Source organism: Lactuca virosa, chromosome 8 (genome assembly GCF_052849685.1).
Source record: "Lactuca virosa cultivar CGN04683 chromosome 8, Lactuca_virosa_CGN04683_v6, whole genome shotgun sequence".
NCBI lineage: Eukaryota > Viridiplantae > Streptophyta > Magnoliopsida > Asterales > Asteraceae > Lactuca > Lactuca virosa.
In genome coordinates this window covers 99,645,240-99,717,328 of record NC_136433.1, presented here as the reverse complement: position 1 = coordinate 99,717,328, position 72,089 = coordinate 99,645,240, and the positions used below count along the sequence as shown (strand labels likewise).

At 38.2% G+C, this 72,089-nt stretch overlaps 4 protein-coding genes and 1 long non-coding RNA gene across 5 annotated transcripts; 4 read left to right on the top strand and 1 right to left on the bottom strand.

The window, feature by feature from the left end:
• Positions 1-14,507: 14,507 nt before the first annotated feature.
• LOC145134073 (ABC transporter I family member 19-like) lies at positions 14,508-16,426 on the bottom strand. Its single transcript, XM_079068995.1, has 6 exons — positions 16,209-16,426; positions 15,571-15,731; positions 15,433-15,484; positions 15,215-15,351; positions 15,046-15,132; positions 14,508-14,976 (listed from the first exon to the last, which is right to left on the bottom strand). The coding sequence occupies exons 1-6, from the start codon at positions 16,342-16,344 to the stop codon at positions 14,722-14,724; spliced, it is 828 nt and encodes a 275-aa protein (XP_078925121.1). The 5' UTR covers positions 16,345-16,426; the 3' UTR covers positions 14,508-14,721.
• Positions 16,427-29,772: 13,346 nt separating this feature from the next.
• On the top strand, positions 29,773-34,091 carry LOC145132702 (dolichyl-diphosphooligosaccharide--protein glycosyltransferase subunit 2-like). Its single transcript, XM_079067592.1, has 19 exons — positions 29,773-29,901; positions 30,000-30,145; positions 30,531-30,720; positions 30,801-30,890; positions 31,031-31,093; positions 31,202-31,271; positions 31,414-31,478; positions 31,554-31,608; positions 31,680-31,804; positions 31,886-32,001; positions 32,080-32,251; positions 32,344-32,433; positions 32,520-32,662; positions 32,734-32,845; positions 32,920-33,003; positions 33,076-33,156; positions 33,242-33,466; positions 33,574-33,696; positions 33,786-34,091. Exons 1-19 carry the CDS (start codon positions 29,851-29,853, stop codon positions 33,900-33,902), a joined length of 2,118 nt encoding a protein of 705 aa, XP_078923718.1. The 5' UTR covers positions 29,773-29,850; the 3' UTR covers positions 33,903-34,091.
• Positions 34,092-34,713: 622 nt separating this feature from the next.
• LOC145132941 (putative lysine-specific demethylase JMJ16) lies at positions 34,714-38,197 on the top strand. The gene is made up of 10 exons (XM_079067893.1): positions 34,714-34,894; positions 35,194-35,306; positions 35,590-35,855; positions 35,951-36,022; positions 36,123-36,200; positions 36,305-36,721; positions 36,798-37,025; positions 37,093-37,251; positions 37,353-37,676; positions 37,799-38,197. The coding sequence occupies exons 3-10, from the start codon at positions 35,631-35,633 to the stop codon at positions 38,078-38,080; spliced, it is 1,785 nt and encodes a 594-aa protein (XP_078924019.1). The 5' UTR covers positions 34,714-34,894; positions 35,194-35,306; positions 35,590-35,630; the 3' UTR covers positions 38,081-38,197.
• A 13,680-nt stretch (positions 38,198-51,877) lies between these two features.
• Positions 51,878-56,408, top strand: LOC145130677 (uncharacterized). The gene is made up of 11 exons (XM_079065448.1): positions 51,878-52,061; positions 52,170-52,605; positions 52,905-53,170; positions 53,270-53,486; positions 53,604-53,677; positions 53,794-53,941; positions 54,095-54,152; positions 54,262-54,341; positions 54,414-54,619; positions 54,692-55,012; positions 55,144-56,408. The coding sequence occupies exons 1-11, from the start codon at positions 51,878-51,880 to the stop codon at positions 56,406-56,408; spliced, it is 3,255 nt and encodes a 1,084-aa protein (XP_078921574.1).
• A 683-nt stretch (positions 56,409-57,091) lies between these two features.
• LOC145133543 (uncharacterized) lies at positions 57,092-58,382 on the top strand. The gene is made up of 2 exons (XR_013718609.1): positions 57,092-57,446; positions 57,555-58,382. It is a non-coding gene; the product is annotated as an uncharacterized LOC145133543 (long non-coding RNA).
• The last annotated feature ends 13,707 nt before the right edge of the window (positions 58,383-72,089 follow it).

Below are 72,089 nucleotides of genomic sequence, written 5' to 3'. Positions count from 1 at the left end.
TCTCTGCATATCGACCCCTCAAAAATCTTCAAGAAATACATCTAAATCTGGTGAACGATTCTTTGGTTATTCTGACCAAAGAAAAATTCCTCAATGCCATCAACATGTTAGTTCATCCGTCAACCAAGGTCTTCACTCCAAGCATGGCGGACATTCTTTCTGCACTCTACCAAATGGGTTACCAAAAGAAGATTAAAGGCATAGGCGAGTTCAAGAAAAATCAGTTGCCTGCGGTGTGGCAGTTTGTTTGCCACTTCGTGATCCTCAGCCTGTCAGGCAGAACCGGAGGCACTGATAACATGGGCCTCAAGCTATTAGAGTTAGTGTGGAGTATTTTCACTGGCCATGATGTCAACTACGGTCAGATCTTTTGGGATGACTTCTTGCAATACATTCCCAAAGAGAGTCCAAGAGAAAACCCTACCGAGCTCACCTTTGCATGTTTTTGATCACTATACATCTCGGATCTTCATGCGGATGCAGGTCTTAGCATGGGAAACGATGTCAACCTCTTCATCACCAAAGATCTCAAAAGGTACAATCCCTCTACGGATCAATCTGTTTTTGGACCCATTAGACGGCTACCAGTCCATATTTTGTCCTCACTTGGACTTGAAACCATTGATGTCACAGACCATATAGAGGCTACGGAAGGTATTGACCCATACCTTCCTACCCCGCCTCTACCTAAACAAGCCACATCCGCACTCATCAATCCTGGTAGTACCGCAGTCCCATCCTCCACCACTCTATCCAGCTTATCTTTATCTAAAAGATGCAAGCAGTTAGTCTCAGTCCACCAAGGCCCCCGCAACATCACCAAAAAGCATGAAACCCCAAAGAAGAAAGATGCTCCCAAACAAACTGAACCATCAAAGAAACGGAAACTCAAACAGACTGTATCCTTAGATGACGAATCAACAAAAAATCGATCTCACTCTCCCTCTATGAGTGACTCTGATGAGGATGCACAACCCATTTCTATCCTCAAGAAAAGAAAGACCAATCCCACTGACCAAATGTGTGACCGGACTGATGCCGTAGCCTCTCAAAAGGCTCCGGTAGTCCTTAGGGTGGTCGCAGACCCATTCAACACCACCATCGAATTCCACTCAGACACAGAAAGTGTGTCTGTTTCAACTGAACGTGGAGACTCACCCCCAGCTCACTCCCAAGGGGATGGAACTGGTTCTCGCCCTAAGGTCTCCAGGGCTTCCCGTCTACATTTCTTTTCTCCAAAGGAGTTGAACTCCATCCTTTTGTCTATAACCAAAACACTGCAAACACCTTTCCAACCGCAGGGCAATTCTTCCGCCCATGCCAGAACTGAGCCGAGGCCAGACTTGACTACGGGTCAAGGAGACCGAGGAAGCTCAGGAAATCCTACTCTGCTTACATCTTTTACAGGTGGTTTAGGCACGGTGAGCACAATTGTGCAAGGATCCGTGGACCCAAGGGACACCTCGGTGCGATTCCAAGGATTTGACGGTGACGAATCAAATGATTCATGGTTACAATACACTCCATTTCAGAAATCGACATCAAGAAATATGCCGCTTTCCGTAGGGCATTTCAAGCAAGGAAGGAACAGCAAATCAAGCAACTTCAACAGAAACAACAAGAGATTCAATCCGTAGCCAAGTATTGGGCGGACGCTATCAATAACGCCAATACCGTAGCCACCATTCTGAAAGTACAAGAGTGGATGTCCTCAATGGCTGAAACAATCTGCAATGCTCAGTCCACTCGAGGTGGTGAAGGTACATATAAACTCCCTCCAGCTCCAACTCCAACTCCAACTGTTAGGGATTCTCAAGACGATGGCACCGCAATAGAATTTAGCTCCACTCCTACCTTCGAATTCGATGACATTGATCTCCATGAGGTAAATCAGCCTAACCCTTCTAATGACGATTTGATGATTTTTGATGAGGAAGAAGCTTCGAGTGGCACTCAACACTCAACCTCCAAGCCTAAAGAGAAAAAGAAGAAAAAGAAGATCGTTGTGTCCAGAAAAGAATTTCTGAATCTACAAGCCAAAGTAGATCAGATTCTTGCTGCGGTCAAGCCAACTTAACCGCAACCTGAAGACATTCCAGGACCGCAGTCCTTAATTGAAAGAATCGAAAGACTAGAAACTCGTGAAAGACTAGCTGCTGAGCGAATTTCTCTGAAAGTTGAAATGGGGATTCGTTCTTTGGACACAAGTCGCCAGGCTGATCATAAGCAATTTATGGCTACTACGGATCGCCTCATCTCTGAGGTATCCGCAATCAAGGCAGATTTACAAACAACCATTGCGAACCAGTCAACTCACTCCCAAAAGCTGATAGATGAAACTCACACTGCCTATGAGTCCACCATCTCAGTTCTTCAATCTACCATCAACAGACTTCAACGCTCTCTGTCTTCAAACTTTCATGGTCCTGAGACTCTTCAACTTACAACGGAGATACATCAACTGCTCTTCAACACCACCATCCCAGACAATCAGCAACTGGCTGATGCTCTCAAAGCTCAATTCCAGGAGGTGTGTGCCAAAGTCGATGGTCTTAAGCAATGGCTTGAGGAAGCTCCGGATTTGCATTCCTCAAGAGGGGGAAGTGATGAAGACCATCATTCAAACAGCATCTCTCATCATAGGAGCCCCCCCCCCATCATAACTGAAAAAGTTCCCTCACCGCAACCATCTCCTCACAAGAATTCAAGCCATCAAACGCCATTGCAACATCAGTCTCCACCGCAACAGAACATCACTCAAGAAACTCCCTCCCCTGAGCGACCGGAGACTCCTCCCCACTTCAAGAATCTAGCATCCAACATGTCATCCGAACACTCCAATGACTCTCCCGCAACGAAACAAAAGAAAGAAGATTGGAAAGCAGCCAAATTTGCTGAACTCATCTGGAGAGAAAACGGATTTGACATCACCATGGATGAATCCTTAGTCAATTCCTGGATCAATCCCCACCGAAGACTGCAAGATGATGACTATAAACCCTACCTTACTTATGATGAACCCCCTTCTGACGGTTACTGGGATGTTCCAATCTCCCCAAATGCTAAATACTTCACTGTATTTGAGCAGTTTGACCGCAGCCTACCTGATCACAAGAGACTGCCCATGGAATTCGAAAGACTCAATCGATTCTATGCCAAACATGCTTCTTCCATTGAGAAAATTCGGTCTAATGATAGACCATCCGCAGTCAAGAGCTTTAAGCCCCGGAAATTCATGAAAGCTGACTTTATCCAGTATACTCTTACAATAAGGCATCAGGACTACGTCCGCACCCAAGCTGACTTCCCATGTATGAATCCAGAAGAAGTCTTCCTGATAGCAAAGGTGTTCCAACACAAAAGTGAGAAGTATCCGAAGATAAAGATAGAACTTGAAAGGGCAAGCACGTTTCTAAGGGAAACCGTTTGTGACTTCGCAAAGATTGATGCAGACATTTACCCTACCATTGCCAAAAAGTTTGATCTACCACCACTTGACCCTGCACCGATGCCTACTGAAGGTTATCAAGAGAGATCCCTATGTGCAACAAACTTCCCAGAACTTGGAGTCATTTTCAAAAGAAAGGTCGATAAAACCAAATACTTCATTCCCATGACTGCCATGAATCGCCTCATAAGGAAGTAACTTGAAATTTGTCGAACCGCAGTTGAAAGATCAAAACACACGACTGCCGAAGTCAAGTTCGAAATTTTAAGAAGGATCACCTGGTTGGAAAATGTCAGAAAGTTTTGGTGGATTCTCATCAAGTTCCTAAAACTTTATAACTGAAGAGAAGAGAAGTTAAAGAGGTCACTTAGAGGGAAATTGTTGAATCATAAAAGTGACCCTCTTGAACTTGAACTACCGGAGCTCTCAAGGATCTGCAGTTAACCCTCATCAGCAACCTCATCCGAAGTCATCATCAACCGCAGCTTACTTACTAGTTTACTTAGTTTAACTCTATCTACTTTTGTTGTAGTACTCTCTATTGTCCAGTATGCCTTGCATGGCTACGCTTAGAGAATTGATCCAATGTAATTCTTGAGTCTCTATATATAGAGCTCAATCTTTCTCATTTAATATACATCTCTTACATCTATCTGATTACGCATCTTTTACTCTCTCCTTCTTACTCTCAAAGCTCACTTGAATATAACTGAATATCATTTCTCTTCGGAGCAAGTCTTTCGTGACTTAATCACTAAGTTTGATCTCACTTACTAACTTGGTCTGAATGCATTCCTTGTTAAGAATCAACTTATGTGTATACTTGATATAACACCTGCTGTCATTTATATTTCCTTACATTTCCGCAACTAACTCTCTAATTATCTAACTCGTTAACTTATTATTATTGTTGAGATTTTAGATCCTTTGAGATAAACTATTCCGCAACAATACTTGTTCTAACGTTTGTTCAAGTGTGTCTCAAGTTTTTCTCTCAACACCTTTGAGCTGTTATATGGGAGGAGGTGTAGGACCCCCATCTGTTAGGGAGAGGTAGGACAGCAAGTGATGGATAACACTGAGATAGTGCTTAAGACGACTGAGCAAATACAGCAGGTCAGACAGAGGTTGCTGACAGCCCATAGTCGCCAGAAGAGTTACGCGGATAGGCGACGATCCGAGCTTGAGTTCCAGGTTGGAGACCTTGTGTAGCACCTGGTTCTTGGTATGTATTTTTATTTAAGTATTTTTGCATTTTTGGCCTTGGACTCGGCGAGTTGAAGGACCAACTCGCCGAGTAAAAGCGGGATGAGGCGCGGGATTTAAGTGATGGACTCGTCGAGTCGGGTCTCGGACTCGACGAGTAGACTCTGACTGGACAAAAACCCTAATCTGAGGGTTTGCACCCTATTTAAACAATGTTATGTCGGCCACAACGTCCCTTATGCTCCCAGAACACCTCTCATTGAAACCCTAGCCGTTATTGAAGCAATCTAAGCCTTGTTGGTGGATTTTGGTGCTTGTGGTCTTAAGAAGGAAGGAGAAAGGCTTGAGGAAGCAAGTAAAGACCAAGGGAACCCGAGTTTATGCACCTTCTACAGTTCATTGAAGATAAAAAGTTGTAACCTTGCTCTTTCATTTGTTAGATCCCTTTTTGGGGAGATTTAGGGCTTTTATAAGCCACTTTTGATGGCCAACCATGATTGCAAACATGGTTGGGGGTTAGAGCTTCGGAATCACGTCATTAAAGGAGTCACAAGGCAGTTGGGGACTGCTTTTGCACCCATGAAAGGCCCCATGCATCTTAAGAGCTTGTTTTATGTCTTTTTGAGCTCAAAGTCCCATGCAAGCACGTAAAGTTTGTAACTTTACGTGCTAGATCGATTATAGAAGCTTGGATCTATCTTTTGATCAAAGGTTGTACATCAGAATTCAAGGATTTAGAGTGTGGACATGACTGACTCGGCGAGTCCGTTCTTAGACTCGACGAGTCCGAGGCTTTGAGCCTCATATCTGTTGAGAGTCAAAGGAACCCAGTTGAGTGTTAGAAGGGTTGTAATCGGACAGGAAGAGTTACCCAATGTATTGGACGTGATTTTAGACCTGGAGTTCATGGGACTCGAAGAGTGCTAGAACAGACTCGGCGAGTCCAAGGCAATCTTCTTAAGGATGAAGATGAACTCGACGAGTTGTTCATCAACTCGGCGAGTCGGATGAGTTTCATGCGATGTTCATGTGAGGGGGGAACTCGTCGAGTTGACGGCCCAACTCGACGAGTCGGGTCTTGGATAAGGACGAGTAAAGGGTGAGGGACTCGGCAAGTTGACGGCCCAACTCGGCGAGTCGGGTCAACTTGAAGTTGACTTTGACTAGACTTGGACTGACCCTGTTTAGGGTTGTACTGGCTGTGTGTTGACTTGAAGGTCGTCGTGTAGGGATCGAGGAGTCGAGGGGAGTCGACTTGTGCGCTGAGGATAATTCAAACACTGCACGACATCGAGGTGAGTTACCTTCCAGTAGGGGTGGGTCTAAGGCCACAATGCCGGCCCACCAAAGAGGAGTATTTGTAAGATGATTGTCTTTGTGATAATTATCTTGGTTTGGTTACGTGCTTTGGTCACGAGTATTATCTGCATGATATGTTACGTGTATAGTAGGGATTAGGATCCCTGACAGCGGCCCTTAGGGCCGTGGGGTAGGTCAGTACCCGGATATGCCTGACTGTATGATTGTACCTTGCTGTTGTATGCTAGTGGTAAGGGGTGGAATAGTCCCCAGTTACCGGTTGAAAGATACCGATGACAGTTACCGGTTGAAAGATACCGATGACAGTTACCGGTTGAAAGATACCGATGATGGTTACCGGTTGAAAGATACCGATGATGGTTACCGGTTGAAATATACCGATGTTGGTTACCGGTTGAAAGATACCGATGATGATTACCGGTTGAGAGATACCGATGATATTGTATGGTATGTGGTATGATGGGGGAACTCACTAAGCTTTGTGCTTACGGTTTCGGTTTTGGTTTCAGGTACCTCTTCGTCTAAGGGGAAGGAGTCGGCGGCGTAGCATCGCATCACACACACACATATGGTTTCCGCATGGAGTTTTCTGCGATTGTACTCTGATATGTTATTATTCTATGGCTTGGGTTTTCAGACATGATACATTGTTTTATGAGATGATGTGTTTTCGCAGTATTTTCTTATGAATGTTTTTATGTGTTGGTTAATTAAAAAGAAATTTTTGGACCTGAAAATTGGGATGTTACAAGTTGGTATCAGAGCCCTGGTTTGAGGGATTCGGACACACCCTCGGGGGTGTCTGGACTCAAACTGAGGGGCTAAAAGGTTTTTACAAGGAAAAATGGTTTTCTAAAATCTAAATGGAAGGATTTTAAGAAAGACGAAGTGTGTGATGCATGCGACCGGCCGGGCTCAAGTAAGTTTTCCCCAAGATACCCATACTTGATATGTTATGTTGTATGGTTTTGATTCAGAAAACTGCATGCTAGAATAGGACTAAGGATCTAGGAGGATGCCTTGTGTGCCTGATATATGATTATGAGAATTGCATGCTAGTTAGGGCTAAGGATCTAGGAGGATGCCTTATATGCCTGTTGTATGAGCTGTATGCTAGGACTGTTTAGTCAGCAGTAGGATGACCTGTGTAGGTTATGCCTGATTTGGTTACCCAATGCTCGAATGCTGCTTGCTTTGTGCTATGGGGGTTCTGGCCACCTTCAACTAGCTAAGGAACGGATATGTAACAGTATCCGCAAGTTAGTTAGGGGGAAGTGGTGGGGAATCCTAGTGCAGCTGATGGCGGAGGGTAGGTCGGAGAGTGCCCTAGGAAAACCTAGGATGAGGTCAGTGGAAAGGGGTATCGGTGAAAGGGACTTGGTGAAGTCGAAGCAGTCCTTGAGGAAAGCACGGATAGATGTGGAAGGTAGTATGGGCCCGTACTACTGGAAGCAGAGGATCCGTACTCGTATCAAGGAGGGCCTAGATGGAATCGGGAACCTTGGAAAGTGTGTTAAGCCTCTTGGAAGTATGTATGATCCTGACATTTATGCGTGTGTTTTCAGCATGGTGACCACACGACATGGAGCAGGAGGTTCCGGATCAGGATCAGGATCGGGCTCGGGTGTAGGATCCGAGCAGGTTGATGACGGGCTGCGCGAGTTCATCGCGTCTGAGATCACGAGAGGCATTCTTGAGTCGACCCCGGTCATTTTCGGGTCGATCAAGGAAGGGATTGTTGAGCTGATGGAGGATCGCCTCCGGGCATTCAGGAGTGATATGGTGTCTAGCCAGACGAGTACGCGCACACTGTCCTTTAAGGACTTCTGAGGGAGCGGTGCGCCGGATTTCCATGGGGCGAAAGACCCCATTGCTGCTAGGAGATGGATCGCAGACATCGAGTCTGCGCAGCTGACCAGCTTCTACCCCGAGGGGTCGAAGGTGAGATATGCAGCAGCGTGTTTGAGAGACAGAGCTAGAGATTGGTGGGAGTCTGTTGGTGACTCATTGGGAGCCTCGGCTGTTGAGGCTATGACCTGGTCAGACTTTGTGACCAGATTCAGGGCGGAGTTTGCGCCAGCTGTGGAGCTTCAGCAGCTGGCCAGAGATTTCTTGGACATGAGACAGACTACGGAGACTGTGGCAGAGATCACCGCCAAGTTCCGGGAGAGGGCATTGTTAGTGCCCCAGTATGCTGGTGATGAGGACATGAGGAGGACCCGCTACCATGATATGTTACGAGCTAACATCCGGGAGCATGTCAGTTTCTCAGCTTGCCCTACCCTGGATTCCATGATTGCCAGGGCTAGGGAGAGGGAGATTGATCTGGAGCACATCCGGAAAAGGAAGGCAGCGGAGGGGCTGACGACGGGGGCTTCGGGGAAGAAGCCCAAGGGATCCGATGGTAGGCCGAAAGGCCAGTCTGGGCAGGACCGTTGTGGGAAATACGGTCGGTCACACGAGGGAGCTTGCCGCACTGGGCCGGGTTCAGGCCGCTATAAGTGCGGCAAGGTTGGGCATTTTGGCAGAGATTGTACCGCCCCTACTCCTACGGTACAGATGACAGACCTGATTTGCTTCCATTGCAATTAGAGGGGCCATAAAAAGGCCAACTGCCCGAGATTGTCAGCAGCGTCAGCAGCGGCGCCAGCAGTGGCGCCGGTCTCAGCGACAGCGCGGGTTGCAGATGGCTGGAAGGCCAAGACAGAGGCTCCAGTGGTGCGGATCCGAGCATTTCAGTTGACAGCCGAGGAGGCACGCGCTGCACCTGATGTAGTGACGGGTATGGTTCCTTTCTTATGCTTTTATGATATGGCGTTGTGATCTTGATATGTTATGTATGTGCACTGTTTAGGATCGTTCCATGTGAACGGTATCCCAGTTCAGGTATTGTTTGATTCGGGTGCCACGCGATCATTTGTCTCTCTTGCGCTTAGCAAGAAGTTTCCTGAGTCTTCGGGCATGCTGGATTGCCCTCTAGAGGTCGAGATTGCGGACGACCGGTCGGTACGAGCGTCGGAGGTTTACCGAGATTGCGTCCTACGACTGTTTGAGGAGCGTTATCTGGTAGATCTGGTTCCCATACCTTTGCGGGGGAACAAGGTTATTATCAGTATGGATTGGTTGAGCCCCAACGGGGTAGTGATTGACTGTGCGCAGCAGTTGGTGCGGATCAGGACCCCAAGTGGGGGAGAGCTGGTAATTCAGGGCGAGAGGCCATTGCGAGGACCAGCTTTATGTTCAGCAGCGAGAGCTAGGCGTTACCTCTAGCAGGGTTGTGCAGGTTATGTCACCTATGTTATGGATACCCGGGAGGCGGGTAGGGCGACGGTGGGCGATGTGCCTGTGGTGCGAGAGTTCGCGGACGTATTCCCTGAGGAGCTGCCTGGGATACCTCCGGAGCGACAGGTGGAGTTCAGGACTGACCTAGTCCCTGGTGCGGCTCCGATAGCCAAGGCACCGTATCGGTTGGCTCCTCCCGAGATGCAGGAGTTGTCTACACAGCTGCAGGAGCTGTTAGACAAGGGATTCATTAGACCGAGTAGTTCTCCCTGGGGAGCCCCGATTCTGTTCGTGAAGAAAAAGGACAGGTCGCATCGGATGTGTATAGACTATAGGGAGCTGAATAAGGTAACGGTGAAGAACCGTTACCCACTCCCGAGGATTGATGACCTCTTTGACCAGCTACAGGGAGCGTCTTGGTTCTCCAAGATTGATTTGTGTTCAGGGTATCATCAGATGAGGGTCAGAGAGGAGGATGTACAGAAGACGGCGTTTCGGACGCGTTATGGCCACTATGAGTTCGTGGTGATGCCTTTCGGGCTCACCAACGCTCCTGCCGCGTATATGGATCTCATGAACCGCGTGTGTAGACCGATGTTAGACCGGTATGTGATAGTGTTTATCGATGCTATCTTGGTTTACTCCAAGACGCGAGAGCAGCATGAGGAGCATCTGCGAGAGGTTCTGGAGACTTTGAGGAGGGAGAGCTTGTATGCTAAGTTCTCCAAGTGCGAGTTCTGGTTGCACGAGGTGCAGTTTCTTGGGCACCTTGTCAACCAGAACGGGATTTCGGTAGATCCGGCCAAAGTGGAGGCCGTGATGAGATGGGAGGTTCCGAGGTCTCCATCTGAGATTCGGAGCTTCCTGGGATTAGCCGGCTACTATCGGAGATTCATCCAGGATTTCTCCAAGATAGCCTTACCCCTGACCAGGCTAACGAGGAAGGCTGTGGTCTTTCGTTGGGGGCCTGAGCATCAGGCTGCATTCGAGACACTAAGACAGAGATTGTGCGAGGCGCCAATCTTAGCCCTGCCCGAGGGCATGGAGGATCTCGTCGTGTACTGTGATGCGTCCATCTCGGGCTTGGGCACAGTATTGATGCAGAGAGGGCATGTTATTGCTTACGCTTCGAGGCAGCTGAAGCCTCACGAGGCAAACTACCCGACGCACGATTTGGAGCTGGGGGCTGTTGTGTTCGCCCTCAAGATTTGGCGTCATTACCTCTATGGGGTTCGTTGTACGATTTACACGGACCACAAGAGCCTGAGGTATCTCATGGACCAGCCAAATCTGAACATGAGGCAGCGTCGGTGGCTTGATGTGGTAAAGGATTATGATTGTGAGATCCTCTACCACCCGGGGAAGGCCAATGTGGTGGCCGACTCGCTTAGCCGCAAGGCAGCACCGATCAGGGATGTCTGTCTGAGGATGACAGTGGTGACTCCGCTGTTGGAGCGGATTCGGGAGGCCCAACAGGAGGCCATGAAGGAGGAACATCGGAAGAGCGAGCGGATTGTGGGGCATGTTTCCTCCTTCGACTATGATAGCCGAGGGTTATTGACTCTTCACCATAGGGTGTGGGTCCCTTATCATGGAGGCGTGCGCCAGATCCTGATGGAGGAGGCACATAAATCCAGATTTTCTATCCATCCCGGAGCGACGAAGATGTATAGAGATCTTCGTCCCGATTATTGGTGGCCCTGCATGAAGCGGGACGTAGCATGGTACGTGGAGCGGTGCTTGACCTGCAGGAAGGTCAAGGCCGAGCACCAGAGGCCACATGGCAAGATGCAGCCGTTGGATATCCCGCTGTGGAAATGGGAGGATATTACGATGGATTTTATCACAAAGCTTCCCAGGACCGCACGAGGGGTGGATTCGATTTGGGTTATCATCGATCGATTGACCAAGAGCGCTCATTTTATTCCGATTCCGGAGAGTATCTCGGCCGAGAAGTTAGCCGACATCTATATCCGGGAGGTGGTGTCGCGGCACGGGGTGCCAGTTTCAGTGATTTCCGACAGGGATGTACGGTTCACTTCCAGGTTTTGGAAGAAGTTTCATGAGGAGCTGGGTACTCGTCTGCATTTCAGCACCGCTTTTCACCCGCAGACGGATGGTCAGAGCGAGCGGACCATCCAAACGCTAGAGAATATGTTGCGGGCATGTGTTTTAGACTTCGGAGGTAGCTAGGATACCAACCTTCCGTTGGCGGAGTTCTCGAATAATAATAGCTATCATGCGAGTATCGATCGACCTCCCTTCGAGATGTTGTACGGGAGGAAGTACAGGACCCCGATATGCTGGGGCGAGGTTGGCCAGAGGGTCATGGGGAGCACCGATGTAGTGCTCAAGACGACCGAACGGATCCAGCAGGTCAGGAGCAGGCTTCAGACCGCTCAGATTCGGCAGAAAAGTTATGCCGACAAGCGCCGATCGGACCTGGAGTTTCAGGTCGGGGATATGGTTCTCCTGAAGGTGTCGTCATGGAAGGGTGTCATCCGATTCAGTAAGTGGGGCAAGTTGGGTCCCAGGTATATTGGACCCTTCAGGGTTATAGCCCGAGTGGGCAAGGTGGCTTACAGGTTGGATCTGCCAGCCGAACTCAGTCAGATCCACAACACTTTCCACGTCTTTTAGCTGCGGAAGTGCCTGGTGGACGACTCAGCAGTAGTACCCTTAGAGGATATTCAGGTCGCTGACAGCCTGAATTACATTGAGCGACCTGTAGCAATCCTTGACCGGAAGTCGAAGGATCTGAGGAACAAGAGGGTTGAGCTGGTAAAGGTGCAATGGCAGCACCGGAAGGGCTCGGAATGGACTTGGGAGCCGGTGGATGAGATGATGGAGCATTACCCAGAGTTGTTCCAGGATCGAGCAGCAGACTTCGAGGACGAAGTCTAAAATAAGTGGGGGAGATTTGTAGCACCTGGTTCTTGGTATGTATTTTTATTTAAGTATTTTTGCATTTTTGGCCTTGGACTCGGCGAGTTGAAGGACCAACTCCCCGAGTAAAAGCGGAATGAGGCGCGGGATTTAAGTGATGGACTCGTCGAGTCGGGTCCCGGACTCGACGAGTAGACTCTGACTGGACAAAAACCCTAATCCGTGGGTTTGCACCCTATTTAAACAATGTTATGTCGGCCACAACGTCCCTTATGCTCCCAGAACACCTCTCATTGAAACGAGATTTTTTTTACCATTTTATCTTAGTCGGCAAAAAGACCACATAACATTCTCATTAGGTAGGGGTAACCTGTTAACAAGTTACAAACTTGTTAAATACATAAATGCAAAAAATCAGACAAGTTTCTGATTTTAATAAACTTAAATTACCAAAGGGCTTCCAGCCTAACGGTATCAGGTGTTGTCCTCCCTCCTTGAGGTTGAGGGTTCAAGTCTCGTCGGAGACATAGGTGGATTTAAGAGTAGTTTAAGATTATATTGTATCTATCGTTCAAAAAAAATAATAAAATAAAAATAATAAAATAAACTTAAATTACAATTTAGGGTAAAACTTTATCAAACTTAAGGCTTCTTATGACAATAACCTTTTTATAAATGCAGGTTTAAGGAAAAAAAATCCATGTCAAAGAGTTTAAGTGATTTAAACTTATTTAAATAATATTTTTAATTAACAAAACAAATCATTTTTATTATTTGTTTTATTTAATAAATAGTCAATAATCATTTTTTTTTCATTATGGCTATTAATATTAAATTTATCACCTAGAATATATTATTTATTTCATATTTTTTAAATGTTTCTATATATTACCAGATATGTTTACGTAAAATATATTTCTTGTTTTTTAACAGTTGATCCAACATTTTTGATGATAAGAACAGGAGGGGCATTCACTTGTTCACACAAACAATATCTTCTTATTCAGATACAAATGTTCTTTTAAAAAATATAGTTTATATTTTCCTCTATAAATGTTCTTTTAGTTTTTAGAAGAAAAAAAAAGAAGAAGAAGATAAATTGAAAAAGAATCATCATACATCATTACTAATTGAATAATTACTTATGATAATCTTTCGGTATGTGATAATTCAAATATGAGGTTTTGAGTTGAATAATATAAGACTTAACTTTTACGATTTGGTTTTCAAATCCCACAATTTTTTGAAATGCTTAAATTAAGGCCGACCAATATAAATAATTTATTGATTTAACTGCAAGTTATAATTTAATTCATACCATAAATTGAATATTCATTGAATGGACAACTCCAAATATATAGATCTAAATGATTCTTAAATCTTAACTATACCAATATCTAAAGCAGTCAAGTGGATACAAACTTGGGTCAAACCAAACCTAATTCTGCATACAAACAATAACCTCTCCACCAACTATTCAATGCCTCATAAATTACAAGTTTAACTTCAAATTTTAAAATAAAAACAATTTACGATATGTTTGTTGCCCATTGCAGAAATACTGATTAGAAATTAGATTGTTAAATAATGTCTATTGTATGGATTATGACCAACCACGCAAGAAATTGAAACCGTATGGACCATCTGTGTTGAGAAAAAAAAAGTTATAGACTGAAACTGTGACTTTGTAAAATAGAAGGACCATTTATGTAATTTTGTCTTCATATTATTACGGAAATGTTGAATATGAATCCTATTCTCTTATCATAAAATTGGACAACAATTTAGGACACATTTGTTGGCTATTATGGCAAGGTTGAATGTGAAATCCAAATCTATGACCAAATACATTAATGCACTATAGGATTTTAGCCAAAGGTTTATTATATCAAGAAACAACAACCATAAAATTCCACCAAAAAGACTTGTTCTAGAACTTAGAAAAACATAGTACATAACATAACACAAATTATAATGTGTTTAGCATTCATTGAATGGAGCCTGATAATACTTGAAATATTTTGTCCCATCCGAAAGTGGGACCAAGGCTCGTTCTTGATCTCTCATATGTGCAAAGACAGTAATGCCCTCCTAATTTCTTATTTTCAAATGACCCTATAGAGGTTTGCCCACTGATTATTGTTAGGTAATGTTAACTAAATATCACAAGTCAATTTGTCTTTGTTATCCAAGAGAGGATTATGATTATTCTGTCAAAAGATTTTGGGCGAAATCTAACATGATTATCTGGCACTTAAAAATGCCTTCTTAGTCAATCTTGAAACAAACATTTTTTAACTGATTAACCATGATCATCATTGCATTTGTGAAACAACATATTAAATCAAGGGTAAGCTGCCAAATATAAAGCAAACCAGAAAATCAGAAATGCATTTCAAGTTGTAAAAAACATATGGTTACATACACATCATGGAACATCAATGACCTATAACTGTGTATCCTAATGTCCCTAAAGACAAAAGAAACAACTTTTTACAATTAATAATAGACAACATACCTACAAACAAAAGGTTTTATTAGTTTCTTTGTAAAAACTTATAAATTGTTCAGAAAAATAATCATCTGTAATATGCCATGTGCCTGGAGGAGTTTCTGAAAGGGGAAGAATTAACAGGTTTCTTTTTTGGATTTTTGGTCTCAGAACGCAGCCATGACTCAACCACTGATAACAGGTTTGATGAATTCTTCATTTCTGGAAGATCAGACAATTTTTCATACCTTTTTAAATCTCCATCTTGTATGTAAGCCAGATCTGTCGCCCATGATTCTAGGCCATCAAATATGTGTGTTGCATATACAATCGTACATCCTCTCTGTTACAAATTACAATTGTATGTTATACTTGTACCAAAATAAAATTAAAAAAATAAATAAATAAATACCTGTTCACATTCCTCCTTAAAAAACTCTAGCAGATCCATCCTTGCAACAACATCAAGGTCAACCGTTACTTCATCTAGCAAAAGAACCTGAACAAGAAACCCATTCAAACTCAATTCCAAGATACTGTAAACCAGTCTGATTGTGACTGTGACTGTGACTGAGACCGACCTGAAAAGGATGAAGGAGGCCCAGGCAGATTTGAACTCGACGTCGTTGTCCATCCGAAACTTTATGCATCCGCCATTGTAGATCGATGTCCAAAAGGTCAATCAATTTTTCTCTTCTAATTGGGTCAATTCCTTCAACTGCTTATGAGTAGATTGATTGTTATATAATGAAAAATAAGATGCAATAAATCATCTTTGTGGATCCAAATTCCAACCCACCTCCAAATATCATGTGTTCGGCAGAAAAGTCTCCCTGTAGCGGCACATCTCCCTGGATTTATCTCAAAAAGTTCAAAGCTTTATTCAATATAATAGAATGTCAAGTAGACGAATTTAACAAAGAGGTTCAAGACTTACAGCTGAACCAATTGTTTTAGTCCAAGATCCACCCAAGTAAGACAAATCACCACTACAAACCAAGTGTGTGTCGTGAAAAGATGAAAAATCTAGCACCCGCACAACATTCCTCCCACCAACCATATGTTTTCCAGCCAAAATCTTCAGCAAAGTGGTTTTCCCTGCAAAGATATAGAGTCAGAATGCTTTCTTAGGGCTTTTTTTGAAACACTAGCATAGGTAGCCTGATTATGGTGCATTTGACAGCTGAGTAGCCAACTGAAATCCTAATGCTAAACTTCAAACAAATAAACCATACAATTTTGGCGCCAGATCCTTCTCCTTCAACCACCATTGTACCCAATATCTGTCTTTCCTAATGTTTATAATTGAAGGGCTATACTCAATCACATACGTACATCTACCCCGTGCAGTTATAGAAAAAAGATATAAAACGATATAGAAATCACTTCAAATCTGCATTTTCGCAATCACGATACCTCATAACTAAATCATTCGATATTGATATGAAATTTTAGAATTCCTGGTTAAGAGATGACCTATAAGCTCCAATTTCACATCTAAAACTTATCAAGTCCGAACACGAATTGCAAACGTGCACATAAACAGAAACAAAGAAATTAGGGTTTCCAAAATACCAGATCCGTTGGCACCGACAAGAAGACAACGAGATCGAGGGGAAATCTTTAGGTTGAAATCTACAAAGATAGGATTATCGCCGCTGTATCCGAATTGCATGCCGTTTACTTTGATACTGCTGGATTCGACCTCCATTTTCGGCTTAATCGTCTTCTGGTATCGGGGAGCTGTGAGTATTTGTACCTTCACGGTAGTTTTGCGTCGCTATTGAACTCGTTTTTTGATGATGTGTACGCAGCTTATGTGTACACTTGTTTGTTCCTGATTTGGTCACGTATATATTTTTTGCTGTCGGTTCCTAGCACCAATGGCAACTAGGTTCGATGGTTGGATGTCAATTTTAATTAATGAAATGGCATGTGTATATTCTTTTACGGAGTAATTACCTTTTTTTCAAAATAAATGTAACGTCTTTATTATACTAAATTTATTTTAGGGAAAATGAATTAAAATGGTAATAAAACTTTTAAAATGTACAAAAAAATTATTGTATTTTTTTTAGTACATAAAATACCATTAAAATATATTTTTTGTACACAATATACCAACGAAGTACACATGTGTTCAAATAAAACCTTGTGGTAACCGGTTATCTCAGGTAAACGAATAAATGACTTAAAAATGTAACAAATTTTATAAATGTTCAAAAAATACCATTGTTTTTTAGTACAAAAAATATCATTAAAGTATACCATTTGTACATAGCATACCAACGAAGTACACATTTTAGTACAAAAACTATCATTGAAGTTTCTAAAATGTTCAAAAAAATATTATTGTTGTTTTTCCAGAGCACAATTTATTAACTTCTTTGTTTTCGGATTATGTAGAACACGGTCATCGTAGATTATTCACCGTCCTACTAGTTCACACCAGTTGTGTACTCTATTTAATTCTATCACTCGATTAGTTTGTATCTAAATACAATCATAGAAAAACACATAACTAGGAATTCATCAATTAAGATGCAGATCGTTCAAGCGCTCCAACACATATGCTTCTCTCTCCACTTTGACTACAAATCGTCATTAAATCAGCCACATGACGTTGAGTGTTTCTGGCCATTTATCTTTCACCGGTGTCGGAGAATTAAACACAACTCTTACTCTCTACATACACGTTTAGGAATTCTCATGACATAACGTCACACTCGTTTCTCCTTTGTGTCTCTCTTGTGTCGCAACACTAATGAACGACTAACATTGATGTATAATATATGTATGTATATAAGGTATATGTGTTTTAGGTTCGATGCATATAATGCGACCGGGAAGCAAAAATGTTTAGCTAAGGTTATTACCTACTTACTTCTCATGTTACCTCAAGAACGATCGAGTGAGGGAATGAAAGAGATTGCACAACTGTTGTGAACTAATATGATGGTGCATGATCTACGGTGACTGTGTTCTACATAATCCGACAATAACGAAGTTAACAAAAAGTGTCGTATTTTTTGAACATTTTGGAAACTTCGTTACGCTTTTAAGTCATTTTTCCATTTACGTGAAGTACTTGGTTACCACAAGGTTTTATTTGAACACATGTGTACTTTGTTGGTATTCTGTGTATAAATAATATATTTTAATGGTATTTTTTGTACTAAAAAAACAACAGTGGTATTTTTTGAACAATTTTGGAAACCGGGTTACCTGATGGTCACTTACAATAGCTGGTTCACTGGTATTTTGTGTACTAAAAAAAGACAATGGTCTTTTTTGTACAGTTTTGAAACTTCGTTACCTTTTTAAGTCATTTTCCCAAAATGTATCAATGCATAATTATGTAACGCCCGTGTTTCTAGACTAGGCATTAATATTGACATAATGGTCTATGTTAACCTTTGTAACTCATTTAGAAGAAATAAAAAGGAATTATGTGAATTTTATGTGAATTATATGTTTTATGCTTAATTATTAGGGTTTAATTAATTAAGAATAAAAATGAGCGTCAAATATAAATATTAGATAAAGCCGATATCTATTAAGAAACTTGTAATGGGCGTGACAAGGATTACGGATATATAAAGAATATCGAAATCCGAGTTATAACGAATAAGTTATGACCTGTCGAAGTTTCGCGACAAAACCGACACGGGGCCGAATGTCGTAAAAAGTGAGTTTTTGATAAACTACTTTTTAGCCTTAGTGATCTAAACGAAACTCGTAGTGTTCGTTAAACCGAGAGTATGTATAAAAAGAACGCCCAAATCTAACTTCGTATGAGGAAGTTATGATTTTTCGAAGTTTCAGCTTAGTAGTAGACAGCTAAAAACTGGAATTTTAGATCGAGTGATTTTTAGCCGACACGACCTAAACGAGAATCGAAGGTCTCGTAAGCACAACGGTAAAAAGTCTGACGAAAACGGACGTCGGATGAAAAAGTTATGAATTTTTAACGGATTTCCTGTCCCGGTCTGTTAAAAATAATAATATAAAAATCAAAGTCAAAATTAGCTAACGAAGTCTAAACGAAAGTTGTAGAGCGTAATTTTACCTACGCGTGCATATAAAGAACGTCAAAAACGGAGCTCGTATGCGAAAGTTATGGATTTTATAAGATTTGGCGCGAAAATCGAGAAAAATCCCCAAAACCGAGGAATTTCGCACACGTGGACTTCGGCCACGTGTCCTCGCTTCGCATCCGACGCGTGTCCGGGAATGGCTGAGTCATCCGAGCAGCTGGCAGACGCGTGTTCGAACCCGGAGAGCTGTCCGAAGCCGCCTCGCCTACGTCCGACGCGTGTACAGTGACTCATCGCATCCGAACCTTCGCATGAGCCACGAGCCCCCTCCTCGGATCCGGACTTCGGTCCAATCAGAAGCTGCCACCGGACCCCTCGCATGCGCAGCCCACGTGACTCCTTCTCGCATCTACTGTCGCGTGGCTTCTCTCCTGACCGTCCGATCAGCAGCTCGTAGCCTATAAATAGGAGGGTGCGAACCCTCCCGGCTAGAATTTAGAAATTGGCAATTTTGGCCCCTTTTTCACTATTTTGGCTATTTTCACATCCCCCGATGCCCCGAGATCATTTCTAACGCCCGGAACACGTCCCGGAGTGCCCGAGAAGCCCGAGAAATTTATTTTTTCGGTTTCGAAGTCCGACCCTCGCAGAGCTCGGTTTCTCAATAAAACTCTCGGTTTTATTAGAAACGATCGTTTTAGGAAACGAATTGCTGCCCGATTTTCATTAAATCAGGTGAGTGTATAGTTACTTTCACCTTACACATAGATATGAAGTATTTACCTTGAAATACGTGCTATGTGTAAATATATTAATTGTTTATTTGAGGTAACTGTTGAATTGATGTTTTATACAAGTTTTAAACTGTATATGTATTTTTATCTACAAATATGTTGGGTAAAACATGGGTAGATGAATTAGATGATGCGTGATGAAATAAAAGTGATGAGAGGTACCGATGTTTAAGATAATCTAGTCATCTAGCAGAGTATAGACAACGGCCACAGACTATTTTAGATAATCCAGTGGAACGTTAGCAGACTTGTAATCGGTAAGTATGTTTGAACTATATGTTCATAAGGTGTTCTCGAACTATATGTTCATTAGGTGTTTTTGAACTATGTGTTCATCCGATAGTTCTTCTTTTTGACACTATTATGTGTCGAGGTACGGGAACGTACGAGAGTACTTTATTAGTATTTTCCCTATACTCTTATTTTGAAGAGCTTTGGAGTCTTTGTTTCTTCTATGAAGTGATCGGACGAGCTTCATGAGTCAGCGTTTCCGATGCCGGATAGGACGCGTGATATCGCAATAATTATACATATATTTCGAGCGATATTTATGTATTTTTAGCTATATTTTGGTATGATTTAAGATAAAAGGTACTTATAAAGTTTGAAATTCCATTTTACAGCAAAAAATCATTTCTGAAGAAAAAGGAGAAGAAAATGTGCAAAAATCCGCAAAAAGAAGTGAAAGAAATTACACGAAGAAAAACGAGATCAAAAAGTCAAAGAATTCAAAAATAGCCGCGTTGGAAAGACGAGAAAACAAAATAAAAATATAAAAAAAAAGAATTTAAATTAATTAATGAGGTTTAATTAAAATAAATTATTGGGAATTAATTATTTAATTTCTAAATAATTTATATTAATTAAATTAATTTAATTTAATTTAATTTGCAAAAGAAAAAAAAATAAAAATAAAATAAAAAGAAACAAAACCCGGAGCCCAAACCAGGAGCCCAAACCCGGAGCCCAAAACCCGGAGCCCAAAGACGGCCTGATCCGTCCACCAGAAGACCCGAACCGAATCCGAGATCCGACCCGTCCGCCCCGCGTCCATTTTCCCTCACAGAAAGATCCGATGTTACCGACCCGACCCCGATCCGACCCGGGTTTAGGATCCGCGCTTTTTTCCGATTATGACGTCATCGACGACGTCACTCGGATCCGATCCATGTCCGGCTTCGACCCAGCTCCGACCCGAGCTCCGATTCGTTTTCTCTCACATGAAGATCCGCGTGTCGACCCGATTCCGACCCAAAATCCGATTCGAAACTATTCAGCTTAAAACGACGTCGTTTTGGCTTCCAGATTTGCCAATTCCGATTCCATTCCGTTTTTAACCATTTTTTCCCCACTTTTTCCTATTTTAAACTCATTCATTTCCAACCAATACTCAATAATTCACCACCTTTAAACTTTCCAACCTTTTATTCCCATCTTTTTAATTCTTTTGAATTCTTTTTCATTAGATCCAATCTCAATTTATTTCTTTTTGGTATTTAATTCTCCCAATTTTTACTATAAATACCACCATTTTTCACCAAAGAGGAAAAGAAGAAAAAAAGGAGAAGAAATTGAATCATACACTTTGATACACAAATTTCTCCATACAATTTCTTACCATATCACCACTATACCAAATTCCACCCAACCTTTGAACCACAATTGGGGATTCAAGAGTCAAAAAAGCTAAGGAATTGAAGATTGCAGTGGCATTAGGGACTACATCGGGTTTGTTTTATCGACATGTTTAACATTCTCAATATGTTTTCTATGTATGTTGTAACCTTAATTATGAGCTAAATTCTCTTTGCTTTCACTTGGATAATGAAACCTTGAAAATATGATTTGATTTATATTATTCGGATATTAATTGTTATTTATTTTATCATGCATATTTGATCATTTATTTGTATATGTTAAGTTTTTGTAATTAATTTTCCCATAACTAAGTTAATATTTTTAAAAGATCACTTTAATTATATTATATTGAATCATAAATTTTTCATAACCATTGATATTTATGACTAGTAAAGGACAATATTCTAGGAATTGGGCAAAATAAAATACTAAAAATTTAACATGTATATTTTATATCGTACGACCAACTTACGATTCCTATTTGTTTTACTACCACTAAAATGAATAGTTTGATCAAATGTTTGCATGATACGAATTAATTATTGTTAATAAAATTGTTAATTGCATGACAATTGTTTTTAATTAATTTTATTATCAAAACGGTAAAAAATTTAGATCATGATTTTTAACCAATTTTAGAAATCGGTAAATAACTAATAATATCCATTGCACTTAATATAAATCATTCATTACTAAAAGATGGAATTAAATCTAAGTGAAAGCATCCTTATCATTCTTGATTCTTAAAAACCAATTCTTGTTCTATATTTATTCTACACTTTAATTGTTAAAATTCTCATTATTGTCTTGTTACTAGAAATTCCCCCAAGTTACTTATCTTTTAAGTTAATTAAGCGACAAATAGTCTAATATTAAATCATACTCGTTTCCCCAAGTGTTCGACATCCGTTCTTACCATTGCTATATTACAAATTCAATTAGGTACACTTGCCTAAGTCGATAGTAAATTCTAGTATCGGTAATTTCAACCTTATAAATTTAAGACTAGATAAATTACACATCAATGCGTCTGGAGGTTATATACCTCACGATATTCAGACCACAGCCTAGGCATTAGTCGGTGTTTCCATTTTCGATGCCGGATAGGAGTGAGTCTGGGGGTTCAGACCACAGCCTAGGCATTAGTCAGCATTTCCAATGCTGGATAGGGGTGAGTCTAGGGGTTCAGACCACAACCTAGGCATTAGTCAACGTTTCCATTGCCGGATAGGGTGCGTCTGGGGGTTATATACCTCACGATATTCAGACCACAGCCTAGGCAAAGTTCGATGCTGGATAGGGTACGTCTGGGGGCTACATACCTCACGATATTCAGACCACAACCTAGGCATTGATAACTACCCCTGACTTAATTGTCTTGTGGTTCTTTCTTTTACGAAAAAAGGTTCGTGGTTAAACTTATTTCATTCATTTGATATCTTTATCGATCCTTGTTTGCTGCTAGGGGATTTCCGAAGCGGTTTCGTTAGTTGGTTGTTCATATCGATCCTTTAGGCTAGATCTAGTAAGATCATTGTATAGGATCAGTATGTGGGGATCGACGTTGTTAGTGCTTGTAGTATAAGCCTTGGGCAACGATGGACTTCGTGCCTATTCCTTAGGATGAATCCTTAGGAATGAGTGATAGTTGATTCTTAGGGTAAATCCTTAAGAAATAAATAAGACAATGGGGATTGGGTAATTGGGTTGATTGTTTGATGTTTAAGCATAATAAATTATTTATTGTGGGTTGAAAACCCTATATGCTCACCAGACTCCCAAGCCTGACCCACTCAGTTTAATTGTATCACAGGTATCGATACGAAGTTGCTTTACACTGAGAGATTAAAAGAGAAGTAGATCACTAGTGTAAATGAATGTAAGTTTTGTTTATGCTTATGTTTTTGTATTGACAATGACATCCCAATGGTTTAAATGAATAAAATACATTTCTTCGGAAATGATTTGATAACATATTTATTATGTTTTTCTGGGAACAAATTCCGCAACACTTTTAATCAAATGATTACTCTGAAATTATTTCAAAAGCATAAATTAAACCGGTCTTTTCTGGCCGTAAATTTGGAGATGTCACAGATTATCCATGAGAACACTTTTAAGAAATTAGGACTCATAACCATTTCTCATAACTCACCATGTAATCTACTTAATATTAAGAAATAAGAAGCATTACCTTATTAATGATGCTTAATATTTGATCCTACTTGAATTTCACTTAAAACACGCTTGAGTTTCTCTTACATACACTAACTACACCGAGAACACACATACAAGTGTTCTAAAGAGGACGTTTGAAGATGGAATGGGTAAAAAAAAATGATGTGATCATTTTAGTGGGTGTATGATCCCAATATAGTTGGGTACATATAACATCAATTGGATGACTATAAGAGTTAGTTGTCCTAAAAATGGACCAATTTGCATTGTCACGCTCCTTTACGCGCCGTCAAACCAGTGGTCAACTCTGGCACACGGTCTGCATGGTCTAGGGGCATTGTTTGTGTGGAGGCAGAACCCACACTTTCCTCTCACATTGTTCATGTGGTTGTCTGCACGACATTCCATGCCTTAGCCAAATGTTATGATTCATATTTACAACCCAACTTATTATTATTATATTATTATTATTATTATTATTATTTTGCAAATATCACAACACTGTCATATAGATTCCAATTTCCATTATATTTGTATGAATGGAAAGTTTTTGATGAGTACTATAACTTCTGTTTATAGACATTGGATTGAAGATGTACATAATTGTAGTTATTAAGTCATAAACATGGGTCTATATTCACTTTTTTCCATTTTTATGCCTTGGATTAGTCATGTTTAAAGTGACCACGATTCCTTCATTCTATGTCTAATTATCCTTAATGTTTTTCCTATGTTTTCATTGATATAATTTCTACAACTTTTATTTATAGAGTTACCCTCTAATTCATCTTATATTTTTAATTTATCAAGCTCTAAAGATGATACATTTGGAATTGTATAAAATCCTATCAAGTTTGATAATTTTTTCTTCCAACTTTGCAAGCTCATAATTGTTCAGTCTTTTACTAATTATACTGATTCTTTTTACATTATTAAGTCTTTTACTAATTATACTGATTCTTTTTACATTATTAAGGCTTATATGCCTTCTACCAATTCTAATATTGCTTGTACATTTTATCCGTATTTGTATTTGGTTAGCTTACAAAAGCTCAAAGTTGACACTTTCATTATTTCATAAAAAATCTAAAATTTATGATTCTTATAATATTACCCTCACACATGTATTCAATGCATCAAATGGTCATACGAATTCAAAATAACTCTTAATAGGTTCACAACCGAAATTTCATATTTTTAACTTAAATGACTAAAACACCTTTTTGTATAGAGATTCATATTCAAACAATATTTCTATTGTTCTCAAAGATTTTATCATAAACTTCTAACATCCTAATTACATAAATTCTAGGATGTTACACCTTATGTGTACCCATGTACTTCATAAAATAATAAACATCCCTATATTTCTTAAGAACAATAAGTCTATAATCTAAATCATCGTTTTGGTTTATTAAAATGATAAAAAAAATGGGTATTTATATTAAATAAACTAGTTTACACATAACTGCACATTGTTCGATAACAAAAAGACTAATGTCAAAGTAATGAGCTCCTTCATGTGAGAATTAACCACACACCAGATCGTTGGTGGTGTAACTTAATTGATGGTGGCGACTTTTCGGTTGCTATTACAAGACAACACATTCGAGATAACACCTTACATAATACAAATATGATCACAAGATGGTGTAGATGTGTTCCTAGAAAGGTAAATGCTTTCCTTTGGAGAACTATGTGTGATCGTTAACCCGCCCGTCTAATATATCTCCGTAAAAAGATTTAGATCTTCGAAATATTAAATGTTCGATATGTAATTCTGGAGTAGAAGCAGTTAAATACATGTTTTTATGTATGAAAGTGGCCATAAAGTTATCGAGGCTGATTGAGAGGTGGTGTGGAATCCAATTCCATATTGTCAATAACATACAGGAATGGATGACTTGGCTTGATCATACAACAATGACAAATCAAAAGAAAGATAGACCTGAGGTCGTGATGCTCATCACTTGCTGGATGTTTTGGAGATATTGAAATAATATTGTGTTTGATTCTTGCATATTGCGGAAAGACGCAATCTTTGATAATATTGTTTTATGTTCTTTTCTGTGCTATAAACATAGACTGTCCAAAGTTGTTTTTTGGAATGATTGGTTAAAAAATCCCTTGTAATATTCCTTCTAACAATCTGTTAGAGGTATGAATATATAGTTCTTTTGTTGTTCAAAAAAATAATCAGCCATGATCCTTTTAGCCTCAATGTGTTTTTTTTTCATAATGAGTTGGTGAATACCATTTCATGACTAAGTTATATGCCAAAAAGATTTTCACATGCATATGCTAAAAATTAAGGACCCATAAAATCACAAGAAACACAAATACTAAAAATCTTATACAAAAAGATAAAATAAACAAAGAAAATTAAGATCAACATTATATAAACATATAACATACCATACATAACTTATTTTTTCATACTCTGTTTATTAACCTTGTATCTTCCACATGAACAACACCATTTTTAAAGTAAAAACATATATATATATATATATATATATATATATATATATATACTACTACTACTACTACTACTACTTTGGAGCTAATGCTTACTGGTAACTAAGCTTGATGGTCTTTTCAAATGAAAATGAAGTTAAACAGATAAATTTTGGGATAGGTAGTTGACGTATGACGATCAAATCTAAGGCGTTATTACTTTTTAAGAGAGTTATAGTAATGAGTAGAGATGCACACAAAAACCGGTTTCACTATTCAAAACCGGATTGGGTCAAAACCGGTTTTGACCAAACCGGATCAGATCGGATTTAAAACCAGATTTTTCAATCGGATTGTAATCCTACATTCCAAATCGGATTTGATACCGGATCGTAAACCGGATTTGCTAAAAATCAGATCCAAATCCGCCCCAAAATCCGCTAAAACTCACTAAAATCGGTTTAAACCGGTTTCAAATTGGATTAGAATCGGATTCAGATTTTGGTTGGAACCGAATCAGATTTTGACCGGATAGGATTTTTGATGATGTAAGCGAAACCGGATCAGATCCGGACCGGATCGGATCAGATTCGGGTTTTGTGCACCTCTAGTAATGAGGAGATAGGAACTAAAATAAACAATTTACCATCGTGTGTAAGTGTGTAACGCCTGTGATGTAACGACTTAAACAAACAATGAAATACTGATGAACCTTCTTTGTAACCAATGATAAAATTAAAGACCGTAAAAGACTAAAAGTTGGACAAATAGTGCAAAGTTTTGAAAACCACATGAATAATTTATGACGCTGAAAAACAACACAGATCATTTATGCAAGACAAAACTGCAAAAATGGTCCATGTGGTATGTCGAAAACTGCCACTTTGGTCCAGAAAGTGCAACATTCGTATTCTGGTAAGTTTCCTTTTAGCCCTTATCGCAAAAATCCTTTTCTTTTTTGGTCCTTGGCTAGTACGCGAGGCGTACTAGCTCTTTGCTGATTGCGGACTTCACCCACATACGTTGGGTGTATGTGGGAGTATGTTGGGCGTACGCAAGGTTTGGGCAAACCCTAATTTTTAGGGTTTAAACCACCTCTTGGACATTTATTGACCGGCCTCCATCTCCCTATACCCTGAAAACAAAACCCTAAGTGCATTTGGTGATATTTGAGCTTGAAAGTGAGTTTGTTGGTGTTTTGTGGTGAATAAAAAGAAGAGGAACACTTGGAAGAAAAGCTTGAGCTTGTAGATTCAGAGTTACCTTCACATTTGCAAGCCTTTTGAGGTAAAAAGCTCTCACCTTGATGGTCATTTGTGCTAGATATACTTTATGGTATTATTTAGGCATTTTTGAGTATTTTGAATTAAATTTGAGCTTTTGATATACTCCAGAAGCAATGGATGTTAGATCTTAGCTCTATAGAGGCCCCTTGTTCATAAAAATGTAAACTTTGTGAAAGATTTTGGTTCATGCAAGTGTTAAGAGGTTTATTAAGCTTCTTTTTGAGTGTTGAGTCCCATTAAGCCATGCATGGGTGTAAAGTTGCCAACTTTACGTATTAAGTCACCCTTAGGGACCAGATCTGAGAGTTTGATAAAAAGTCTTAACTGTTTAAGTGCTTAATGAAGAAGTTTGGGAGGCTGAGGCGTACGCTGGGCGTACGAGCTGAGTACGCCCCACGTACTCAGCAGAGGAAAGCATGGGCCTGGCGTTCATGGGTTTTGGGCCATGCTTTGGACTTTTAAGAATGGGCCTTGATGGGCCGTTAGACTTCTGATTTGGGCTTTTGACTAGTATATTGGGCTTTAGGTTGCCATTTAGGATTTGAGCCTTTTGAGTAGTTGGTTGGGCCTTGGTTTTGGGCCAAGTAAAGAAAAAGGGTAAAATGGTATTTTACCCTGGTTATGGGCTAAGTAGCTTAGATTCTTGGTTATGGGTTGAGATCCAATTATTAATTGTATATTATTTTGATGATGATAGCGTGGGGATTTTCCGGACCAGTAGACCGAGATTCATTCGAGTGTTTCAGTAGCTAGAGGTGAGTTTCCTTACTGTGTTTAGCGGGTCGAAGGTACCAATGTTGGCCCATGGTTTATTGTGTTAAGATGCTAGATGTATGCGTGACTCTTGCATATGTTAAGTGTTTATATGTTTACTGGATGGGGCCCAATGACCATTCTGTATGCTGTTTATCTTTGTGATTATTGCATGTGTTATGTGTTTATCTGTTTATATGTATACCGGACGGATCCTGATGCCGGGCGGGGGCCAATGACTGACGGATCTGTATATCGAGCGGGGCCCAATATATGTTTATTATGTATGGTATGTGGTATTATGGGGAACTCACTAAGCTTTGTGCTTGCGATTTTTAGTTTCTGTTTTCAGGTACTTCTGGTTCGAATGGGAAGAGCCTGGGATAATTGCAGCGCACACACCACCTCGTTCCGCGTTTCATGTTACTCTGATGTTTTGTGTTATCGTTGATACACTTGTTTCACCATGCTTTTTATGATGATGTTTTGGATAATAGTTTTATTAATTTAAATACACAAATTTTTAGTCTTAATTTTTGGGACATTACAAAAAGTTTTGGACTTGCGCCACTACTCCAAAACTTTCATTTTGTTCCGAGTTTGGTCCATTTCATAATTGGAATTGTGTGTGGAATGACCTTTTTACCCTTTCTATTTAGTTTTCCCTTTTCTTTTTTATTCACTTTACTATTTATCCAATTAAAATAAAGCAAAAATATATTTTACCCTATTAACCCAAGAACTCTTTAACAAACTTTATCTCTCTCTCTCTCTCTCTCTCTCTCTCTCTCTCTCTCTCTCTCCTTTTTCATGTCTACCGGAAAATTGACCGGCCAGGTGGCCACATGTGTACCACTTCTAATCCACGGTCGGACCACTCTGCTGCCAAAAACTCTCCACTGACCTTGAAACATTTCCGACGACGACTTCCAGATTTGAAAGTCAACATGAAGATCTGTCCTCTTCTCTCCAGATCTACATCCACTTGCCATGGAGGTTTTCGATCTAAACAAGTTGCCTCCGGTGACGAACACGTTTGATCCCTTTGATGACAACAAACATATGGTCCGAGCCCTTGATTTTCCAAAAACAAATAGGTGGTATGAGCCCTTAGTCAGAGGTGATGGTTCAAATTTATGTTGTCACAACAAACCCTAGCGTCACCTCTCACCGTCGGAAACCCTTAGATCTCCAGCAACTCTGATGTCAATGTAGGTCGTAGCTTAACATTTCCAGACGATGGTGTCATTTCGGTGTAGATCTGAAGCATTATTGTGACGTTGCAACTCGAGGTCATAGATCTGTGTAGGGGTTTTAGATCGACGACGAGGGTTTTCAGATAGAAGGTGAGAAATAGATCCGACGAGGGTTTTCACTAAGCTAGGTGGTAGCGAAACCCTAATCTAGTCAGAGAAGATGAAGGTCAGTGGTGACGATTGTGGCTTCTGGCAGTGGGGAACCGGAGCTCTGGAGACGTTAGCTGTTGTTGCTACGATGAACAAGGACGACAATGTAACCCCGATCTGTTTCTTAGTGGATGAAGAGATGGCCGACAGTTTTTCCGGCGAGAATGACATGGTGATGTTTTCTCCGTGTAAAAAGCAGGTGTAAGATGCCAAAATGGGTATTACACACACAGAGAGAGAGAGAGAGAGAGAGAGAGAGAGAGAGGTTTTATTTTGTTTTTTTTAAAGTTTTGCAATAAAAATAAATTAAGAAAATAAAGTAGAAAGGGTAAATCCGTCAATATAAAGAGTCTTAAATTTTATGGGCCAAACTCACAATAAAATAAAAGTTTTGGACCAGTGGTGCAAATTCAAAACTTTTTGAACCAAAGTGACAATTTTTGACAAACCACACTGACAGTTTTGTCGATTTATAATTATTTTGGAAAAAATAGTTTTACACAAGTTGGTTAGTTTCAAAAGTCGGATGAAATAACAGGGACCGGTATAGTACAAAGAAATATGTAAGGTAAAAAAAGAAAAAGTATTTCCCGATACCTAAGCTGCATTCGGGCGTTGAAAAATAGTCCGGACGAAGACTCAGAACTCGCACACTCGACTGGTGTCGCATGCTCGAACGCTCTCAAGAACCTGTATCTCTTCGACGGCCGATCAAATTCGTAGGATCCCGATTCAATCTGAATTTAGTAGCTTTGATCTCATTTGTAGGTTTTAGATTTCTCTAGTTCGTTCTTAATTTATTGTTTTCTTTATACAGGCAATGGCGAGAAAATTGGGGTTTATAGTTGTACTACTAGCAGTAACGTCGATCTATGAAGCGGTAGCGATATTTCATCCGATCTCTGAATCTCACCGGTCCGCCGCATTAGAGCTGTTCTCCCCTGCCGTTGGATCGTTTTCGAGGTTGGCCTAAACCCTCCTTAAACTTCCACATCGACTTTGTTATATAGTTGAATGCAGCGAATAAGTATATGATTATCTAGTAAAATTATCGATTTCTTTGCGTGATGCGGTTCATACGATTTCATTTTGTGTTTTTATTTACGGATTTAAAACTTTAGTTGCGATGAAATGACAAAGCTTATGAACACTTTGAAACTCTTTGCGTGATGCGGTGAAATTATCGATTTCTCTTAGCTCTTTTACCAGACCAAGCTTAGGAACACTTAACTGGGCGATGTTGGCCTCAGGCTGTGAAATGTAGAGGCTGATCTTTTGCACATTTCTCAAGCTTGAAAGTGGAATATGTTTTTCACAATTAGATATCTGATCGAGTGTTCCATTTCAGCTTAGAAGAAGCCTATGAAGCATTAATCACCTTTGAGGTCCTTGGTTTAAAGAAACCTGAAATAAAGGACCACACATGTAATTCTGTGGTGGATACTCTGTCTTCACCATCTTCAAACTCTAAGGATTTGCACCATGCATTCCGAGTTAATGGGCTATTAAAATGCAAGATCAGTACAGGAGATTTAACGGTATGATTAATCTCACACCATGTTTTGCTCATAATTTGAAACTCTTTGTTCATATCTCTTACAAGTTTGAATGCTCTTAGGGCATTGTTTCAAGGCTTAAAGATGCCGTCAAAGATGCAACAACCCTTCTAGATTATTATCATTCAATAGGAGGTTTGGTACTTATTAAGGTAACTGGTCTCTTTTGGAAAAAAAAGTTATACTAAAGCTACCAATTGTAAGGAAAATTTTCAGGTTCCTTATTGTGTATTAACATTAGCCATGGATTTACATTCTTTCATGGCATAATTACTCTGTAATCTTCATGCAGGATCAGAATCCCGAAGTTGATGTATTTCTTGGGAATGCTGATGGGATTTTACGCTCCATAAAGGTTGGTTTTACTTTTACTTATATTGTGTAGTAAGTAACAATATTTTCTTCCTTTAAAGCATAAGCTTGTCCTATGTGAATGTCTAGTTGACTTATTCATTATTCCCAGGCTCTCAGTCAAAGTGATGGAAGGTGGCGCTATAGTTCTAACAATCCTGAATCCAGTACTTATGCTGCAGGTAACCTTTGTTATTAAATCAAAAAATTATTAATGTTTTGTGGTGTTTCTAAAGGTTGGTCAAAGTATGTTTGACCAGTCTTCAAGGGTCATTTTATTTCTTCACGTACTCACTAGTCGCTACATGTATCAACTTGATTCAGGACTAGCACTTGAAACCCTTTCTGGAGTTATTTCATTATCAGCTACTCCAGTTGATGAAAATCTGGTAACTTAATTTACATTCTGTTCAACAACATGAAAGGGTCATGATTTTAATTAACTATTGCACACCTATTTGCAGATTGGTACACTGAAAAAGGATATTGTGAAACTCTTTGACAGCATTAAGAAATATGGTTAGTACATGAACTGTTTACTCCCTTTTAAGAAATTATTGATGATATATGATATCAATATTATTTTGTAGATGATGGAGCTTATTACTTTGATGACAAACTCATTGATGCAAGTGGACATCAAGGCCCACTTTCTGCCACCTCAGCAGTTGTTCGGGGGCTGACTACCTTTGCATCCGCTTCTGGAAGTTTAAACGTTGGATACACTTTCATTTTCTTTTACAACAAACGACTTCTGTTAATCTTATTTTCTGCTAATGTTCTTCAACTATTGCAGATACCCGAGGAAAAGATTTTGGGTTTGGCAAGATTTCTCCTTGGCATTGGAATCCCTGGCAATAGCAAGGACTTGTATTACCAAATTGACGCTCTTTCTTGCTTAGAAAACAATAGGTATGTATATAAATGTATATGTATGTGTATATATATCTTGTTTTTCTTAAAATTATTCTCAAATCATATATTTTGCAGGGTATCAGTTCCTTTAGTTTTGTCACTTCCAGCTACAGTGCTCTCATTGACCAGTAAAGATAAACTCAAGGTCAAAGTGAACACTGTGTTGGGATCTGCTGGTCCTCCTTTATCAGTAAAACTCATGCAAGTTTTCAGCTCCGGTTCAAAAGACGCTTCTGTCCTTAAACAGGTGTTCCACAAATCAACATTTATCATGCCCTTATTGATAGTCATTTGTGCTATCCTAAGTTTCTAGGTTTGACTTTCTTGACCTTGTTTCAGGAACTAAATTATGATCCAAAAGAAGGAATCCACACCATGGATGCCTTGCCAGAAGGTGTTGATGTCGGGGAGTACATTTTTGCTTTTGAGGTACTAAATTTTATAAGATTTTCTCTTTGAACCTTTTTTTTTTTTTTGCACCAATTAAATTTAATACTTTTGTTTCTCTTTCCCAGATTGTCCTTTCTGATCCAGAACATAAGAAAATATATGCAACTGGAGGCCGAACAAAAGTGCCAATCCATGTCACAGGAGTTGTTACAGTTGATAACGCTAAAATTGCATTGCTCGAGGGCGATGTTCTCGAGTCTGAAATAAAGTAAGCCACATCATTTTTTTTTCAGACTTTTGTTGTTGCATTCATTTAACTTGACATTTTTGTATTGTTAGGCTTGATCTACCTGGAAAGAATGACGCGGCAGTATCAGCAAACCACCTTCAAAAGCTTCACTTATCCTTTCTGTTGAAAACCCCACTTGGGAAACCATTCAAGCCTCATCAGGTTTCCAACCACCTCCCAAAATGTTTTTATCTGTTTATTTACTTTTCCAGTTAATTTATTTAACTCACTTTCAGGCATTATTAAAATTGAGACATGAAACTGGGGTCGAGCATATCTTTGTAGTTGGCAACTCCGGGAAACGGTTTGAGATGACACTGGTAAAGTAATTTTTTTTTTCTTTTTCATATATTTGACTTATTTTTTACACTTTCCTACATTCCGAATTTCAGGATTTCCTTGGTCTTGTTGACAAGTTTTACTATCTCTCTGGTCAATACAACATTGAGCTGAGCGTGGGTGATGCTGTCATGGTAAACATTGCATTTTACAATAATCACTTTCAATGAATGAATTATCCAGTCATTTAAAAAAAACAAATTTCTATTTTATTTTCAGGAGAATTCTTTCCTACAAGCTCTCGGGTATATCGAATTAGATCTACCCAAGGCACCCGAAAAGTCAACACACCCACCACCTCAACCCGCTGATCCTTATTTAAGATATGGTCCCAAAGCAGAGATAAACCACATCTTCCGGGTCCCAGAAAAACGTCCTCCCCAACAGCTTTCTTTCACTTTCTTGGGTCTGGTTTTCGTCCCATTCCTCGCATTCTTGATTGGGGTAAGTCCCACATCCCAAATCCCAAATCCCAAGTCTTTTTATTTTATATTTTTATTTATTTAATTAATCGTTTATGGTTCTAAATTATTATTATTATTTTATTCTAGTTGTTACGTCTGGGTGTGAACTTGAAGAACTTCCCTACATCAGCCGTACCTGCCACATTTGCAATCCTCTTCCACGGCGGCATTGCAGCTGTCCTCTTGCTCTATGTGTTTTTCTGGTGGAAGGTACAAATACACAATTTATTATAGTTTGATTAAATGTATTTCTATAGTAAAAACCGTAATAAACATGTTTTTTTTTTTATTGGTGACAGTTGGATCTTTTCACCACGTTGAAAGCTTTGGGAGTGCTAGGGATCTTCTTGATGTTTGTGGGACATAGCACTCTTTCACACCTTGCTTCCACATCAGCCAAAATAAAATCGGCTTGAATAAAAAAAAGACAGAATAGAGATACCGTTACATAGAACATGGCAGCAGATTTTGGACCATGATTATAATTAGAGTTATCAGAATTCAGTTTTGACTTTTTAGTTTGATCTTGTATTGTTATCTAACCATATTCGGATCTTTTTTCCAGAGTCTCAGGTCTAATGTTACAATTTTAGGATTTATAAACATGACACAAGTTTGGTTTTTAAAAACATTGCAAACTAGTTTTATACAAATACACAAATGATTCCAATTACGAATACAAAATAAATATAGGATAGGGTAAATCTAACACCTTGTCTTTTGAGGTTCATTTTGCTTGTCCATTTTTGGACGATTTTGGAGTCATGATCCACGAGTTGCGTAATATTCTTTATGGCAGATTACAATCCGTTTGAAATAGAAATTCTCTCAGCTTTCTAGTTGAAGGTTTCACTTATGCATATCAATCATCTACAATGGTGAATTATTTATAGATGAACCCTCAATCTTGTATAATCATATATTTAAGGTTTAATGAATTAACATACCGCACACATATTTTAGTTTTCAATTGCTTATTTGTTATATCCACAATACCATTTTACAAATATCTAAATATTACATAAAATTCAAGTACTATTAATAATAAATTAAAGTGGAAATTTTAAATCGTCCATGCAACTATTGCGTCAGCCGGTCATTCCCATTCCAGTATTTTATTTGTTTTTTTGTAACTTTGAGTTCTTACTACAGACACAACCAAAAGCTTAAAAAGATTGAAATCTGTAAATTTGAAACTCTATAGACTTTGGGAAAAAAAAAAGGCAAATAAAGAGACCAATTTACAATTTTTTTCTTTTGGAAACATCATACTTTTGTTAAACGTCAAAAAGCAAAACACTGGTACCCTGGTACTAGCCTAGCGCTCTTTTTCTTTAGTCACAGCCACTCCTCCTCCGTCGCCTCCGCCACTGCCACCACCACCCCTTTCATTTCCGCAGCATCATCAGTACGTTCTTCTTTCTAAACTATTTTCAGGCGTTGATAAACCCCCACTTTTAACTTTACCGACTCCCGATCGCACATTTTCTGTCCTAATTAGTTAGTTTTCGTTATAAATCCGTGGGCTTGTGTTTTGTTAATCTGAACTTCTGAATTTCCCAGTGTGATTTGAATCGTTTTCCCTGTTATATAAACTATAGTACTGGACTTGGTTTCTTATAGAAACTGTACAAGCGATAGCGTGTTGATTGTGTTTTGTGAATCAGAATTTTGAGTGTGATTGAACTGATTTTTGGTGCTATGTAGTACTGGAGTTGATTTCCTATAGAATTTACAAGTTGCGACGCGTGTATATAAGTGTTTACGAGCTCTGGGGATCTTGGATAGCCGACTTCCCAGGCATCATTTTCGTTGATTTGGTAAGAACTTGTATCAGTCTTGCAATCTAGTATTCACCGTTTTCTGTTTCGACTGGCTATCGAGTAAATTGATCTATTTGGTTTAAGATTTGGGACTTTCGATTACAGTTCCCGTTAATCAAAATTATGACCGTCATAAGGTTCCGCTTGTTTTGTTTGTTTGAAGTGGTAAAGAGATTTCTTCTGCTTCAGGGATCTTCCCAAATTCCAACACTTTCACAGAATTTGTTAATTTCCTATATTTGGCTATATAACATACCCTCTCTCTCTTTTCCTTTATTAGGGTTTATATTGCAAAAGAGTTTATTCCAAAATCACACAGTAATGATGAAAAGGAAAAGGGATGTGATGCCAGCTCCACCAGGTTTTGTATCTGTCACATCTTTTACACTCACAAAAAGGAACGATGAAGCTTGTAATTTGGTGGAAATTCAAAATGACATTAAACCAGAGCCCATTGGAAAGCTTCAAAAGTCTCTCAAGCAAAGGCCATGGATACTTCATGACCAACTCATCAACAAAAAGCCAGATAGAACACATCAAACTACAGTTATTTATATGACTATATCGTTGCCCCCTTTTTTTTTTACAACTACTCTTTATACAAAGATCAGTTAATAATCAAATGTTTTTTTTTTTTGCAGAATATATCTTTCGAAAATACCCTTCCAAAAGGAGTGATTCGTGGGTGTTCAATGTGCAACAATTGCCAAAAGGTTTGACCTCATTCCTTCCAAATTGGCTCTGTGATATTTAAATACCATTTTCATCTTTTGACACACTTTTATACTTAACCCTAGATTACAACCTTTACAGGTTACTTCAAGTTGGCGTCAAGAAGAGTCATGCAGACCTGTATTAGAATATGCTCCAGCATTTCACCCCACCGAAGTGGTAATCATTAATCAAGCTTTGACTTTGTATGACACTCAGTTTATGTCTTTGTAATCAAGCCAAAGTTTATGTCTTTGTAATCAAGCTTTGACTTTCTATGACAGGAATTTAAAGATGTTCTTCAATATATTGCCAAAATACGCCCGAAAGCTGAGGAATACGGAATTTGCAGGATTATTCCTCCTGATTCATGGAAACCACCATCTCTTTTAAATGGAAATAAATGGGAATCATCTAGATTCTCTACCCATATTCAACAGATTGATGAACTTAAAGATCTGCATTCAAAGAGAAAACTTCATGAAATGATTGAGCAAGCAGAAGGAAAAAATGGATCTGATGGTTTTGAATTTGAATCTGGTCCTGAATTCACACTGAGGGCATTTAAGGCATATGCAGCACATTTCAAAGGTCAATATTTTAAAAAGAAAGACATTTTTACCGATTATAGGAATCGACCTTGGGAAAATGTTGAAGGGGAATATTGGCGAATTATTCAGAACCCAACTGAGCAAATTCAGGTATATTGACACTTAACAAGTATTTGATTATAATTAAAATGACACTTGTGCCCTTTCTTAAGCTGACTTCTCATAGGTACTGTCCGGTCATAATCTGGACACAAAAGTAATTGGCAGCGGGTTCCCTTTACCATCATCACTTGACACTCATGAGGATCAAAATCAAAGCGAATACACTAAATCACCCTGGAACTTAAATAATACCTCAAAGCTGCCTGGATCTCTTCTTGCTTTTGATTATGACAATTCTGCCCTTTCAACCCCACGCCTGGATGTCGGAATGTGCTTTTCCTCCCTTTGTTGGGTAAGATTTGAATACTCTTTCTTTATTTTATCAATAAGTTGCCAAATGTCTAAATTCTCCTTTTCAGAAAGTTGAAGAGCACAACTTGTATACTATCAGTTACATGCACCAAGGTGCCTCAAGAAACTGGTATGGCATTCCCGGTAAATATCGCCAAAATTTTGAATCATTACTAAAGAAAACCTTCCCGGAGTTATCAGGAAAACCCGAATTGTTCCATAAGCTAGTGAGTACCAATCTCTTGTCTCTGCAAAAACACGTAAATACCCCTTTCTGTATGTAATGTAATGAGTTAAAATCCATAATATGTACTACAATTACATACAGGTCACTCAGCTTTCACCCTCTACCTTAAAATCAGAGGGTATACCCGTCTACCGCGGTGTACAGCATCCAAAACAGTTTGTCATCATCTTTCCAGGTGCATTCTATTCGGGATTTGATACGGGATTCAGTGTTTCCGAGAAAGTCAACCTTGCACCCGTTGACTGGTTGCCATATGGACAGCTGTCAGTTGAAATTTACAGTGAGTTGCATAGAAAAACATCAATCTCGTATGATAAAATGTTAATCGAGGGGGCCCGCAATGCCATCAAAACACGGATGACAGGTGCATTTGGAAAGGATGGTTGGTTTACAAGAGCTCTTAAGGTAATCATAGCAAAAGTTAGCCTTATTCAGGGACCAAAAGTGTAATTTACTTTATAATTTTTAAACTACAATAGGAAGAAATAAAAGTAGGTTGCTAAAAAGTGTTTGTTTCTATGGAACAGTCGCGGGTCAAGCACGAAAGCTTCAAGAGGGAGTTGTTATGCAATGCATCACAGTCACGTACGATGGAAGAAGGTTTTAGTTGTTTGGTGAAACAGGAATGCATCGTGTGCTTTAGTGACTTGTACCTTTCAGCTACTGGTTGTACATGCTCGCCTGAGAAGTACTCTTGTCTTGAACATTCAAAGCAGCTGTGTACATGTCCATGGAGTTCAAGGTTGTTTCTTTTTCGCAATGACATCCGCGACTTGAATAGAATAATAGAGGCTTTAGAAGGAAAGTGAACATCTATCTGACTATGATTTTAAGGTGTTAAATTATTATTAAATCGCATAAAATATTGTATCCTTACCTTGCATGCATTGTATCTTTTTTTGTTGTATAAATTATATTTTAGTGAAGCTTTTGGTGATTTGTAATGTTGATGTCATGATGTGTATGATCATTAATATAGTATCTCAACAACGCTAGTAACAACTGAGGTCCTGGTTCCAACTTTTAAAAAGAAATGATTATATTTAATGTAAAAAAAATACGAGCTATTAACTATAATAACCATATTTGAAAGTTTAAAAGTTTATTTATTTATTTTTTATTACTTAAAGTTAACCAAAACTTAAGAAAAATCCCTTCATAACCATCTATTTCGTACGGGGCACGAAATGGGTTTTGGCTATGAGAAATGAACCTTACTATTTTATATTTATTTATTAACTTTTTTTTTTCAAAGGTATACATTTTAAAGGTCGATTATGATATTTTTCTGTTTCAATCTAAACTGATAGCAGTTTACAATGTACAAAAAATCGCATGGTTATGTTTTGAAATGGGTGCTAATACTAAATGTTTATTTGTTATATCTATAAATCTAAACGATTAGAACCACAGTTTTTGTGAACGAGAAGGTATGGAACTATGGAAGTTATAACTTATAAGTTGATTGTTTTTATTCTTAGAACAAATTACTGAAATTGTCCATGTGGTTTGCTGAAATTGTGTGTTTGGTTCCTAAGTGTTTTATTATTATTATTATTATTATTATTATTTTTTCACTCGGACAATCCCTAACGTTTGATTTTAGAGAAATTAAATATCCTCCTACATCTTTTTCCTATTATACTCCTGCCCATAAGCGTATTAAATTATTATTATTTTCATTAAATGTGTCATTAAATGTGACACATGTCAACATTTGATATGGTAGGAGGATGAATATGAATAAAATGTAAGAGGATATTTAATTTCCTTTGATTTTATTACGTTTTTCGTCCCTAATAGACCTAAAATGACCATAATACCCTTATTAATTTCTTTTTTTGATTTACTTATCTTTTCTTCTAATAAAACAGTACCATAACCGGCCACATGACATTACCTTAGTCCATCACCCTTGACTTTTCCTGCTCAATTGTTGTAACTGAATTTCCCAATTTGCCCTTTTATTTGATAATATCTGTAAATTATAAAAAATAAATATAAATCAGGAAATCAGGATATTTGAAATTTGAATTTTCAATCATACCATATAATTCTGCAACAAATATGGCAGAAAATAAATGTTAAACTCTATCAGTCCCAATAAATCAAACAATCGAATATCAGTCCCAATAAATCAACAATCGAATATATATACACGTTTACATGCCTGTTTCACTACGCATAGATCAAATATTCATCGTCGGGTAAGGAGACTACATTGTTTGCTCTCTGTTTTTCATATATTGAGGGTATACTCATCGATATATATATATATATATATATATATATATATATATATATATATATATATATTGTAATGTTTTTTTCCTATATCCAGGGTATATACTCATCGACTTTTTGGTTTTGGACTGCATAATCAACCAGGTCAGTTTACTGTTTCCCTTTATTCATGTATTCAACCCACTTCGTGATTATTGAATTGTTTTTTATTAACCTGTTAATGATGTTTAACATTAACCCGTTAACCATGTTAATCATTAACCATTCCGATGAATAGCAACAATATACTTTACCTGTTATCATTATGTATTTTACTGTTTCCCCTTCATTGTTGTTTCTTTTTGCCTTTTTTATTTTTTTTTTGAATTTTATTTATTTATTTATTTATTTTTTGGTTGCTGATTATAAGTGTCAAATTTATTGTAAACAATAAACATTATTTTAAAGTTTTGTACCGCTCTATATCACGATTTGTGGAATTAAAACAAGTATGTTTTCTTTTTATATGCTATAAATGCCTAAAATGCCCCTCCCACTATTAATACAGTCTTTAATTTGATGATTTCCAATATTACCCCTAATTAACTTATTTGCCTGTTTGAATTTTTTTTTTAATTTTTTTGGTTGCTGATTATAAGTGTCACATTTGTTGTAAAAAAAACATTATTTTAAAGTTCACCATGTACCTATATCACGATTTGTGGATTTAAAACAAGTATATGTTTTCTTTTTATATGCTATAAATGCCTAAAATGCCCTTCCAACTATTAATATAGTCTTTATTTTGATTATTTCCAATATTACCCATAACTAACTTATTTGCCTAAATGTATTTCTGTATTTACATTATCTCTGTAATTAACTAACTTATTTACCCCTAATTAACTTAAACACATGATAACAATGTGTCTTTGTATCGATCAAAATCAGTTAAATAGCAATGTACTTTCTTTTTGGCTGTTTGAAATTTTTTATTTTGGTTGCTGATTATAAATGTCAAATTTAATGTAAACAATAAATTTTAAAGTTCAGTTTACTGTTTCCCTTATTTACCCCTAATTAACTTAAACACATGATAACAATGGGTCTTTGTATCGATCAAAATCAGTTAAATAGCAATGTACTTTCTTTTTGGCTGTTTGATTTTTTTTTTAATTTTCTTTTTGTTCATGATTATAAGTGTCAAATTTAATGTAAACAATAAATTTTAAAGTTCAGTTTACTGTTTCCCCTTGTTTACCCCTAATTAACTTAAACACATGATAACAATGGGTCTTTGTATCAATCAAAATCAATTAAATAGCAATCTACTTTCTTTTTGGCTGTTTGAATTTTTTTTTGGGTGCTTATTATAATTGTCAAATTTAATGTAAACATTATTTTAAAGTTCAACATTTAGCTATATCAGGATTTGTGGACTTCAAACAAGTATATGTTTTTTTATATGCTATAAATGACTTAAAATTCCCCTCCCACTGTTAATATGGTCTTTAATCAATCAATGCTTTATGATTTTTCTGTTTATATTTGAAATTTTTTTGTTAAATATACAAGTTTTTTTTAACTTGCAAGGTACAATGGAACATATTACTCGTGTAAAGGAAAATGACTCAATCAAGGACGATTTCACAATTAAAGTTCGGATCATACGTCTTTGGACTCAAAAATCAAAATTTGATGCAAACGACACATACTCGGTAGAAATGATTCTGATGGATGAGGAGGTATAAGATGCATATATTGAATTATTATTTTTATAAAAAATTATTCATATTCATAAGCAATTATATTTAAATATTTGTTATTTAATTTTTTTTAGGGACGGAAAATTCATGCATTTTGTCTGAAGAAATGGTTTCCTAAATTCCAGCGCTATTTAAAAGAGGATAGTTCAATATACGTCAAGAAACCTAACGTCACACCAAATACTTCAAAATTTAAGTTTGCTGATCCGGAAAGAAAACTTAATTTTTATCACGATACAACAGTAAAAGATTGTGAAAACTTTTCTGGATCTGCACATGTCTTTGATTTTGTTGACTTCAATACGATTGTTTCTAACAACATCCTGGAGTCAAACTCTTTTGGTTGGTTTATTTAATATTAACTTTTGTTATATAACATCCTACTTTCTTTCTTTGGATTACAAAATGATAATTTTTATTAACTTATATTTTGTTGCTTTTGTAGATATTATTGGACACATTTTTGAATATGGGCGTATGGATACCTCGGAACAAGATAAATCAAAACACAAGATGCTCTTGCATCTTCAAGATATAGAGTATTCACCATTATTACAAACAAATAATATAGTTTCTTTTATATTATCTACAATATTTGTTTATTGTTTCAGGGATACTAAGCTTAAGGTAACTTTGTGGGGTCAGAATGCATACTACATGCATAATTTTCTTGCTAATAATAACAGCCTTGCTCCAGTTGTTGTTATTGTTCAATTTGTCAAAGTGAAGTTTATTAATGGTTTGTAATTATTTTTAACAACCATTTTCTAAAATTTTATATATAATTAAATAATAAATTTTATTTTTGCAGGTCGTCCTTTTCATCCACCTACTTTGATGTTAGTAGGTTGTTCATAAACAATGATATGAATGAAATTACAAGCTACAAAAACAAGTATTTTCATTTATAATTTCCTTTGTATTTTCAGATTTATTTTTTTCATACTATAATAAATTTAATTCCTTTCTTTGTTATAAATGAACATATTGGTTTCTGAAAATGGACGACAACTTTCATCAAGTGGAATCAAAATGATGACCTCAAAACAAGACACAGAACACGATGACTTTCTGAAAAAATAATTTGTTTTCTAACATTGATGATTTGTTTGAACCTTTGGAGGTACTTTACATTATTTTTAAAGTTGTTACTTTAATGCACTTTTATTTTTAGATTTTAAAAGTGTAAGAAACAAACATAGTATATTGTTATAACGAAACTAACATACACTTTCACAAACTAACATTTGTTAACATTAAACATTATTTAAATTTCCAGGAAAAAACGGTCGTTATTGTTGGTACTGTTAAGGGAATACGTCAAAACATACGTTGGTATTACCTTGCTTGTAGCAACTGCAAAAAGTCAGCAAAACAAAAAGAGTATTCTACTGATAAGGTTGATGGTTCTCATGAAGTGGCCAAAATCGTTACTTATGAATGTGCTAATCCTAAATGCAAAAAATATCCAAATTTCGGTTATTCGAAGGTATTACATATATATTTTATATAAAAACAATATATGTTTATCATAATTGTGTAATATAATATAATCTTATACTTTATTTAGATTTAAAATCCCACTTCGGGTTCAAGACAACACATGAACCTTGACTTTAACCTTAATTGATCAAGAAGCAAAGAAGTTGTTCAAATACACAGCTAAAGAGTTGTATGATAAAAACAAGAAGGTATTATTTTATAGTTCTAAATTACTTCTTTATGTTATACATTATATATTTTTATATACAAATTTTCTAACAAAATTTATTTATATTTTAGCTTGGCATCAATTTGGATTTGTATACAATGGAGTTGAAAGTTGTGGTGGACAAAAAGTTGGCAATTAAGATTGATATCTCAAGTTACCATGTCACTAATAAAAGTAATATTTATGGGATATCAAGATAAACCGATAATGCAGACATAATTGATGAACTAAAAAAAAAGAATCTTATTCCACAGGTTATTTTCAACAATTGTATTTAGTTTTTACCACATTGACCCAACAATATCTGACTCAATAGCATTTTGTTTTTGATCTTATAATGCAGCCTGCTAATTTTGATTCATTCATGATTGGTTCTTCAGATATTGGTTCCCAAGAGACCAAAGTTGTCAAGGTTGTAGTCTTTAAATTATAATTATGAAGTATTATGTTTTAATGTATAACAACTAACTAAAATTTTTTCTAGGATTCTTTTTCACAGACAGCTGAGAATTTAACACCGTGTGCGAGGGACAAATCAACTGCAACAAGTCCTACAAAGTTGATTTCTACACCAACTGAGTTGAAAAGAAACCTTGCTACATGCATAGATCTTGATGAAATGGAGAATTTGTCAACATCTAATTCCGCTCGATTGTCACCACCAGATGAACAACCAACGCCTCTTTTGGTCCCCAAGAAAAAAAAGTAAATGTATTTTACTTTTACAAACAATCTTAGTTCATGGTTAATTTTGTTTCCACATCATAGACTCCTAAGCCGTTTAGATTTTTAACTTTCTTGGTTTTGAATGGGTTTTGTTTGGGATTTGATGGTTTTTTATATTTATTTCTTGAACATACACTGGGTTATTTTTTTCATTCCTATAATGTCGTTTCCTATGTTATTTTGATTTTGGTACAACTGATTTTATACAACATTGCTTTTATCTCCCAAATGACTTTTTTATTCAATATTGGATAATATAACATCTTATTTTGACTTTATTTCTTCATTCGAAAGTATTCATTAAGGAGTAAACATTAATCTAGGGGTTAATACAATAAATAGCAATGTACTATCATTTATTTATGTATAGAAAAAATAAATGTATCATGATATTAGAAATCAAATATAAACATTAAGTAATATTAGGTATTTGTTATTGAACATCACCAAAAAAAAAAATCCTTTGATGGTAGAACTTTTCACAATAAAAAAACACTATTAAGATGAATGTGTCGAATTAAGATCATATATGCATATGTCTAATCGTTACAATATGAGGAAATCTAAGAGAAAAATACCCAAATTTCAATAATATAAATAGATAGATTTATGCATATATATCAAGATAAATTATTTTAAAGATTCATGCATATAACAGGAGGAAGTAAAAGCGAAGATGAATAACGCTTATCATCATATTCACATGTGATCACACATAAACGCGACAGGAAACAAATAAAAGTAAATAAATACATCTGCATAGAAAACTAATATATTGAAATAGAAAAAGACCTTCGAGAGAGTCCCCTGTGCAGAGAAAACACTATTGAATTTTTTTTCTCAAAAGAATAGTAGCAGTAGCCATTCTCGCAATTATATGAATATAGTTTCAAAATATATTATTACTTTAAGGTTATCTTGTGAATTATTTAATAAAAATAGTGATAGGTCCGGTCCATTCCTACTACTATAAAGAGATTTGATTTTGAAGTGTAATGTATAATAATGTCATTTGGTTATTATTATTTTTATCAAAATAATGGTTTTCTTATTTATTTTGTAAAACAAACAGATGGCATTAGGCTTTTCCACTTTTGCACATTTTTATGTTGTTTATAAGGTTCATTAACGTTATCAAGTATTCTCTTTTTTTACATATAATTTGTTAGACAAAACCCTTCTTTTTGTCTCTGTTTTACGTGTACAGTTAATATTATAATGGCATTATCTCTCTTTTTATAATGATGAGGTGATGCCATATTTTGGTCAACAAAACCATTTAGAAGATGATTTTTAGACCACATTTAATATGAAAGCCAAATTCATATGTCTTTTTCATCTGTATATGATAATTACTAAATATACTTTTGTAGCATATTGTTGTAAATATTTATCTATTTCACACTTTAATCTTGACCTGGGCATGTCAAAGTATGCCGAAAGTTGATTGCAATTTAGCGATTAAGTGTTTTTATATACGCGGGACAAAAAATGAAAATCGTTTGAAGTAAATGTAGCTGAATGAAAGAAAATGGTAGTTTGAAATGCTAAAAGTGTATCTGTGTGCATGTGTATGCATCCAGTTTTCAAAACCATTTGTTTGAAAGACATTTTTCAACAAACAAATATTACATGATCTTCATGACTTTATACCAAACCATATTTCTTCATTGAACGTGCTACACCAAATTAAAACAGTTTTTGAAATCTTAAAGACCACCAAATTAAAACTAATACATGATCTGATTATAATTTATAACAAAACTTTACTTTAAACATTTGGGTACTCCTTTATTAGAGTAGGGGAAATGAAAGAAATTATAACTTAAATGCAGAAACTGATAGAAATTTACCCTTTTAAATGTTAACCCTGAAATTGTAAGAAGATATGTATGTTTACATATGTATTCTTTTTTAAAAACTATAAAATGCCTAAAATGCCTAAAATGCCCCTCCCACTATTAATATACTTTGTAATTTGATGATTTCCCATATTACCCCTAACTAACTTAAATGCAGATAATGAAAATAAAATGAAAAATTACCCAAATTTTAGGAACCCATAAATTGACAATGTGTTCCAATGGTGGAATCCGGATTCCAATAATGAATGCTAGGAACAGAGAGGTGGGAGGTTTCTTGTATTGCACATAAGCTGTTTTTTAAAATGTCAATATGAATCCAGAGTTTGAACTTACAACAACCAATGTAACGCCCGTAGATCCGGGCTAGTCAATTTAGAGATAATAGGGGTCGAAAACGACTTTTCGACAAAAGATTATTTAGAATAAATAATCTTAACCAAGTTGTAGAATATGTCTCAAGGGTTCCGTACATATAAAGAACGCCGAAATCCGAGTTATAACAAAGAAGTTATGGCCCGTCGAAGTTTTTCGGCAAAACCGGCACGACACCGGGAGACGTAAATAGTGAATTTACAATAGATGACTTTTTAGCCTTAGTGATCTAAACAAAAGTTGTAGTATATGTTAAACCGAGAACATCCATAAAAAGAACGCCCAAATCTGACTTCGTATGAGGAAGTTATGAATTTTCTAAGATTTGGCATAGCAGTGCACGGCCCGAAACTCGAATTTTAGTTCGAGTGGTTTTTGGCTTACGAAACCTAAATGAGAGTTGAAGATCTCAATAATAGGAACTCAACGGTAAAAAGACAGACGAAAACGGAGTCCGTATGAAGGAGTTACGAATTCTTCGTGGTCATTTAACAGTCTAATCTCATCCTACTGTTAAATTTAAGATCGTTCGAGAATTAGCCGATGGAGTCTAAATGAAAGTTGTAGATCTTGTTTTTACCTACGCGTGGAAAAAAAGAACGTCGAAAACAGAGCTCGTATGCGAAAGTTACGGGGTTTAGAAGTCGGCAGGGTGCTGCTGCAAAAGGGGTGACGTGGCTGATTATGGGCCAAGGCTTTCTCCCCAAGGCAAGCCACCAGAAGGTGACATGTGGCATGGACTCGACGATTAGAGCTGTTTTCCAGCCTATAAATAGAGGTGCCGGGTTCCCTCATTCTTCACACCATTCCAACATCTTTTCTCTCTCTCTAGAACCTCTCTCTAGCCCCTAAACCTCCCAAAAAGCCTAGGGAACCTCCCTAGCACCCGAAGGAAGCCCCGAGGCTCCCAGAGTCCCGAGAAAGGAGCCTTTCGGCTCGGGAACGCTGCTCCGGCGAAGCCCGGTTTTTGAGAAAAACCCGCTGTAAGTGCGCTACGCCTAACCTATCTTTAGTATGACTTATGTTTTAATATAGTAATGTTATTAGGACCTTATAATAATTATTTGGGCTATTATTATGAGTTATATAGTGTTGTTTAACGCTTATATAATAATAATAATAGCTAGACTATTAATTAGTCTCGGTTAACGTTAGACTAAACCCTAGTGGTATTGATACTAGGTTTTGTCAAGTGAAAATTGTTTTGTGATAACGAAGCGCTGTCCGAGTTCCGAGTCACCACCTTTCAGGTGAGTGCATATTCCCTTTCATCTTACACATAGATATGAAGTATTTAATATAAATTACGTGCTATGTGTGGATATTGTCTGTATACTTGCCGTCTGTGCTGGGTGAAAGATTTTTATACATGTTTTAAATGATTTAAACTGTATATGTATTTTATATCTACAAAATGTGTTGGGTAAAACATGGGTAGATGAAATAGTTGCTGTGTGACAAAAATAAAATGATGAGAAGTGATATAGACCATGAGATAAGGGTGAGAGGTAAACCATGAGAGAAGCCTTTTACCCATGTGTTGGCCCCGTCATTCAGCAGAGTATGGATGACAACCACGGACTATTCTAGACAGTCCAGTGGACACTAGCAGGCTCGCAACCTGTAGGTGTTTTGAACTGTGTATTCACCAGATGTACTCTAAAAATCCGTTGACATGTATTGCGAGTGGATTCTCGGAAACGATATTGTTGATAAACGAGATAAAAACCCATTGACATGTATTGCGAGTGGATTCTCGGAAACGATACTGTTGATAAACGAAATAGCCCTGACAGCTATGGATTTAGTGCCTGTTGAGCAAACCCTGGCAACTATGGATTTAGTGCCCGTTGAGTAAACCCTGGCAACGATGGATTTCGTGCCTATTCCTTAGGATGATCCTTAGGAACGAATGAACAAGAAATAGTTGATTCTTATGGTAGATCCTTAAGAGTAAATAAGATAATGGGGATGGGTAATTGAGTTAATTGTTTGATGATTAAACATAATAATTATATTATTGTGGGTTGAAAACCCTATGTACTCACCAGGTTTCCCAACCTGACCCGCTCAGTTTATTTGTATCACAGGTGTCGATATGAAGTTACATTACACTGAGAGATTTAAAAGAGATGTAGATCACTAGTGTAAATGAATGTAAGTTCTGTTTATGCTTATGTTTCTGTATTGACGATGACATCCCAATGTTTTAAAATGAATAAAAATACATTTCTTCGGAAATGCTTTGATAACGTATTTATCATGTTTTTCTGGGAACAAATTCCGCAACATTTTTATTAAAAGAGGTACTCTGATTTTTATAAAGCATAAACAAAATCGGCATTTTCTGGCCGTGAAAATGGGGATGTCACAACCAATATGGCTGAAAAGGATTTGAGTCCAATAGTACGAGTGGTGGAATCTGGATTCCCAAATTGCCCTTAAAGTTTGATTCTGAATTTGTACATAACGTTTCTAAAAAGGTTCTTCAAGTGCCTAATTTAGTTTTAAGGTTCTTCTATTGGATAAAGGCATGTCTCGAATTCATTACATGATTTCCCATATTACCCCTGAAAATTGTAAGAAGATATGTATGTTTACATATGTATTCTTTTTAAAAACTATAAATTGTTGGTGATTTGTTTCACTAATGTGATTTAAGTGTAATGTGATTACTTTGTTGACCAAAAGTGATCTTGATAAATATTAAACAAGTAAGGAAGGTGTGGAGTGCACACTTGTTTAAGTTTATTCAAGATTAAAAGTAGACTGTCATTTAGGGGCGAAGCCCCTGAAGGAACGGGGGTCTGTGGGCAGTGCCCCTGGGAGCGGGGTCCAAGGGGTGGCAGCCCCTGGCTGGGTATTAATCCTTATAGAATATTTGACCCGTTTTTTTTGGCTCGGTATTAATCCTTATAGAAAACCCGGATTTATGACAGTTTTTTCACTGTTGCCAACAGTTTTGACAGTTTTCAGACAAAGGAGGTATTTAACCAATTTTGGTCAGTTTTTTCTGGTACTTACGAAATTCATATATCTCATTCTCTGTTCTATTCTCTTCTGAGTCTTATCCAATCAAAGATTAGGGAGTACCACCCAATACTTTGATTTGATAGTGAAATCACAATTCTCAGAATATCAAAGTGCCTTTATTACCCTGAATTTCTAACATAAATTGCCTAAAATGCCCCTCCCACTGTTAAGATAGTTTGTAATTTGATGATTTCCCATATTACCCTAACTAACTTAAATGCAGAAAATGAAAATAAAATGAAAAATTACCCTTTGGTTGCAGATAATGCCTGAAAATTACAATTAAAATGGAGTCATCTTAACCATCAAATATATAAACTTCATTTACATAATAAACAAACATTGTTGTAGAATCTGCGCACTCTTCCTATGGCACTAATCACTTCAACTTCTTTGGATATACCAATTTAAAAATATAGAGAAAAGATATATGGAAGTGTTAAACACAATATAGAGGTAATTTGAATACATATTCCATGACAGATGCAATCTTCTATCTATAGTTCACTATGGATGCACTGTATGGTGTTCTTGGATTTTTGTAATTTCATATTCTGGACAACTAATGGCGTTTTACAAAAGATTAATATAAGACTTTTATATTTAATTAAGTTAATAAGTTAATTTGATAATATTATTAGTTCACGTCGTCACAGTGAAGAAGAAATACGAAAAAAACATTCCTTTTTTATTAATTTCACCGACATTCATGCATGATTAACAACAATTTTTTTAATAGTTTCAAAATTTCAAAACAAATTATCGTTCCCTCCACAGAATTTCAAAAACAAAAGTTCAAACCTAAATTAAAAGATTATAAAACCTTAACTTTATTTTAAGTCGTTTCATCTAGATCGTCTTTGCTTTGCCGATAGTAGCTGCGTTTTTTCGTTCTTGATTCTTGTTGTCCTCTCCAATTGACGATTACAGGTAACCAAATCTTTACTTCTGAAAAATCGAAACTTCTAATTAATATTGAAGTCGATTTGTAATACACCTTCGCCTCCGGTCCCCATTTTTCTGACCTTAACACATCTGTGACCTTCTAAGTTTAAAAGATCGACACAACAAACGAATAAGCTTTAACCCAACTATTTGTTTTCGTTCTTCATTTCTATCTATACATAGAAGTCCGATTGTAATGTGTGTTTGTGTTTCAGACAAACCTAAATGTTTGTTTTATCTTCTAACTAAAGAAAATTCCAATTTATGCTCCATGTTAAAGTAAATTTATGTAAATGGTCCCTGTTTCATAATAACTGACAACTAACTTGTATATTAACTTGTGAATCATTAACAAAAAACTATGTACATTTTTTTTACTGATACATTTTTTAATATAAATAGAATTTGTTCATATTTAATTTTATTAATGTTATATAAATATACAATAAATAAACTTTTTATATTAGGGTACATAAAAAAGTAAAAAATATTTAAATGCAATCATATTTCAAAATTTGACCGAATTACAGAATATGATAAAACAAATTGCAATTATATGTCAAATCTTATCATAATATTAGTTTATACATTATTTTCCTTTAATTGAATCATACTCTTTACTGCCTATCATATTATTTTATAAAGTAATTGTTGTTATTTGTTCAGATTGCAGATATATCATGAAGTCGTTTAATTCTAAAAAGAGTAGAAAATTAAATAGTTTTTATTTAGATAATAGAAATAACATTAATTTGTCTACTACATCAAGCCGACAAACTTCAACCGCTACAAATGCTATTGATTCAGCTTACAACGGTATGTTTTTTCTTTAACATTTTTTTTATATTTTTGTTACGGATTTTTTAAGCTCTAAATAAATCTTTTAATAACATAAAAATATTACATAAATTATTTTCATATTATATAAATACAAACTTTTATAAATTCTATATATTTTCAATATATATTGTTAAATTCATATTTAAATAAATATAATATCTCCCTCAAGCAATTTCATAATCAAACAATAACATGTATTATTCTAACAATAATCTGTATTAACATAATAAGAAAAACCAAAAAAATTGTCTACTTCATCGACCACAGAAGATTCATCATCTGTAACATTTGTTAACAACGGTTACAAAGGTAGATTTTTTTCTCCACTATTATTATTAGTCATTATATATTATTATGAAAAATTTAATGTTAACCAAAGTTCAATCATTTATTATTTTGAGTTTTATATCAAACACAACTATTTACACTCCTATATATTTAATATCATATACTTTTTATTCGTTATGGAGAAACAAATGAGAATATGTATTACTTGCAAGCAAGAGAGAAAAGAAGACAGAAAAAATTATATTTGGATAATAAGAGATCGAAGAAAAGGAATACAAAATCCACTGTTCAAAATCGATGTGCACCACATGTCTTAACAAACATGGATAATTGTAATTTTCTTATTTTATTTTTTAATTTTTACTATTCATTATATATATATATATATATATATATATATATATATATATATATATATATATATATATATATATATATATATATATATATATTCTCATCATTTTATATTATTTCCCTGTATTAATATAAAATTTTACATGCTAATTTTATTTTATATTACATGTCTTCAATTTTTATAACAATTTGTTTTTTACAGATCAATAAAAAACGTTGTTCATGAAAATGAAAATGCCCGTTCCTATAAATCACGTGGAAACCAAAATACACCCATACAATCTTCTTCTTCATATATAAATGTTAGAATTCCGTTATTAACATTTCAAATGGTAATAATATTGCTTTTCAAAATTTTCTTTTAACCGCTTCCTAATATATTTATATATCCTTACTATTTTTTTTTCGGCTAATATTAGTTTCAATAACTACGCAACTTCAACGTTACAAAATAAAATACATTACTCTGGACTTTGTAATGGCATGACCTCGAGAAATGCATCTACAATAACCGTTTCTTCATCGTCAATCAAGTTAAATCCAGGATGTCATAAATTAAAAAGAAAGTTGGAACATTTATCTCCTATTCCATTGATTGACTTGACACCAGATGTAGAAAATATGCATGAAGTCATTACTGAAAACATAATAATTGGTATTTCCAAAGGTAATCCATATATATACCAATTTTCTTTTTTTTCTTACAACTCAAATACCGTATTATATATATTTATAAAATTCAATATTTTACTTATACCACTTTATTTTATTACAGAATATTTGGATCATGACGATCAAATTGTTGTATGTCAAACATGTCATGCAAAATTATGGAAAAATGAATCCATTAGAGGAAAACAAAAAGGGAACACAAATTATTTGTTATGTTGTGGTTATGGCAAGGTTCAACTTCCATATTTAAAGAACGCAACACCAACTTATGAAAGAATGTTTCGAGGTACGGATTCTAAAAGCAAAAACTTTATGAAAAACATTCGACGTTACAATTCAATGTTTTCTTTTACGTCGATGGGTGGTAAAATTGATTCTTCAATCAATGGAGGAAATGCTCCATACATTTTCAGACTTGGTGGTCAAAATTATTATAGTATTGGAAGCTTTTTACCACCAAATGGATCGCAACCAAAATTCTCTCAGTTATACATTTATGATACCGACAACGAAAATTCAAATAGACAAAGATGTTTTGGGTATATTTTCAAACTTCTTATTCATACTTAATTTTAATCTTTTTTTTACTAATATTATGTGTGTGTGTGTGTATATATATATATATATATATATATATATATATATATATATATATATATATATATATATTCAATTTTTATAGTGGGGAAAAGCATCAATCTACATCAATCGATAATGATATTATTGAAGATTTGAAGGTGATGTTAGATTCAAATAATGTCTTGGTTAGCTCTTATAGGATAGTAAGAGATACTTTTTAAAAAAATCCTCAAGTTGATATGAAGTTAAGAATTATCAGGAGAAGGGATCGAGATGGAAGGACATATAACCTACCAACTGCTTCTGAGGTTGCCGCTTTAATTATAGGTGACATTTGTGATTCAGTTGAATATATAGATATCGTTGTTGAAACTAGATCCGGATTTCTACAACGTATCAGTGAATTGCATCATTCTTACCTTACTCTCCAATATCCACTACTATTTCCATATGGGGATGATGGTTACAACGTTGATATTCTTCATAGAGGTGTTACATCTACAACCAACATCAAGCGCGCAAAATGTACAATGAGATAATTTTTCGCTTTTAGAATTCAAGATAGGGATCATTCGTTCTCATTGATTCTTAATTCAAAAAGGTTGTTTCAACAATTTTTGGTAGATGATTATACGATGATTGAAAGTGAGAGATTGTATTACATACGTAGGCAACAACATGTTCTTAGATGTGAGTCTTATGAGAATTTACGTAACCAAAAAGCTCAAGGAACTACAACTATCTCCAACGTCGGCCAACGTGTGATATTACTTTCATCTTTTACTGGTGGTGCGCGCTATATGCTGCAAAGCTATTTGGATGCCATGTCGTTATGTAAATGGTTTGGATATCCTGATTTCTTCATAACCTTTACGTGTAATCCCAAATGGCTAGAGGTTAAAAGGTTTCTTAAGGATACTTCACTTTAACCAGAAGACAAACCCGATATACTATGTAGGTTGTTCAAGATCAAGCTTGATGCATTTATTAAAGACTTAAGGGAGAATCACATTTTCGGCATAGTTCAAGCAGGTATTTAAAATTATGTTTCTTCATAATTGATAAAAGTTTATGCTTTTTATTATATATTTTTTATATTTTTCATTACGGTATAATCATATTTGATTTTTGTGCATAATATTATGCAGTTGTTTATATAATTGAATTTCAAAAAAGAGGTTTGCCCCATAGTCATATATGTCTATTTATGCATTCTGACTACAAGCTGCCCACTGTTGAATTTATCAATCCGATAATTTCCGCTGAGATACCAAACATAGATGAAGATCTAGAATTGTATTCACTTATGAATGAGTTCATGATTCATGGTCCATGTGGCGCTGAAAATAATAATTGTCCATGCATGGTTGACAAAAAGTGCTCAAAAAACTTTCCAAAGCAATTCTGTAATCATATGTCTGTTGATCATAATGGTTTTCCATTATATAGGAGAAGAAACGATGGTCATTTTGTTGAAAAATCGGGTGTAAAGTTGGATAATAGAAATGTTGTCCCTTACAACAAATATCTATTGAAAAGATATCAAACACATATTAATGTTGAATGGTGCAATCAGGGTTCTTCTATAAAGTATTTTTTTTAAATACATAAACAAGGGACCTGATAGAGCTACAGTTGCCATTGTACGAAGTAATAACGACTGTGATACTAATGATGCAGTCGATGAAATAAATGAGTATTACGACTGTAGATATTTATCTTCATGTGAAGCATCATGGCGAATTTTTAAATATGATGTTTATTATAGGTATCCTTCTGTGGTTAGACTGCCTATTCATCTTCCTGGTCAACAACAAATTGGATATAGGGAAGACGATGATATTGACGATGTTCTCGACAAACCTTATGTTGCTTCTTCAATGTTCACAGCTTGGATGGAGTGTAATGCAGTTAATGGTGATGCACGGAAACTTACGTATGTTGAATTTCCTACAAAGTTTGTTAGGAAATGTGGTGATAGATTTTGGAAGCCATGAGAAGTAGGAAAGTGCATTGGTACAATTCATTCGGTTTCACCTAATCTAGGGGAAGCTTATTTCTTAAGGATTTTGTTAAGTAAGGTGAAAGGTCCGAAATCATTTGAAGAAATTCGCACAGTAAATGGTGAAGAATATTCTTCTTTTAGAGATGCTTGTTATGCTCTTGGGCTCTTGGATGATGACAAGGAATACATCGATGCAATCAAAGAAGCAAGTCATTATGGATCTGGTTTTTACATACAATTCTTATTTGCTACATTGTTGATGTGTAATAGTATGTCTAAACCGGAGGTTGTTTGGGAAAACACATGGGAATATTTGGCAGATGGAATTCTTTATAACCAACGACAGAGATTCAAGTCTCCAGGTATTAAAGTTTATTTTTATTATTATTTATTTAAATAGTCAATTATTTATTTTTAAACATACATTAAATATTTTAATTATAAATAAATATTGTTAATAATATTTCTAATTAATTTGCTCTTTGTCCTCCAGACTTATCATTCAATGAAGATCAACTTAAGAACTTAACTTTGTTCGAGATAGAACAAGTTTTACTTCGGAACAAATTGAGTCTAAAAAGTTATAAAAACATACCTATCTCGGATGTTGATTCTGTTTCTTCTTCAAACTATCGACTTATCACCGAGGAGCTTGATTATGACATTCCCGTTACGAAGACTGAGTTTGATCGTATGTTTCTTGCATTGAAAAATGAGCAGCGTTACATTTTCCTTGATATCATGAGTGCAGCTAAAGAAAATAAAGGAGGTGTCTTCTTTGTTTATGGTTATGGTGGAACTGATAAAAGTTTTTTATGGAAGACAATATCTGCAGCTATTAGAAAAGATGGTCATATTGTTTTAAATGTTGCTTCAAGTGGGATTGCTTCATTATTATTGCCCGGAGGTAGAACAGCACACTCTCGATTTATAATTCCATTTGAACTAACAGAGGATTCTGTTTGTAGAATAAATCGAGATAGTGACCTCGCTAGCTTATTGAGAAAAACCTCATTGATAATTTGGTATGAAGCTCCTATGGTCCATAAGCATGCATTTGAAGCTTTAGATCGAAGTTTGAAAGATGTATTCAGGTCTGAAAATTCTAGCAACTCAGATATTCCGTTTGGAGGGAAAGTTATTATTTTTGGAGGAGATTTCAGACAGATTCTACCTGTTATTCCAGGTGAAAGTAGACAAAACATTGTTAATGCTTCTTTAAGTTCTTCATATTTATGGAAACAATGCAAGATCCATAAATTAACAAAAAACATGAGACTAACTGTTGGAATGGATCAATCTGATATAGAAAAAATCAGAGATTTTGTAAAATGGTTGTTGGATATAGGAGAAGGAAAACTTGGTGGTATCAACGATGGAGAAACGGTTATTGATATTCCAAATGATATTCTCATTAATGATCCACATGATCCTATAGGTTCATTAATCGACTTCGTATATCCTTCAATTTTGGAAAAGTACAACAATACAAGCTATTTTCAAGAAAGAGCAATACTTGCTCCAAAGAATGAAGTGGTTCAGGAAATAAACGACTGTTTGCTATCGAAGTTTCCAGGAGATGAGGTTGAATACTTAAGTTCAGATAGTATATGCCAATCTGAATTTGTCCATGATCAGTTTGATGAAAATTTATATTCACCTGATGTTTTAAATGGTATGAAAGTATCGGGTTTACCAAACCATAAGTTAGTTTTAAAAATCGGTGTTCCGGTTATGTTGCTGAGAAATATTGATTAGAAAAATGAATTGTGTAATGGGACAAGACTCCAGGTGATATCATTGGGCAAACGTGTAATTGAGGCACGTATCATATCTGGAACTAATATTAGAAACCACACTTTTATTCTAAGAATATCTTTAACTCCATCAGAAAAGAAAATTCCCTTCAAATTCTGAAGAAGACAGTTTCCATTGGTTGTATGTTTTGCAATGACCATTAATAAGAGTCAGGGACAGTCATTATCCAAGGTTGGTTTGTTTCTCAAACATACCGTCTTTTCACATGGCCAATTGTATGTTGTCTTATCCAGAGTTCAAAGCAGTGACAGATTAAAATTGTTAATTTTAGATAAGGATGATAGTCTCAAAAATAAAACTTACAATGTCATTTATAAGGAAGTTTTTGGGAATTTATAAACAGTGTTTTTCTACCATCTTTTATTTAGTTTTCGTGTATCACACTTCATCCATCATATTAATTAATTAATTTATAATACTTTATTGTATTTGATTTATTCATGTTAATTACAATATCACTATTCTTCATTATTTCTAAACTTTGATATTTTTTTTATTACACTATGAAAAAGTATGATTCTATTTCAATTTATCAACCGTGGTTTTCCACGGGTTTAAACCTACTTATTCATTTAAATAAAGTGGGCCCAACCCACCTACATACACCCATTTGATTTCCGATACATACGTATATCATCTTCCCTATCTCTTGTCAAAGCTTTAACTGAAGAACCCTAAATCCACAGTCGACCACTAGACCATAACATCCATCGACTGCCGGAAAGCATTGGACTATCACCTTTTTCCATCGTCGCTCGATTTCTGCCTGAATGAGGAGGGGATGGTCGATTTCATATCCTTGGACCGTCACCACCAACTACGACAATTCACCTACGGGAACAACTCTCTCCGGTCTCTGAACTGTGAAGTCACCATTAACCATCTGGAACCTCTTCACAAAAATGTCAGTGATTTCAAGATGCTTTTCTGTGTAGAACCCTAGCTACTCAATTGATTTCGAGATGCTTTCGATCCTAGGTTTGATTTTGATTTCTGAAATTCCAAATAAGAACACAATTGATTTCCATTTTCATTTCTAAAACTTAGTGTTTGGTTTGTTTTTTATTTTGGTATTCTCTTTTTTAGTTTGCAATAAGAGGGAAAGAAAATGGAGTAGAAAGAGCCGATGATGGAGGCGACATCTGTTTCCGGTGAGACAACGGAGTAGAGAGAACCGATGATGGCGACTGCAATGGTTTCCAACAAGACGCATCGGGAAGAGAGAGTCGACGACGGTGGCGTTCTGGTGTTTCTGGTGATGTTAGCTCCGATTTTTAGTGGTTCCTGATGAAACCGATGGAAGCAATATTTGATTCAGGTTTTGATTTGGGTTACCTTTTTGTTTTTTTTGGGTTGAAGATGGGTTGCAAACTTTGAATCTGGTTGAAGACAAAAATTTGATTTTCACAAGCTTTTGAGACTGGTTTTTTTCCTACAATCTGCATGTGGCTTTTTTAGTGGCATTGGCAAGAGAACAAGAGGCCGAAATATGTAGGTGTTTCCGGAATCTGTAGGTTTGGTGTTGGCGGAATATGCAGGTATCACCGGAATATACATGTGTCGCCGGAATCTGCAGCGGTGGCAGTCGACTGCAACATTGGTGGTGATGGTCGACGACAATGGTGGTAGTGGCGGTCAACGATAATGGTGGTGGTGGTGTTGAATGGTAGTGTTGGTGGTGGTGTTAGTTGGGGGTAGGGTTTTTTTATTTTTCTAATTAGGAAATTGTAATTAGGAAATTGTAAATATATAAATAAATGGAAAAACGAAACGAAAACAAACTATAGGGACGGTCCGAATGCAAAACAAAAGATAAGGACCAAAAGCGGAACTTTTTCAAACCATAGGGACATTTTTAATAATTTGTTCTTATTCTTAAAATCTCTAATGAATTTGTAGTAAATTACATTTTTAGTCCTTATGGTTTATATCAATCTATATTTTTAGTTTAACTTTTGAATTTTTGACATAACTCCTTCATGTGGTTTCCAAAAGTTGCACCCCTAGTTCTTGAGACTGTTACCATCTAAGATGCTCTGTTAGTACATTAAAATGAGGAAAGTGTCTATTTTTGTATTTTTGTATTTTGTTATTTTAATTAATATGCAGATGATACCACATATCCCAATCTTAACCAACCCCCACACCACCATTACACGACCAATCACCAACACCATTACACAACAAATCATCACCACTACCACTAATACCAACACCACCATACACTTTTGTTAAACAACCAACCACTAACCACCACCATCACCAATACTAATACCAAGACCCTATCAGCACCACCACCCACTGTCAGAAGAAAATTAACCACCATTGACATTATCACCACTTGTGTCACCAAACCACTTAATCATTAAACTATCACCACCACCACTGAAACCCTATCCCACTAACACCATTGAAACTGTCCAACCCATTGATCATCAATACTATCACCACCAACAAATGAAAACACTAAATCTAAAATCAAAACCAACATCATCGGATGTAGAATGAAGTGGCTTTTGCCTTTAGGTAGAGAGATTTATTAAGATGGTGACGTTGGACAATAACATGTACGATGGGGTAGAGACATCCAGTGATGGAGGAAGTGGTGGTCGTCGAAGGTAGAAAGATGGTTGAGAGAAATAGATTAGTTTGATAGGTTTCAACATCAAAGACCGAATGTATCAGAAGGAGTTGGACAAAGGGTGACTAACAGTGGTTGCCTTTTTGTAGATGGAGATGACATTTTCGTCGAATGATAGTTGAGGAGGGAGAGAGGCGAGGTCTGAATGGTGGGCAAAAACGGTCTCCATATGCAGACTAATAATATTGCCATATGATTATTGAAAGAAAGAAAGTACCAGCTTCTCAATGAAAAGCATAAAAGGCTACAAATAAGAAAGGGTAGAATAAATACTAGCTAAGACAAAACCCTAATGGGCTAAAGCCTAAAGGGCCCATAAACATGTGAGCTAATAACATATATGCTAACATCCCCCCTCAAACTCACAATGCCACAAAAATAATCATTAAGAGTTTGTCATACAAGAACCGAAACCGAGATGCCGATAGAGCCTTCGTAAAAATATCCGCAAACTGCAAGGTTGATGAACAAACGGAAGCAATATGGTTCCGAGCTGTAATTGATGACGGGTGAAGTGACACTCAATATCAATGTGCTTCGTCCGCTCATGGAAAACAAAATTCTTTGCAATTTGTATCGCACTTTTGTTATCACAATGCAGGGGAGTAGGTAAAGAAATGTGAACTCCCATATCCGCAAACAACCACCGTAACCAGATAATCTCACATGTAGTCACAGCTATAGCACGATACTCAACCTCCGTGGAAGATCTAGAGACAATGTCCTATTTCTTGCTCTTCCATGAAATGAGAGACTCTCCAAGAAATATACAAAATCCGATGGTGGATTTACAATCATGACGATCGTCATCCCAATCAGCATCACTATAGGCACACAACTCAAGAGAAGACGTCAAGGGAAACAAGAGGGTCTGAAACCGAGTGCCATGAAGATATCTCAGAATACAGAGTACAACTCCCCAATGAACATAGGTAGGAGCAGTAACAAACTGACTGACAACATAAACAACATAAGCAATATCCGGACGAGTAGCTGTGAGATAAACCAAACTTCCCACAATAGTGCGATAAAGATTCGGATTGGACAAAGGAACACCATCAGTAGGAGAGTATTGTGCATTGGTTTCAAGAGGAGTATCAACAGTCTTATTGTCAGAGAGGCCCGCCCGTGTAAACAAGTCAAATATATATTTAGTCTAAGAAAGAAGATACCCTTTCTTAGACCGAGCAACCTCAATACCCAAGAAATAACACAACAAGACCAAATCCTTCATAGCAAATCGATGAGCTAGATCATGCTTCAAAGACTCAATACCACGATGGTCATCACCAGTAATATTCATGTCATCCACATATAAAGGACAAAAGAATTTGTCCAACACTCGAGCATCTAACAAACAAAGTCGAATCATGATTACTCTGGACAAATCAAAGAGAGGTAATCACTATGGAGAATTTCTCAAACCAAGCACGAGGTGATTGCTTGAGACCATACAAAGCTTTGCGAAGCCGAAAAACCTCACCCGACTGGTGCCGAATTACTGGGGGAGGAGACATATAAACCTCTTCATGGAGGCCACCATTCAAAAAGGCATTCTTGACATCCATTTGAAAGATCTTCCACTTTCGAACGGATGCAACTACAATCATAGTACGGACCGTCGTATTCTTTTCCATTGGGGAAAAGGTCTCATAGTCAAAACTGTATTGTTGGCAATACCTTTTTTCTACAAGTCTGGCCTTGTACCGCTCAACAGACCCATCAACTTTTGTTTTATCTTGTACACCCAACGACAACCAATCGTATGTTTCCTAGGAGGAAGGGAAACCAAATCCCATGTATGAGTCTGATGAAGAGCAGTGGGTTCCTCAACCATAGCATTCTGCTAAAGGGTATCTAATACAACTTCTCTATACGATTCAGGTTCATACAAATGATGGATGTTTGCTATAAATGAAGCAAGCCCTGAGTATGTAGAGTAAGCAAAATATGGAAGCTTGGTGGACTTGATAGGACAAGTAGACCTCCTGAGGGGTGGTGATGGAGGTGGATCTTCAGTTTCAACAGTCGAAGGAACAGACTCATGAGCAGGAGGAGTCGATGAACTCTCCGAAGAAGTGGGTGTGTCATGAGATGAAGGATCAAGTGGCATAGATGGGTCTTGAGCCTCTGTCTCCTCATCGAAAGGATCAATATGCAGAAGGTCTGACTTCGTACATTGTGGGTTGTAGCAGGAATCAAGTAGAAAGGAATATGTTCCAAAAAAATCGACATGTCAGGAAACATATAACTTCTGACTCACTGGATCATAGCAACGGTATCCTTTCTGTCCAACACCATACCCCAAAAATACACAAATAGCAGATTTCGGCCCCAACTTGTTCCTCTCAACATGAGGACGAAGAACAAAACAAGTACATCCAAAAGCTCGTAAGGCAGAGTAGTCTGGTAGGTGACCATATAGCTTCTCAAAAGGAGACATTCCTGAATTCAATGAAACAGGGATACAATTAATCATATAAAAAACAGTTAAGACTGCTTCTCCCCAAAAGGCACTAGGGACCTGCGCAAACAAGAGCAATGAGCGGGCTGTCTCAACAATATGATGATGTTTTCCTTCTGCCACACCGTTTTGCTGAGGTAGGCCAGTACACGATGATTGGTGTATGGTACCATCATAAGCAAGTAACCGAGTAAAATCATTAGATGTATATTCACCCCTAAGTTACACCTGAAGCACTTGATCACAGCCGAATGTTGAGTTTTAACAAGAGCTCTTGTAAATGCCAAGGAAATCAAATATGCGTTTCATAAGATAAACCCAGGTATATCGAGTATAATCATCTATAAAAGATACATAATAGGTTCACCCACCCTTTGTGGATACTGGTGCAGGAACCCACACATTAGAATGAATAATATCAAAAGGAGTAGTAGAACAAGACATACTTTTACTGAAAGGTAAAGCATAAATTTTTTCCAGTTCACAACCACTACAATAAAAAATATCACAAGTGTTCAAATGACCCAAAACACCACTAGATGCTAGAAAACTCAAACGTGATACAAACACATGTCCCAAACGAGAGTGCCAAAGATAAAACTCAGACGACAAAGGACTCAAATGAAAAGAAGACAAATCAATACTGGAAGCAACAACAATAGATACTTTGAGAAACTCCAAGACATACAGTTACCCCACCCTACGACCGATCCCAATCACCTTTTGGGTGTTTTGATCCTGTATAACACATACATAATTAGAAAAGAACACCCAATTACCAAACTTACACAACTGACTGACTGAAGCACGATTCAAAGTAAGTTTGGATGTAATAAACATCAAGGAGAGTAATATGAGAAATAGAGACAGACCCAACACCCTCGAATAACATATATGTATCACTAACAGACATAACACAAATAAATGACACATGTGACAAATAAGTAACTGATGACAAATGAGGAGTCATGTGATGGGTTGCACCAGAATCTAAAATCCACAAAGATAAGGGAATATCTGAGGTACCAGATGAAGTAGGACCGAAATAAGACATAGATGCAGACATGGCAGTGGGATTAGAGGCCAAATACTGTCTGAAACTCTCAAAAACCTTGGGATCCAATGTAGATGGTGGCATGTTTCCAACAAATTTTGTGTCAACTGGTGGTGTAGCAGCAACAACAAACTATAGAGGACGAGGTGTCCATGGAGGAGTACCATAGGAACGTGGCTGAAACTTCTGTTGACCAGACTTATTCTGTTGTCCCGACTGAGGCTGACCATATTTACCTTTGTTAACTAACAATGGACACGAAGTTTTCCAATGATTTTTCTGTTTGCAGAATGCACACTCATCATAAGCAACCCTTGGAGTTTATCGAGACTGATTATAGGAAACAACAAGCATAGAAATAGTGAAAGTAGGAATGGAGGTTGCTTTAAACCCTTTATCCACGTGAGACTTGATTCGAGTCTCTTTAGCAATCAACTCATAAACAACAAAATCCAATTAGGGAAGGGGGAGCGGTGAAGAATCGTTCCATGTAGGCCTTCAAAATTAGAACGCAAGGCCATCAAAAACTGTATCAAACATTGTTCTTCCCTCCTAGCAATATAAGGCTCAAAATCTTTTAAATTTTTAGATTCGATAAGAGCCAATTGATCTCACAAATCAGACATAGCAACATAGAAATCTTGAATACTCTGGTCATTTTGTTGAAGAGCACGAATATCATATTCTAATTGATACTGTTTAGAAAAGTTGGACTGAGTATATAGTCTCTCCAAGTGATTCTAAAATTCCTTTGTTGTGTCATATTTAGCCAACTGCATACCAATAGACTATGTAACATAATTGTTAATCCAAGTAATGACCTTAAAGTTATCAGTCTCCCAAGCATCAACCAATAAACCGTAATTATCAGCTTGAGAAACCGAGGGTTTGGCTTTAGTCCTAGTGACTTAGCCCCCCATATTCTTCCCACGAAGGAAGTTCTTCATAACATAACTCCAATACGTTTAATTCTTTCCATCTAGTCGAGTACTGATTGACTAACGGGAATCATCCTTTCCAATCATGTTGGCAATGGATAAATAACCACAACAATAGATAAGCAATCTGACAATGAGAAGAGCAACAAACCAACAAAAGCAACCAATCGAACGACAAGAGATCGAACAACAATATCAAACTAACAACAACAATAAATGAATGCCAACAAACAAACTGTAACGCCACGATTCTCAGGTATCGATTTTGTGTAAGAATTTCCTTGATTCAAGGTCTACTCGACGAGTTGGTTGCCCTACTCGACGAGTAGCAGCGGGTTGGTTCACGTATCTTAGTGACCTACTCGCCGAGTCCAAGAAGGGACTCGACGAGTAGGAGCTGGCAGATGAAACCCTAAATCCCGGGGCATTGCACCCCATTTAAAGGATCATTGGCCTTCCCCAGCCTCCCCTTTACAGTTACTTGACACCCTCAAACCCTAATTCGTATGAGCATACTCCATTTGTGTTTTTAAGCTTGGGAAGAGGATTTTTGGTGGGAAGAAGCTTGGAAATCAAGTGACTAGGAGCAAGGAACGTGTGGAACCAGAAATCTACCTCAGTTGGCATCCTTTCTGGAAGGTATTAAGTCGTTATCCTAACCCCTTTTCATTCTAGATCTATTTTAGGTGATTTTTAGGGCTTTTCTAGCTTATTAGGAAGCCTTTCTTGTGTTTGAGCTAAGATCTAAGGTTGCAACTTCAGATCTGAAGTCTTTTGGGTCTCTAAGTCCATAAAGCTTCCAGCTTTTGCAAGAATGAGACTCTCCTAAGGTGTAGAGCTCCATTGAAAGCTTGGATTAGTCATTTAGAGTCTCTAGGGCCTTGCATGCACGTAAAGTTTGCAACTTTACGTGATAAGCATGCCCTAGGAGCTTAGATCTGCAATATGGGCCGTTGCATGGCTTAAAAAGTACCTGTATGGTTGAAGGTCTGAAGGGGCTCGGCGAGTTGCATAGTCAACTCGGCGAGCCACATGAAGATAGTCCTGTACTCGACGAGTTGGATGAACAACTCGGCGAGTCCGTTGAAGATTGTCGTAGACCCGACGAGCAAGTAGAATGAGTCGGCGAGTCGGTTAGGGTTTTCCCAACCTTCGGACATGTATGAGCACAGAGAGTTGAAAAGGGAAAACTCGGCGAGTTAGCCACAGAGTTACGGCCACTGACACTAGGAACTCAATGAGTCACTCAAGTGACTCGGCGAGTTGGCGAGTCATGCCAGGAACTCGGCGAGTAGCTAAGGGTACTCGACGAGTTGAGGTCAACATGGACTGTTGACCTTGAAAGTTGACTTGAACTTTGGCCGAGGGTTGACTATTGGACTTCTGGGAGTATCTTGGGAATTTATGAACTTTGTGATGTGTCAGATATAGGTGGTGGAGTTTGTGGTGGTGATCCCGGGGTTGAGCTTTCTAGTTTCAGACGACAGTTGCGAGGTGAGTTACCTCACTATACTAAGGGGTCTAAGGCACCAAGGCCGGCCCATTGGATATGTTATCCTAGCACTGTTAGAAGTTGAGTATGAGTTAGTGTTGCATGCTAGTGGTTATGCCAGTTAGGTAGATATGTAGGACTACCTGTGTTGTTATATGATTATCTGCATGCTCAGTAGTTATGTTATATGTTGTTATGTTATGTGGGATGGGTTGAGGATGTACCGTTTCGTGCGGTGACTAACAAACCCTAGGAGAATTCCAGATACGAGCTGTGGGCCCGATAGGCAATCCAGACTCGTACTGTGGGCTCGATGGCAATCCAGATGTGAGCTGTGGGCCCGGTAGGCAATCCAGACTCACACTGTGGGCCTAGGGGTATTCCAGTCTGTAAATCTATGGACCCAGTACATGCTGTTATTTGTATATGTATTATGTGCAGTGTATCGGTATTTTGGGGAACTCACTAAGCCTCGGGCTTACAGTTTCAGTTTATTGTTTCAGGTACATCAGGGGATCGCGGCAAGGCGAAGGCGTGATCGTACAGCTCCTCATATTTATGTTTATGTTTCTGGGATACTCTGATATTATACCTTTTGAAAACAAGTTTTGTAATAACTAATGGTTTTTGGATTGTTTAAAAAGTTTTAAATTGGCTTGAATTTTATGGGTGTTACAAGTTGGTATCTGAGCCTTGGTTTGAGTGAATTGGAGGAACAATCGTGTAACTCCAGTCTCAAATCAAGGAAAGGATTTCCAAAATGATTTTTCAAAAGGTTTTCGAAATAAGTAAAGGAGGATGCAGGGTGTACGATCAGCCGGAGCCAGTAAGTAGGTCCCAAAATACCATACAGTTATTTGATATTGCAATGTGTTAGAACAACATGCTAGTACTAGGCTAGGGATCTTCAGGATTGCATGATAGAATTGTCTGATTGTATGATGCCTGATAGCCTAGGGTCTTCCTTATATGAAATTGACATCATTACTGTAGTCGCTTAGTGTATGCATCACGGCCGTACATAATTAAGATCTTATAGCTTGAGAATGTTTGATTTAGCCTTATGTTCTATTCTTATTGATTAGGGCTTAGGGTAGGATTAGATATTCGAAAGTCTATAGGGTCCAGCGTTATGTATGGCTAGCATACACTAGTACTGCAGGGTTGGTGGAAGTTTCATGGACGGATGGGTTGTGTGAGGCCGGGAGGCCAGTTATGAGATATTCAGTATTGCTCTAGGAGTAAGGATTGAGCGCTTGCCAGATTATGTATGCAGTTAGGGAGTTGCGGTGATACTTGAGACAAATATGGGTAGGTGTGGAAGGTAGTATGGGCCCGTACTACTGAAAGCACAGGACCCATACGCGTATCAAGGAAGTCACAACCCCTAGAGTTTAGTCGGGAGTTGGTTCCCAGTTCTTAAATAGATTCTCTGATATTTTGTGGTATGTTTCAGAATGGTGATGACGAGACGCTTTGTGACTGGATCCGGTTCGGGATCAGGATCAGGAGACAGAGGCCAGGAGGGGCCAAACGCACCGGAGCCTGTGGTGCAGATGGGTACAGAGGAGTTGGATGCCAGGATTCGAGAAATCCTGCACGATGAGGTTGCTGCCATGTTTCGGGCACAGCTACCAGAGATGTTTGGGTCTATTAAGACCGCTATGGTTGAGTACTTCGACGAGCGTTACACAACCCTTGCAGAGACGGCTGCCGTTGCAGCTGCATCGGCTGTAACAGCGGCAGGAGGAGGTGGAGCCAGTCGGGGCTTCCAGTATCGGGATTTAGATAACATGAATCCCCCGACATTCGATGGTGCCCAGGATCCGATTAGAGCTATGAGGTGGTTATCCGACGTGGAGGGCTGTTTCTTCACGTGTTCATGTCCTACTGACCAGAAGGACAGATGTGCCCTGAACCTGCTGAGGCTTGGGGCTAAGGACTGGTGGAGATTGACGACAGGGTCGTACACGGATGATCAGAGAGTTATTGTTACTTGGGAGCAGTTCAGGGATATGTTCCGCGCTCGATACATTCCTCGGGTTGAGTGGGAACGATTGGCTCATGAGTTTTTGAGTTTAAGACAGGAGGGGGAGTCGGTGATGGAGATCACCCGGGTATTCACGGAGAGGGAAATGTTCTGCCCGGAGTTTGCATCGGATCAAGCTCAGATGACCCGTTATCTGAGCATGCTTAAGACTGACATTGGTCAGTTTGTTGCCACACAGCGATGCGATACTCTACTGGAGTTACAGGAGGCCGCTAGGCGGCGTGAGTTGGAGACTGAGATGCAGATGAGGGAGCAGCGACGGGCCCCGACACAGTTGCAGTCGGCGCCAAAGCGGTCTAAGACCGCTGATTCTAGGTTTGGGAGCCAGGAGAGCCGCACTTGTGGAAAGTGCGGCAAGGGTCATTCTGGGATTTGTCGAGCTGGTAGTGGGTGCCACAAGTGTGGCAAGGAGGGGCATTATGCGAAGGATTGTCGCCAGCCCGCCCCAGTTCCGAGTATGAGGTTGTGTTATCACTGTGATCAGGTTGGCCACATGAAGTCCAACTGTCTGTTGCTTGCCGCTAAGCCGGCACAGACACCCGCTCCAGCTACCTTGAGGATTGCAGATGGGAGGCCAGCTAAGGCAGAGCCTCCGAAGGCTCAGGGACGTGCCTTCCAGCTTACATCGGAGGTGGCCAGAGCAGCACCGGATGTGGTTGCTGGTATGTTTCTATCCTCTATCTCATTTAGTATTTCTGTTTTGTGCTTATCCGTTGTACCTGTGATTAGGTACGTTTTTAGTGAACTCCTTGCCTGCTTTGGTTTTATTTGACTCGGGGGCGAGTCGATCTTTCGTATCCCAGACCTTTTGTAGGGAGTTTGGTGTGCCAGTGAGCGAGCTAGAGTGTCCGTTGTGAGTCTCTATCGCCAACGAACACGGAGTTTCTGCTTCCTTGGTCTATCGAGGTTGCGAGTTGGAGATCTTCGGAGTGTCCTTTCCGATAGATTTGATACCGATTCCGATGGGGGAGGTGTGCGTGATCGTAGGGATGGATTGGCTTAGCCGTTTTGGTGCCATGATAGATTGCGAGGGCCAGATAGTGGTAGTTCGAACCCCACGTGGGGGAGAACTGATTGTTTATGGCGAGGGCACCAAAGTGGGATAAGGGTTTTTTTCGGCTGTCAGGACTCGGTAGTACATTCAACACGGGTGTGCGGGTTATTTAGCATATGTGATGGATACGTGGGACAGGGATCAGACTCCAGTTTCAGAGGTCCCAGTGGTTAGAGAGTTTGCTGATGTATTCCCGGAGGAGTTACCCAGAGTACCTCCGGAGAGGTAGGTCGAGTTCAGGATCGACCTAGTACCAGGTGCGGCCCCTATCGCTAAGGCGCCATACCTATTGGCACCACCAGAGATGCAGGAGCTGTCGTCAAAGCTACAGGAACTGCTGGGCAAGCAGTTCATTCGACCTAGCAGTTCCCGGTGAGGAGCACCGATACTCTTCGTCAGGAAGAATGATGGTTCGCACCGGATGTGCACTGATTACCGGCAGTTGAACAAGTTAACGGTGAAAAACCGTTATCCATTCCCTAGGATAGATGACCTTTTCGATCAATTACAGGGCGCCTCTTGGTTTTCCAAGATAGACTTGAGGTCTGGGTATCATCAGGTCAGGGTCAGAGAGGAGGACGTGGAGAAGACCGCGTTCCGAACCCGTTATGGACATTACGAGTTCGTGGTGATGTCGTTTGGGCTCACCATTGCGCCGGCAGTATTCATGGACCTGATGAATCGGGTCTACAGACCGATGCTCAATCGCTCGGTTATAGTGTTTATCGACGATATCTTGGTGTATTCCAAGACCCGAGAGCAGCATGAGGAGCATCTGCGGGAGTTATTGGGTGTTCTGAGGTGAGAATGGCTTTATGCCAAATTCTCGAAATGCGAGTTTTGGTTACGAGAGGTCCAGTTCCTGGGGCACCTCGTTAACCAGGATGGGATTTTGGTCGACCCGGCCAAAATCGAGGCGGTCATGCAGTGGGAGGTTCCGAAATCTCCCTCAGACATCAGGAGCTTTTTGGGATTAGCAGGATATTACCAGAGATTCATTCAGGATTTCTCCAAGATTGCAGTACCCCTCACTCGTCTGATGAGGAAGAGGTGGAATTCCGGTGGGGCCCTGATCAGTAGGGGGCGTTTGAGACCCTCCGACAGCGGTTATGCGAGGCCCCAGTCTTGACACTCCTGGAGGGAGTTGAGAATTTTGTGGTGTTATGTGATGCATCCATCACAGGTTTGGGGGCAGTCCTCATGCAGAGAGGACGAGTGATAGCCTATGCATCGCGGCAGCTGAAGTCGCATGAGACGAGATACCCTACACACGATTTGGAGCTGGGGGCAGTAGTGTTCGCTCTCAAGATATGGAGACATTACTTATACGGGGTCCGTTGCACCATATACACAGATCACAAGAGCTTGAGGCATATCATGGATCAGCCGAACCTGAACATGACGCAGCGCAGGTGGCTGGATGTAGTCAAGGACTACGATTGTCCCACCCCGGTAAAGCGAATGTGCTGGCGGACGCTTTGAGCCGCAAGTCAGCTGGGTCCTCCACCCCAGCGAGATGTATGAGGATAGCTATGGATTCTACGCTTGTGAGTTTGATCAGAGATGCCCAGGTTGAGGGCATGCGACCGGAGAATTGGAAGCTGGAGAGGATCAAGGGTGAGAATACCCGGTTTGTGCAGGATAGTCGGGGATTATTGACCCGATGCGGTCGGGTTTGGGTTCCGATGTCTGGTGGGGTCAGGCATACGGTCATGGAGGAGGCTCATAAGTCTCATTTTTCTATTCACCCGGGGGCTACCAAGATGTATAGAGACATGAGTTTGAGTTACTGGTGGTCATGTCTGAAGCGAGAAATCGCTTGGTATGTCGAGAGGTGCTTGACCTTCAGAATGGTCAAGGCCGAACATCAGAGGCCGCATGGTAAGCTGCAGCCTCTAGAGATTCCCATGTGGAAATGGGAACATATCATGATGGATTTCATTACCAAGTTGTCGAGGACGGCGAAGGGATTTGATGCTATATTGGTCATCGTGGATCGATTGACCAAGAGTGCCCATTTCTTGGTTATTCGGGAGAGTTCGTTGGCCGAGAAGTTGGCCGACATGTACGTTTGCGAGATCGTGTCTCGACATGGGGTTCCCGTATCAATTGTCTCCAATCGAGATTTTAGGTTTACCTCCCGTTTCTGGCAGAAGTTCCATGAGAAACTGGGCACGCGGTTTCACTTTAGCACAACATTCCATCCGCAGACTGACAGTCAGAGCGAGCGAACCATTCAGACCCTCGAGGATATGTTGAGGGCGTACGTCATTGAATTTGGTGGGAGTTGGGATTCCCACCTACCGCTTGCAGAGTTCGCCTACAACAACAGCTATCATTCAAGCATTGGCGCCCCGCCTTTCGAGCTGTTGTATGGACAGAGATGTCGCACCCCGGTTTGTTGGGGTGAGGTGGGACACAGGGTGATGGGGCGGACGGAAGTAGTCTTGCAGACTACTGAGAAGATTCAGCAGATTAGGCAGCGATTGCAGACCGCTCAGAGTCGGCAGAAGAGTTACGCCGACAGACGTCGATCTGAGTTAGAATTTCAGGTGGGTGATATGGTACTCCTGAAGGTCTCACTCTGGAAGGGTGTGATTCGCTTCAGGAAGAGGGGGAAATTGTGTCCCCGTTACATTGGGCCGTTCAGGATCATTTCCAGGGTTGGCAAGGTGGCTTACAGGCTAGAGCTACCGGAGGAGCTTAGTCGGATTCACAGCACTTTCCACGTTTCGCAGTTGTGAAAGTGCATTATGGACCAGGAGGCAGTGGTGTCATTGGATGATATTTAGGTTGATGAGCGCCTGAATTACATGGAGAGGCCTGTGGCCATACTGGAAAGGAAGATGAAAGTTCTGCGGAACAAGGAGATACCTTTGGTAAAGGTACAGTGGGAACATTGGAGGGGGTCCGAGTGGACATAGGAGCCAGAGGCAGAGATGCGGGAGCACTACCCAGAGTTGTTCATCGTGACAGACTTCGAGGACGAAGTTTAGTTCAAGTGGGGGATAATTGTAATGCCCCGATTCTCAGGTATCGATTTTGTGTAAGAATTTCCTTGATTCAAGGTCTACTCGACGAGTTGGTTGCCCTACTCGACGAGTAGCAGCGGGTTGGTCCACGTATTTTAGTGACCTACTCGCCGAGTCCAAGAAGGGACTCGACGAGTAGGAGCTGGCAGATGAAACCCTAAATCCCGGGGCATTGCACCCCATTTAAAGGATCATTGGCCTTCCCCAGCCTCCCCTTTACAGTTACTTGACACCCTCAAACCCTAATTCGTATGAGCATACTCCATTTGTGTTTTTAAGCTTGGGAAGAGGATTTTTGGTGGGAAGAAGCTTGGAAATCAAGTGACTAGGAGCAAGGAACGTGTGGAACCAGAAATCTACCTCAGTTGGCATCCTTTCTGGAAGGTATTAAGCCGTTATCCTAACCCCTTTTCATTCTAGATCTATTTTAGGTGAATTTTAGGGCTTTTCTAGCATATTAGGAAGCCTTTCTTGTGTTTGAGCTAAGATCTAAGGTTGCAACTTCATATCTGAACTCTTTTCGGTCTCTAAGTCCATAACGCTTCCAGCTTTTGCAAGAATGAGACTCTCCTAAGGTGTAGAGCTCCATCGAAAGCTTGAATTGGTCATTTAGAGTCCCTAGGGCCTTGCATGCACGTAAAGTTTGCAACTTTAAGTGATAAGCATGCCCTAGGAGCTTCGATCTGCAATGTGGGCCGTTGCATGGCTTAAAACGTACCTGTATGGTTGAAGGTCTGAAGGGGCTCGGCGAGTTGCATAGTCAACTCGGCGAGCCACATGAAGATAGTCCTGTACTCGACGAGTTGGATGAACAACTCGGCGAGTCCGTTGAAGATTGTCGTAGACCCGACGAGTAAGTAGAATGAGTCGGCGAGTCGGTTAGGGTTTTCCCAACC

Coding starts and splice junctions, on each gene's coding strand:
- LOC145134073 (XM_079068995.1), bottom strand. CDS start 16,344: ATGGAGGTCGAATCCAGCAGTATCAAAGTAAACGGCATGCAATTCGGA. Junction 15,485..15,570: donor CTAAAACAATTGGTTCAGCT/GTAAGTCTTGAA, acceptor AGATAAATCCAG/GGAGATGTGCCGCTACAGGG. Junction 15,133..15,214: donor GCCTCCTTCATCCTTTTCAG/GTCGGTCTCAGT, acceptor TTTCTTGTTCAG/GTTCTTTTGCTAGATGAAGT.
- LOC145132702 (XM_079067592.1), top strand. CDS start 29,851: ATGCTCGAACGCTCTCAAGAACCTGTATCTCTTCGACGGCCGATCAAA. Junction 30,721..30,800: donor TCAGTACAGGAGATTTAACG/GTATGATTAATC, acceptor GAATGCTCTTAG/GGCATTGTTTCAAGGCTTAA. Junction 32,663..32,733: donor GTTCTCGAGTCTGAAATAAA/GTAAGCCACATC, acceptor TTGTATTGTTAG/GCTTGATCTACCTGGAAAGA.
- LOC145132941 (XM_079067893.1), top strand. CDS start 35,631: ATGATGAAAAGGAAAAGGGATGTGATGCCAGCTCCACCAGGTTTTGTA. Junction 35,856..35,950: donor ATAGAACACATCAAACTACA/GTTATTTATATG, acceptor TTTTTTTTGCAG/AATATATCTTTCGAAAATAC. Junction 36,722..36,797: donor ACCCAACTGAGCAAATTCAG/GTATATTGACAC, acceptor GACTTCTCATAG/GTACTGTCCGGTCATAATCT.
- LOC145130677 (XM_079065448.1), top strand. CDS start 51,878: ATGACCTCGAGAAATGCATCTACAATAACCGTTTCTTCATCGTCAATC. Junction 53,942..54,094: donor ATAGATGAAGATCTAGAATT/GTATTCACTTAT, acceptor TCCATTATATAG/GAGAAGAAACGATGGTCATT. Junction 54,342..54,413: donor GCAGTCGATGAAATAAATGA/GTATTACGACTG, acceptor TGTTTATTATAG/GTATCCTTCTGTGGTTAGAC.